At 41.5% G+C, this 72,089-nt stretch overlaps 1 protein-coding gene, 1 long non-coding RNA gene and 1 pseudogene across 2 annotated transcripts; 1 reads left to right on the top strand and 2 right to left on the bottom strand.

The window, feature by feature from the left end:
* Positions 1-16,391: 16,391 nt before the first annotated feature.
* LOC132018665 (actin-related protein 2/3 complex subunit 2-like) lies at positions 16,392-17,276 on the bottom strand (annotated as a pseudogene).
* Positions 17,277-32,106: 14,830 nt separating this feature from the next.
* On the bottom strand, positions 32,107-55,975 carry LOC132017360 (uncharacterized). Its single transcript, XR_009404243.1, has 3 exons — positions 55,918-55,975; positions 54,895-55,068; positions 32,107-32,405 (listed from the first exon to the last, which is right to left on the bottom strand). It is a non-coding gene; the product is annotated as an uncharacterized LOC132017360 (long non-coding RNA).
* A 9,021-nt stretch (positions 55,976-64,996) lies between these two features.
* On the top strand, positions 64,997-66,423 carry LOC132017359 (N-acetyllactosaminide alpha-1,3-galactosyltransferase). Its single transcript, XM_059399157.1, has one exon. The coding sequence runs from the start codon at positions 65,630-65,632 to the stop codon at positions 66,269-66,271; it is 642 nt and encodes a 213-aa protein (XP_059255140.1). The 5' UTR covers positions 64,997-65,629; the 3' UTR covers positions 66,272-66,423.
* The last annotated feature ends 5,666 nt before the right edge of the window (positions 66,424-72,089 follow it).

Genomic DNA, 72,089 nt, shown 5'->3' with positions numbered 1-72,089 from the left:
GCGAGACCACAAAGTCGAGCTGGACGTGAAATGATGTGTACAGAAATGCCGTATCTGAAGTTCTGTACACGGGCTAGAAATCAAGGCTGCTTTTCTGTGTCAAAGGACTGAAATCCTCCCATCAAAAAGGGCCGGGTGCTTCACCCTTATTCTTAGGATTCCAAAGAGCAAATTTCTGACAGTTTACATAATAGACAACAGGATTTTTCAGTGAGTAAGAGATTAAGAGTCCCTTAAGTAAGGGGATGTTTGTGACACTTTATAGCTCTAGCATGGCCTTGGGAGAAAATTATTTCCTGTTAACTTAGGAGTTGGTTTGATCTTGATCTTTGCCTGTTATCTCAGCCTGATAACTATTTTCACCTCAGAGCAAGCTAGTTTTGATTTTTTTTTCACATGTTTTCTTCTATTTTCTTTTCTATGCCTAAATTTTCATGTCTTTTGATCTAAATTGTAGCAATTTTATCTATCCAGATGTGAGTCTGATTTTATTACGATGTTTAATTAGCTACCTAGTCTTCAATAGGTAACATTTTAATGGCTATATAGTAGGCCATTGTAGGGGCCAAGAGCAGGCTGCCCCAGAGTGTGCCACTTTGCTATACTGATTACCTTTTTAATTACTTAAAAGACAGTCTGTACAAGAAGGACATTATTGAGCCTCTGTCCCCTTGAGAGTAGGAAATAAATCTCCCATGTGAAAGATACTTCTCTTATGCCAGGAGGCAAAGAGACATTCTTATCACCAGAGATGGGAGATTTAGGGCCAAGGAGGCTGTAAAAACAACCCTTGTTACTTTTTACTAATTGACTCCTCCGCCCCAAATGCCATTTAGAATTCCTTACTAACTGAAGTTCCCGAAGTTTCTTTATCCCGTCAATTCCTCACCAATTTATTGTCACTTTGTCTCAGAAAGTATAAAAACTGGGGTGCCTGTGTGGCTCAGTGGGTGAAAGCCTCTGCCTTCACCTCAGGTCAGGATCTCAGGGTCCTGGGATCGAGTCCCATATCGGGCTCTCTGTTCAGCAGGGAGCCTGCTTCCCTTCCTCTCTCTTTGCCTGCCTCTCTGCCTACTTGCCATCTCTGTCTGCCAAATAAATAAATAAAATTTTAAAAAGAAAAGAAAAGAAAATATAAAAACCGCCTAGTTTGGTCATTTCTTTAGATTTTAATCTCATTTTGGGGCCTCCAGGTGCATATAATAAAAATTTGGTTTCTTTCTCCTATCAATCTGTTTCATGTAAATTTAATTCTCAGTTCAGCTGGAAGAGTTTTGAAGGGTAGAATAAGCATTTTCCTTCCCTTCACCATCTGATAAGTGTGCCAAAGAACACTTAACAAATCCAAATTGGTTATTATCAATTTTTAATTATTACAAATTCCTAATTTTTACCATATGAGTAATATTATTATAAACATCTGCACAACTATAGCTTAATGTCAACTAGTTACTGAGCCAAAAGTTATGAGTATTTTTGAGGCTCTAAATACTTATTTGCCAAATTGCTATGTCAGAATTTCAACTAACCTATGAAAATGGTAATTTCGTGGCACCCACCGAAGCCCAAGAAATTATCTTTTAACCTTTTTAAATTGTTAATTCCAAGGCCATAAATGAGGTAGCTCCTTGTTATTTTAATTTGCATTTTTATACTATTATTAAGGTTAAATTTTCCAATGTGTTTACTAATTCTAGTTCATTCTATGTCTTCTCAAAAATGTTTCTTAGATTGTGTGTTAAGAAGCTTAGTGTGTTTTTCATCAAGTGTCTTGGCTCTTTATGTTGTAAAGTAGGATTTATTAAAATGATAATTTTTCTTGGTCATTTAACAGCAACATTTTCTTCCTACTATGTAGTTTCAAACAAGTCCTTCTGAGGTTATTCTTACTCTTTTGAAATTCCCCTTAATTGCTCCCAAACCTGAGATTGGCAATCAGAAATATAAATTAAATTTCACTAATCTCCTATTGATGGAAACTGGTTTTTCATGATCAGTTGTGATGGCTGACACCAGTGTTACAAGATATAAAATACCAGCTTTGGACAGTGATTTCTTTTAGAAATAAATTCAAACAGGGGCGCCTGGGTGGCTCAGTGGGTTAAGCCTCTGCCTTCGGCTCAGGTCATGATCTCAGGGTCCTGGGATCGAGCCCTGCATCAGGCTCTCTGCTCAGCGGGGAGCCTGCTTTCCCGCCTCTCTCTGACTACTTGTGATCTCTCTCTATCTCTCTGTCAAATACATAAATAAGATCTTTATGGAAAAAAAAATAAGAAAGAAATTCAAACAAGTTCAAAGTTATCCAATAATATTATTACACAAATTCCCGTTTTCATTCCTAAGGGCAATGAGCATAACTGCAGCTAGGATGCTAACGATGCACTCAGTAATATCCAAACCATCAATACAATGGGTATAGCAACTGTGAAATGACATTTTTCTGTATGAGATTCATATTTTCTGTGTATCTCAGACAGATAAGGTGAAAATGCCAAGGTAAATCATAATGTATCCCAAGACTGGATCAATGAATAAGTAACTCAAAGAAGGAAGGCCTAATGCAGAAACCCTCACTATAATTGTAAATATTTGTTCTCATTTTTTTAAATCTCTTACATATTCCTTTTTTAGGTCTGGGATCATTTCTTTCTGAAATGGCCATTTGGGCCATGGCTAATTTGTATAGTTAGCTCAGTGATTTCTGTAAAGTCTCTCCCCAGACTCCTCCAGTCCCTTCCTCTCATTACTAACTGAAAATAGAAAGTTCAGGAACTTAAAATGTGCCTCAAAATATTTTCCTCTTTTTTAATGCCCTTTCCTTGAGTCATTTAATAATTGATGGAGCAAAAGATAGCTTTAGTTGAAAATTCACTTTGGAAAACCACACAGCCTAATAAAGGTGATGACTGACCTATAGAAATGGCTGTTTTTCATTTATGCGTAGTCTCCATTTTTCTCTCTTTTACTACTCTATAGAATGGCTGACAAACTTGTATACCAGGGTGCATTGCAAGCTTATTTAATAAGAAAATAAATATGAGGTTTGTTCAGCTGAGGCGGCAAAGTGGGCAGTGATTTTTCTCAGTCTATATCCAGGGATGCATGGGAGGCAAGGCCAATCTTGGGCTCCCCCCTCCCAACTCATCATCTTACTCCAGATGAGGTCACTTTGATGCAACCATCCAAAGCGGTCACGGAAAAGAATGTAGGGGCACGGGCAGCGGGAGACAAGATATGACGAAGGAGTAACATAAGCAATTTGAAGTCTATAAAAGAAGTATGGGGGAGGGTTGGTCCTGTGTTCTTTGTTGACATCGTGGGGTGTTATCCGAGCCACCACCTATTCCCTTGCTTTCCTTCTTGTTTCTCCTTCTGGAAAATATCACATTGGAAACCTTAGAGGTAGAATTTCAATTGCTTCCATAGATTAATTACTTAAATGTAGGGTTCATTTGAATTACTTTTCTTTAATTTCATAAATCTGTTTGAAGTCATATGAATAACTACTAAATATGAGTCAAGAATCATGATAACCTTTAAGAAAATATGCAGCCATGTACAGAATTGAGAACGGTTAACATTCACTCATATTTACTTTTCTTTTTTATCCAAGGAAGAAAACATTACAATATAGTTGAAATCTGCTTTATCTCCATTTCCAGTCCCATTTCCCACTCTCTCCCCAAAGGCAACCATTACCATTATCACTTCATTTATATATATTAGCAGTCTGTTCTTTAACAGATATATGTATCTATAGATGGATAAATAGATAGCTATGTGTGTATATATATGTATACATACACATATATATCCATTAATAGCATAAATAATATATGGTATTGTTTTGTATGAAGGAGTATTTCTTTTTTTTTAAAGATTTTATTTATTTATTTGACAGAGAGAGAGATCACAAGTAGGCAGAGAGGCAGGCGGGGTAGGGGGGGAAGCAGGCTCCCCGCTGAGCAGAGAGCCCAATGTGGGACTCTATCCCAGGACCCTGAGATCATGAACTGAGCCGAAGGCAGAGGCTTAACCCACTGAGCCACCCAGGTGCCCCTGAAAGAGTATTTCTAATAATGTATGCCTGTAACTTGGCAATAACATTTGGTTTTAAACATTTATCTGTGCATGTCAAAGTGCATTATTTTATATATACTATATATAATCTTATTCATTCCTTCATTCTTTCTGTGTAGAATTCAGTCTTAAGAATATTTACATTATCTATTCTTCTTTCCATATAGGCGGAGTTTCAAAATTTTGTTATCATGGGAACTACTCAAATAAATATGCTCATACATGTTTCTTTGTGCTTGGATGTAAGAGATACTTCTAGAGTACACATGGTTAGGGGATACATTTTAAAATTTCCTCAATACAAACCAGTGTATCCCCATGGGAACCATATCAATGAAACTCTATAACTGTGACTATAAATTCCTGCCTCCTCATATGTTGACCAATATTCAATATTGTCACACTTCAAAATCTTTGCCAGTTGGAGGCATATCTTGTTTTACTGTGCATTTCCTGCTTATTAATACAGTTAGTTATTGCCTGGCATGTTCATTCACCATTCAGGTGGTTCTGGGTTTGCATTTTTTTTCCCCCTGAAAGCTATTCCCTTGCAGTGATCTCCCCAGGAAGAGCAAGGTTATCACTTGCACTTAGGAAACAGAGCTCAGAGAGGCCGAGCGACCTGCTCTAGCTCACAACACTGGTGATAACCCCAGGAAGGACTTCATCCTCCATATCCCAATTAAAATCATCTCTCTTTCCTAACTTGTGCTTCTCAAGACACTGATCAACAGATTTCAACCCTTTTCATATTTCCACTCTTGACTTCCTGATCAGAGAAGGTGATTTAAGATGCTCATGAAGGAAGCAAAGTGAGGAGCTCCAACAAGGTTCAGTTTGGGATTCTGGCAATAAAGCCTTCCCTGAACACTTCCCCAGTGGTGCCTCAAGTGCCTTCAAACCTTAGGGTTTTGAAGGCTTTTCTATTTCTGGTCAAACCTTCAAAACAACCCTTTGCCATATACAATATTACAGTCATCATTTTACACTTGAGGGGTTAAAAAAAAAAAAAACTCCTTTAATGTGACAGAAAGGGAAATTGAGAAAAACATTTAAAGACCTTGTGGGTTAGTGGATGGGTGACCAGATTCATTCAGAAGAACTGTGGAGAAGATGAAAGCAAGAGTCAAAAGACAGTTTCCTCTTCCTCCCACTTCTCCCCAGATTCAGTCTTTGTAGGATCACAGGGCAACACAGCTATAAAGACCTTTCAGAGCATATCTCTGAATCTTTTGTCTCTCTTCCCTGAAGAAGCTGAGGCCATTATCCAATCTACAGGAATCAAGTAATTGCAACAAAGCCCTGACAGAAAGCCCAGCCAAGACTGATGTATAGGGCTGCTCTCAGAAGAGTAAATGCACATTTCAAAGTGTGGAAAAACTTCACCTTATGGTCTTTTTAGTTGAACTTCTTATAACAAATACTCTAGTTAACAAGAAGCACAGCCACACTTCAAATCTAAATAAAGCAGAGATAGTAATCTAAAGAGGCTTTGAATGTGAATGTGTGTGCTTACTGATCTAATCTTCTGCATACTGTTGGGCATCCTGGCATCTTAGCGTTTTGGTTTTCCAGCCACAAGAACCCATTCAGGGGCTCCTAGGTGGCTCAGTCATTAAGCATCTACCTTTGTCTCAGGTCATGATCCTGTGCTCCTAGGATGAGCACCACTTTGGGTTCCCTGCTCAGTGAGGGACCTGCTAATCCCTCTCTCTCTGCCGATCCCCCTGCTTGTGTTCTCTCACTCTGTCAGATAAATCAAATCTTAAAAAAAAAAAGAAAGAAAGAAAGAAAAAAAAACCCACTTCATTCATTCTGATGTATACTTTTTGATCCTGATACTTCCCTTATCAGGAGGCTGATCTCTTCCTCACCCATGTCTCATCAGCTCCCATAGTCCCAGGTAAGGGAACAGGTTGATTGCAAGCACTGGAAGGCAGTGCACATGATGAAAGAAGATGCTGAGAAGGAGGAAGGAGAGGTAGCCCACCCTTTCTGATTCTGGTGACTTGTGAGAAGAGGAAGAATGGAAAAGGGAAGCAAGTCCATGGTGAGACATACTACTATGCCTCCCATCTGGCCAAAGTTCTAGAAGGAAGGGCTAGCAGAGAGGATAGGAAGGGAAGGAGCCATTGCTCTACTTTCCATTTGGAGAGGACATCTCACAGATGACCCCCACCACCTACGGAGATAAGCAGACAGGGGCCTGCATTTGACTCTCTCAAGCCTTCATCAGTTTCTATATGGCATAGAATGGGATCTTGAATTCACCTGCAGCTATTCAGAAATGAGCTAGCAGTTGGCTAGACATTTGCTGGAAAAGATCACCATCTTTAGGACAAAGAGATCCTGAAACTAAGGAATCTCCACTAGAAAAGAGACAGTCAATATCATGGACCCACAGCAAGAACAAATCTCAAGAAGAGATGGACCAGTAGGAAGGGCTTACTAGGTTAACTAAACTATGACAGAACAGACGAAGCTGTGCTAGCTGTATGTTTCAACAATGGATGCCTGAAGGACACCGAACTGCTGTAAGCCCTCGGAATTCCCCAGATTCCCATTTTGGAGAAAAGAGTAAATGGGAGCTGATTCAAAATATAAAATACTAAGTCATCCACAGTATATGAACTATCTGCAGAGACTCTTTAAATCATTGTGAAAGAGGACTTTGGCTGCTTCCATTTGACCTCAGACTTTTTAGCTGGGTTCTTCTTTCTAGATGTTCTCTTACCTCAGTCAAAAGACTCTGAGGGCAAGATACAGATGTAGTGAAAAGAAGGGCCATCTGTACCCCAAAGTTTATAGCAGGAATGGCCATGGTTGCCAAACTGTGGAAAGAACCAAGATGACCTTCAACGGATGAATGGATAAGGAAGATGTGGTCCATATACACTATGGAGTATTATGCCTCCATCAGAAAGGATGAATACCCAACTTTCGTAGCAATATGGATGGGACTGGAAGAGATTATGCTGAGTGAAATAAGTCAAGCAGAGAGAGTCAATTATCATATGGTTTCACTTATTTGTGGAGCGTAACAAATAGCATGGAGGACAAGGGGAGATGGAGAGGAGAAGGGAGTTGAGGGAAATTGGAAGGGGAGGTTAACCATGAGAGACTATGGACTCTGAAAAACAACCTAAGGGTTTTGAAGGGGGGTGGAGGTTGGGGGAACCAGGTGGTGGGTATTAGAGAGGGCACAGATTGCATGGAGCACTGGGTGTGGTGCAAAAACAATGAATACTGTTATGCTGAAAATAAATAAAAAAAAAAAAAAAAGACTCTGAGGGGAAAGCATCCCTTGATAGGAATTAAAACTACCCCTCAAGGGCTGCCCTGAGCCAGCAAGACCCCACCCGTGATGGACTCCATGACAAGGATGGATTAAACCTTCACTGCCTACTTGCCCACACCCACCTATCTTTGCCCCACATTTTCCTTATAGAAACCTGGAAGTATTTTCAGCACTTTGGAAACAGTCAGAGATGCTAGTCTGATGTTTTCCTGGTGTTGGCCTCACTAAAACACATTGTTTTCGTGTTTCACCCCCCTCCTCTCTCTGCCTTTGGACTTTGCCAGTGGCGAATGGTCGAACCTAGTCTGTTTGGGAGTCCTGGAGCCAGGCACTCATGCAGCCCTGTGCACTGACAGAAATTGGATTGCACTGCATTTACTGCCTATGTCTAAACTACAGTTTTCCCAATACCCAGGGGAGCTTATAAGGAAGATGAGGTCTATTTTCAAGATGAAAAATACCTACATTTTTTACTTATCTAATTGGAATGTGAGTAATTTTTCAATGCAAAGACATCAGCTTAGGTGGAAATGGAAAGAACCAAAGTGGTACTAGTAAGGGACTGGGCACAGCACTTGAGGTCATTGGGAATCCAGGCATCTACTAATTCTCTGTCTCTGTCTTTCTCTCTCTCTCTCATTCTCTCTCTCCACCTCCATGTTCACATTGCTACATTTGTGGCCAGTGGAGAAGAGTATCTTTCTATCTCAACCCTAATCCTGAATCCAATGGATAATGAGTCAGAGTCACAGAAAACAGAAATCACTGCTGGAGGGCATCTCATGTGGGAAGGGTTATGGTTATTACAGAATTGAGATCAATATCATCATTGTCTACTAGTCCTTATCTTTTCTCCTTAACTGAACATTTTTCCGTATTATTAACTATTTATTGAAAACATTTTATATGCATAGGTCTACCTAATAGCCCATTCTTCTCTCGTTGGTTATTTTGTTTTTATCCCAAAGTATTTTTTATTATTATATAAGTAATAGTGTGTTGAATATGCTTATACTTACATTTTTGTGCCCATATTTGATTTTCTCCTTAGGACTGTTTCATAGAAAAAGAAATGCTGATTGCTAAGGATCTGAAATTTCTGTGTCTAATAGTGAAGATTCAGACACCTGTCTTGTTTTTAAAATGTCACTTATAAACAATTACAGTAATTCTTGAGATAAAAATATCAAAATTTTCATTCTTTCACACATATGATGAAATCATTACATTAGTTTAGACTTATAGCAGTGAAAATTTATGTGCTTTTCTATTTTAACATCATATTTTGGATTTGTGGTTGTCTCTTGTCACATAGAGTTCTTTTAAATATTGCAACTATCAAAAGCTGGTATATAATTTTTTAAAAATCTAAAGCAAATCTTTTCATTTCCAGACTTTTTTTTTTTTTTAAGCCCTAGCATGGGTCTTAAACTTATGACCCTGATATCAAGGCCTGAACTGAGATTGAGTCAGATGCTTGACTGACAAAGCCCCTCAGGTGCCCCTCATCTCTAGACTTTGCTATAAATAACTACAAATACAATTCCACATTAGTCAGGTCTGAGAAGGTGAGTATCTTTGGAGAAAGCATCTCCTAGAATAAAGCATCACATTGTTTAAACATTAAGAGGTTTACAGCATCTAAGAGAATAAGAGATTCACACATGTGAAAATAAATCTAAGATTTCATTCAGACTAGATTTCATTCTGACTAGATTCAGATCTGTCACAAGGCAGATACAAACTCCAAATGAGCACCAAGTATGTTTAGGAAGGAGAAAGCTCTGCACCACCATTAGATTGTATTCGAATGTATTACTTCTCTTCTCTTACTAATATATAGTATCTCCCAGTGGACAGGCATCCTTGTTTATCTACTGCTCCTTCATCTAGAGTGGTAATCCAATGTGTTTGCTGAATTATTTGGTAGACCAATGACTAGAACCACAAAGGGATGGTAGTTATTGATGAGAGCCTAAAGAATGCTTCCTAAGGAGCTGGGTGTTAACTGATTGCTCATAGTCAGACACAAATGGGAAATCTGGAAAAGAAAGAGTAGAGACTGTCAAATCTTCCAGACCACCTTGATCTCCTTTCAAGGAGTCAACTATGCTACCACAGGACTGATAGAAGGTAAATTTCTCCTGTCACCCTTAAATCCATCATCTTACACAGATAGACATGTTGCATTTGTGTATTTGTTCATTGATAGGATTGGTGAAGAGGCCAGGCTCTGGTTTCAGCAGTGGGATCTTCAACCTCTAAGACTCTCAACTTCATCTGTAAAATGGGGATGACAACAGCACAGACCCCACAGTGATCTGAGGATTAAATGAGAGAAGTATGCAAGGTACTCAGACTAGCACCAGGTCCATGGGTAGCCATCAGTAAGCACCAGCCTTCATGATGTCAGGAATAAATATGGCTCTTGCTGCCACTCTTCACACAGTCAAAGTTTGTAAAATATTTTCAGCTTTTTTTCAGGTCAAAATCCCATATACATTCAACTGAGGGAGGCTGAACTAAAATGATACTGATAACATGATATTTGTTTGATCAATCTGTTTATTGTCTAAAACTTGAAGTGTTGTTTTTAAAAATCTAAGATTTCATTCAGACTAGATTTCATTCTGACTAGATTCAGAAATTCTCCCAAGTTTGTATAGAAACCTCTAGAATAATTAAGCACCCAGGAAGTATTTTCTGCCTTCAGACCTTTTTAAGAACATACATCTATTCAAAAAAGAAGGAGGAGGAGGAGGAGGTAGGGGAGAGGGAGGAGGAGAGCGAGGAGAAGTAGAAGAACATACATGTACTAACATCATCATGTACTTGAACATAGTATGATCTAGGCTCTTTTTTAAAAAAATGGATAAATCTCTACTGCCTCCATATTTTAAGAAATAACACATTGGACCTCCAGGTAAAGTCTACATCAATTTCCTTCTTAATAAATTGTAAATCTGTGCTTAAACTAATAGCTGTGGCTATTCTGTTGGTAACATCTCATAGAAAACTCAGCTAAGGGAGTAAGTTTGTACCTTTTTGCTGATCTTTACTCAGCCTTTGACACCATAAGCTGGTATCAAGTACTGTTATGAACTAAGCTCTTCGAATTGAAATAAAACCCCAGTCATTGATTTTAATAGAGAACTAGCTCCTTATCAGTACAAATGTCAGGGCCTGTGGGAACATTCTTCCCCTGAGTCTGATAACAATGTTTACTGGGATTATAAGGGGTGTGCCCTGGCCCCCTGGATCCAAAGGATTTGAGATCACTTTCTGATGAGCTGAATGCATAAAGAATAAAACAATAAACATTCTTCCATGTGCAGACAACATGATTCATTTTCACACGACAGTAATCATCTTAACAGAGCCTGGCCCTGTTATTTATAGTACCATTATAAATGAAAGCTAAAGCTCATGTTTTCAAAGTAAAAGCTGTAAGTTTTGGAAAATGACTTTTAATGTTTTAAGAATGCAACTCATTCAGTTAACTATGGATGCATTTTACAAGTACCAAAAGTATCTAATAAAAAGTTATATTAATTAAATTTTAACCTCTGAAAGTACTTTGTTGGGGATTTTTTTAATGGCACCTGTTAACACTGATTTTGAACTTTTCTAAAGATAAAAATCATAGTTGTTCTCTAGGACAGTGTTTTTAAATCTTAGGTTATGTATAGAATAGACCCCTCTTTAAAATGTCAGCATCTTTCACAGAGCAGAGGCTTTTAATTTTAATAAAATCTGACTTATTAGTATTTTTCTTTTTTGGATTATGCTTTTGGTGATGAATCTAAAGCCTCATTACCAACCCCAAGATCACCTAGATTATCTCCTATGTTGCCTTTTAGAAGTTTTATAGTTTCATATTTTATATTTCAATCTATAATCCATTTGAGTTAATTTTTTTTTTTTAAGAACAGCTCAGTGGAATAAAATTCTGGTTTATTGTTGGACAACATTGTTTCACACATACGTCACACAAGCCAAAATAAATAAATAAGAAGCAACTTCATAGACAAAAAAAGGGGAAAAAAAGAAATCTCTTAGGGACACCTGGGTGGCTCAGTGATCTCAGGGTCTTGAGATTCAGCCGTCTCAGACTCTGTGCTCAGCCCAGAGTCTGCTTGAAGATTCTCTCCTTCTACCCCCGTCACTCGTTCCCCTACTTTCTCTCTCTCTCGCTCTCTCTTTCCTTAACATTAATAAATAAATTTCTTTTTAAAAAGGAGGCCAAAGATAAAAGATTTATTTTTTTATCAGTCTTTTTTTTTTCTTTAAGATTTATTTACTTATTTATTTGACAGAGATCACAAGTAGGCAGAGAGGCAGACAGAGAGAGAGAAGGAAGCAGGCTCCCCGCCGAGCAGAGAGCCTGATGTGGGGCTTGATCCCAGGACCCTGAGATTATGACCTGAGCTGAAGGCAGAGGCTTAACCCACTGAACCACCCAGGTGCCCCTGTTCTGGGTCTTTTATCTTTCCATACAAACTGTAGAATCAGTTTGTCAATATCCACAAAACAACTTGCTAGGATTTTGATTTATATTACATTGAGCCTATAGATCAAGTTGGAAAGAACTGGCATCTTAATGGTATTGAACTTTCCTATTCATGTCTACACAACAGCTCCCTGTTTATTTAGATCTTTGATTTCTTTCATCAGAGTCCTTGTGGTTAAAATTTTACTACAAATTCAGTTTTTTAAAAACGATGTAGTTTATCTACTTCTCTTGAGTGACATTTGGTAAGTTTGTTTTTCATGTGATTCATTCATTTCACAGAAGGTTGCAAATTACTGGCATGAAGTTGTTCATACTATTCCCTTACTATCCTTTTAATATGTGCAAAATGTGTGGTCATGCCTCTTCTCTCATTCCTCATGTTGGGTATTTGCCTCTTGCCCCACTCTCTCTCTCTCCATCCCTGTATCCCTCCTGGTTAATCTACCTAGAGGTATATCAATTTTATTAATCTTATCAACACATCAGTTTTATGTTGCGTTCATTTTATATATGTTTTCCTGTCTCTATTTCATTGATTTCTGCTCTGATTGTTATTATTATTTCTTTTCTTTTACTTACTTTGTGTTTCATTTGCTCTTTTTATTTTCTAGTTTCCTAAAGTGAAAGTCAAGCTCATGGTTTCGAATCTTTTTTCTTTTTTAATATGCATACTTAGTGCTATTTTGCCCTAATTATTGCTTTAGCAACATCCCACAAACATCAATGTGTTGTGTTTTCATTTTTATTCAGTTCAAAATGCTTCCTATTAGAAGTACCCATGAAATGATGGGAGTGAAGACCTCCAAAAATTTCCTGCTCCGTAAAAGCAATGAGAACATTTGCAGCAAAAGTTATCAAAATTCAGAATTCTAGAAATTGATCAAAGGTCTACAACAATCTGAGGATTCTTTTTTCAAGAAAATCACATGAGTTTCAGTAACAGTGACCATTGTGCAGTTTTAACTTGCTGTCTTCCCGTCCCCCATTACCTAACTCCATCGTAGCTTTAGAAGCCAATAGCCTTGTAAGCACAGTAGCTGTGAAGATCAGCAGCCAAGCAACTCCTGGAGGGGTAAGAAAGGGTTTGGAGCTTCTCAAAATGCTCCATTTCCAGAGCATTTTCACCATTTGACTAATCTGGAAGCTCCTTGGAAAAGCTCTGAAGATGAAGCATTATTTGACCTCACTCAGAGCATGCTCTGTGCAAACAATATATTACCAAAGCATTTATCAAAAATGATGACCAGTAATTGTTTAACATCACCACTATCTGAAGCAATGATGACATTTGGGGCTAACACCAGGCTGACCCAAACAAAACAAAACAAATGAACAAAAACACTTAAAAGGAAGAATGGGGAATGAGATGGTCATAAAGGGACTTAAAAACCTTCAATATCCTTCCAGAAGTCTAAAAGGCCCTGTACATGCATGGGGTAGGGTGCACGCCCAGAGAAGAACAGAGAAGGCCCTAATCACCTCCAGGCTGACCTTGAAGCTCTGAATGAGCAGGAAGTAACAGTTAAAGTAAAATTGTAAACTGCCTGCCAGGTCATTGGAAGCTCACCTTTATAAACATGCAGAACCACCTAGCAAAGTCTGGTTGACTTATTGGTTTAAAGCATTTAAGTAAATCTCTGTCCAACAATTATCTGGCCATAAAGCTATCTGCAGAGGCCTCTGGGGGTACACACTTTATCTTCTGAGGATACAGACTTTTTAGGGTTACCCAGGAAAGACTAAAACAAACAGCAGCCGTACAAAAACGATAACAAACAGTCACAAAATAACTCCAAGCTAGGGGAAGGGGATCTGATTTTCAGAGCTGCCAGATTTTATTCACTTATTTTAAATGCATTGTTTTTGTGTGAAACAAAAGAAGTATGAAACATGCAAAGAAGCATGAAAACATGGCCCATCTGGAAAAACACAGGGGAGAAAAGCAGTCAATGGAAACTCTCCTGATGAAACCAAGATGTTGGACTTACGTAACAAAGATTTTAAATCAGAGATTATAAATATGTTCAAAGAACTAAAGGAAAACATATCTAAATATTTAAGGTAATTATGAGACTGATGTCTCCTCAAATACAGAATAGTAAAAGAAATTATAAAAACAATTAATCCGGGTGCCTGGGTGGCTCAGTGGGTTAAAGCCTCTGCCTTTGGTTTGGTTCATAATCCGAGGGTCCTGGGATCGAGCCCTGCATCAGGCTCTCTGCTCAGCAGGGAGCCTGCTTCCCTTCCTCTCTCTCTGCCTGCCTCTCTGCCTACTTGTGATCTCTGTCTGTCAGATAAATAAATAAAATCTTTAAAAAAAAATTAATTAGAGCTTCCAGAGTTTAAAATAACAATAACAGAAATTAATTTACTTAGAGAGGCTCAACAGCAAATCTGAATTAGCAGAATAAAGAGTCAGTAGGCTTGAATATATGTCAATTAAGATGATCTAGTCTGAGGTACAAAAAAAGAACAGAGCCTCAGAGATCTGTGGGACACCATCATATGCAAATTTGTCAACATAGGCATAATGGGAGTCCCAAAAAGAAAGGAGAAGAGGAAGCAGTAGAAAGAACAATAGAAAACTCAGTACCTGAAAACCATCTGAAGGTAATAAAAAACACTGATCTACACATCCAAGAAGTTAAATGATCCAGGAATAAGATAGACACAAAGAGATCCACACATAGATACACTGTAGTCAACTGTTAAAAGCCAAATCAAAGAAAATATGACAGCAACAAGAGAAATTAACTCATCACATACAAGAAATCCACAATACGTTTATAGCTGACTTCTCATCAGAGGCCAGGGAAGCCAGAAGGCCACGGATGACATATTCAAAGTGCTGAAAGAAAAAGACTGTTGACCCAAACTCCCATTTAAAAAACTAAGGAGAAATAAAGACATTTCCAGATAAACCAAAACTGAGAGAATTTGTTACTTAGCAGTCTTATCCTCCAAAAAACTCTTAAAGGGAGTCACTAAGACCGAAAAGAAAGGACAGTAGACAATAATTTGAATTCATACAAAGAAATGAAGAGTATCAGTAAAGGTAACTACATGGGTAAATATAAAAGCATGATACATTTTTATTGAAATATTGAAGTTAGATTCACATACCAAAATAATCTAATCTTTTAAAGTGTACAAATTCAGTGGTTTAAAGTATATTAAGAATTGTGTAATTATTGCCACTATCAATTTTTAGAATATTTTCATCCCCCCAAAAAGACCCATATCTGCTAATAATCTCTCCACTCCCTTTTACCTCCAGGCCTTGGCAACCACTAATCTACTTTCTGTCCCTGTGTCTATTCTTGACAATTTAACGTAAACGGAGTCATGAAATATGTAGCTTTTGTGACTGGCTTCTGTCAGTTAGGATGTTTTCAAGATTCATCCACATTGTAGTACGTTATCAGTACTTTATTTCTCTTTATAGCTAAATAATATTCCATTGTATGGATATACCACCTTTGTGTATCCCCTCACCACTTGATGGACATTATGTTTGTTTCCACTGTTTGGCTACTATAAATTATGCTGCTATGAAAATTTATGCACAAGTTTTTGTGTGTGGGCATATGTTTACAACTTTCTTGGGTAGTAAAATTGCTAGGGCATATGGTAACTCCTTAACTTTTTGAAGAACTGTCAAGCTATTTTCCAAATAGCTTCACCATTTTACAAGCCCACCAGCAACGTGTGAGGATTCTGGTTTCTCCACACCTTCGTCAAAACTTGTTATAGTCAGCAATTCCAATCATCCATGTGGGTATAAAGTGTTAACTCACTGTGTTTTTCATTTGCATTTTCCTAATGACTAATACACTGAGCAACGTTTCAGGGTATTATTGGCTATCTTTATTTCCTTCGAGAAGTGTCTGTGCAAACTTTTGCTTATTTTTAAATTGGGTTATTTGTCTTTTTATTGTCAAGTTGCAAGCATCCTTTATATAGTCTGGATACTAAACATACTAAACTCTTATGAAGTATATGATTTGCAAATATTCTCTCCCAATCCATGGGCTGTTTTTTGGTTTATTTTGTTTTGTTTTACTTCTTGATGGGGCCTTTTGATGCTCAAAAGTATTTTTGTTGTTGTTATTTTGTGGGGAGGGTGGGTGAGATGGGGGAGGGGGAGAGGGAAAGAGAATCTTAAGCAGGCTCCATGCCCAGCACAGAGTCCAGTGTGGGGCTTGATTGCACAACCCTGGGATCACCACCCAAGCCAAAAATCAAAAGTCCAAGGCTTAATTGACTAAGCCACCCAGGTGCACCATTTTTTTTTCTTTTTTTAATTCTAGAGAACTATGAAGTCCTTCCTTGCAAGCACAGCTCGTTTCTGTAGATTATTTTCCAAAGGTGTAAAAAATGGAATCAAAATGGAGAATCCCTTAAGAACCTGAAGAAGTGCAATATTTAAAGCTACTATTACCCAGTAGTAAGAATTCCAGCCTTCAGCTGCCAGCCATCTCCTCTTCCTCTTCCCCAGAGTTAGTGGGATGAAACCTTCTTCCCCTTGACTGTTTTCCTTTCTTTTTTCTTAACAACTGGGCATGCATGGTTCAGCACCTTGAGGAAGTTGGCTGTTTTTGCCCACACATGTGTGTGAATATCAGCCTTAGGGCACTTGATGTGTTAGTGTGGATTGTTCCAGAACGAGTGGATCAGGTGGATGGTGTTGTCTCAAGCACTGGAGTTGGTATGCCTCAAGGAAATGGCAGGGAGGTGTATAGCCATTGCTGTCACCCATGTCTTGGGTGTCATGGCAGCACCCATGTCTTTCAACTCCAGAGGAGCTTCCCTGTGGCTAAACAGGACACGTAGGGCTGCGTACCTGGTTCTGCGTCCTTCTTTGAACTCTTGCATGAACACTTTTCCAATGACTGCATCATTGTCATCCTTAAACACTGTGCTGAAGATGACCGTGACTTGGTCCTTTTAGACTCAACATACATGGTCTCATCATCCCTCCAATGGGTAACTGCCCTCTGCTTGGAATTGGAAGTCTTTCAAGCAAAACAATTTCGTTTCAACACACCAGCCTTGATGCACAATGGAATCCTTGGATGTTGGTGGATTTTCAAGGTCATATAGCAGAGACATTGTGTCCTGATTTGGGATTTACCAAGAAATTTCCATATACTATCTGCTATAACTCATCCGCATCATGTGCCTGATGTTCCTTGTTGAATTTCAAGGAAAGACTGACCATCACTTTTGTTTTGTCTCCATTAGAGTTTGAAATATGTTAGAGGACAACATCAAAATCTACAAATGTTACTTCTACTACTTCTGATTTGTTATCAGCAGCGATGTTCTCCACCTTGATCTTGAGCATCCCTCGATGATGCAGTTGTTCAGGTTGTTCACCTTGAGCAGGATCTCAGCAGAGCCTACCCAGCCCCCCCACGCCCCTCCCATGCCGCACCCACCTGCCGCTTCCACCATTGCCACCTCACCGACCTGTGCTGATTGGTTTACTGCTGTTTTGTGTGTTTTTTTTTAACTGCCTTTGAATTTACCCTGGTGATTTTTTCAGAATATTTTTCACCTTCCAGGCTTTCAAATTTAATCATTATATGATTTCCAGAACAGTTTAGCCATTCTGTATTTATTCACCATACTATTCAAATTTCCTGGGTGGTGTTTGCCTCTTCCTTCAAAAACCATTAGAGACATCTTGTGTTTCTGCCAAGCATCTTGTAAGCAATACGTATTTGAATTCTGATTTTAAAAATAATCTGAAAATTATTGCTTTGTCCTTTTCCTTTTATGACATAGCTGTTCTTTTTGATCAAACATCAACTCTTTTATTGCATGTTTCCTATTTTTTTTTTTTAATGATTTGCAGTTTCATTGGCTTTCTGCCTTGTACTATGTGGACTGTATCTTACCTAAACATGTTTTCTGCACTTACTTTGTTTTACTTCTCATTAAGTTTTATACTTTGCTCACTCTCTCCTTGAGACTCTTAACTTCCTTCAGCATTCATGAAGCTGTGTATTTCCTGAGTTTTGGTCTTCCCTCTGGCACTTTCTTCTCTATGTTGATGTTTGGCTGCCCTCCCCCTCATTCCTCAAATGTCGTGCTCTTCAGAACTCCCTTTTTCTTTCCAACCCCCTTTCCCCAGACCATTTCATCCCATTCCTTGGATTTAATTATCATCTATACACTAAAAGACTAAAATTCTCAGTCTTTTAGATCTATCCTAGATCCCTCTCCTGAACCCAAGCCCATAGACATCTAACTAACTACCAGATATCCCCATTTGGATGTCCCCCAGGCATATTAAATACAAAGTACTCAAAATGACACTCATTTCTTTCCCAGTAAGTAAACTTCTCCTCTACCAGAATCTTCCCTCCAGAAAATGACAGCCCTATCCACCTCAATCCTAAAGCCAGAAAATCTGGGAAGATATTTAACTCCCCTATTTCCCTAAACCCCCATATTTCTCACCCACATCTTTCAGTATTCTTGCTTCTGGATTCCATGTAGTGGTGGAATTCATCATCTCTCTATCTACAGAGCCTCTGCTATGGAGACAAGTGACTACGTGCTCTTACTTGGACCCTGCGAAGGTTGTCTAATTAATCATTTTTGATCTATTCTCCGTCCTGCAAACAGGAGAATCTTTTAAATACAAATCTGAGTGTGTTGCTCCTCCACTTAAAACCCTTCAGTTGGGATGCCTGAGTGATACAGTCGAGGGGTCGACTGGGATTGAGTCCTGCATCGGGCTTCCTGCTCAATGGGGAGCCTGCTTCTCCCTTCTCCTCTGCCCCTCCCCCCTCCACTTGTGCGCTCGCTCTCGCTCTCTCTCTCTCTCTCTCTCTCTCTCTCCTGGCTCACTTGCTCTATCTCAAAAGGATAAATAAAAAAATCTTAAAAAAAAAAAACAACTCTTCAGTGGATTTCCATTGCATTTGTATAAGCCTTAGAAGGTCCTCCCTGAACTTGGACCTCACTCCTCTTTGCCACCTCTTCTTAACCACCCTCCATGTCTGACTATGTTCTCCGATCATAGCTAGACTATATTTAGTTCCTTGGACATGCTAGGAACCCCGTGGCAGACACTGTAAATTGGCCCCAGTATCTATTGTCTTCTCTTAGTAATAGAACTGACTGCACTCCAGATTCAGTAGGACACAAAATTGGTAGTCACTACTTTTTTTTTTTTTCCTGGTTACTACTTTTATTAGCTTCCCAGGCTATTAGGTGTGACTCTGTGACCTGGCTTTCAGGAACGGAAGGTGTGGAAAGGTGATATGTGCAACTTTAACTTCACTTCCTTAGAAATAAGTTGATTGGCCTTTGTTCCTTCCCTAGGGCTGGAGCTGGTGAACAACCTTTGACCGAATGAATGGGGAAATCCACCAGGAGGATGGGAAGACTGGAAAATGGAAGGAACCTGTGACCCTCAATAATGATATGGTACACAGATGTCTGAGTCCTTTGTTTTTTGTTTTTTTGTTTTTTTTTTAAGATTTTGCTTATTGATGTGACAGAAAGAAAGAGACAGAGCACAAGCAGATAGAGCAGTAGGCAGAGGGAGAAGCAGGCTTCCCGCTGAGCAGGGAGTCCCATGCAGGGCTAGATCTCAGGACCCTGGGATCATGACCTGAGCTGAAGGCAGATGCTTAACTGTCTGAGCCACCCAGCCACCCTAGATGTTTGAGTTTCTAATTATAGCAGTTTATGTATCCATCAGCTTCATCTGGGTTACACTGCGGTAACAAACAACCCTTAAAGCATAGTGGCTTAACACGGGTAAGGTTTCTTTTTCACGCATGCTGCACGTGCAGCACAGGTCAGTAAGGTGGGTCTGCTCATGTGGTCACTCAGGGATCCAGCCTAATGGAGGGCTTCATTTAAATATATTCCTTAATGAGCACATAAGTGAGAAGGGCTCTTGGCAAACCGTGTTCTGTCTGAAGCTTCCAGATGGAAATCAGGCACACTACACTCACAGTGCAAGTCAGCCTCCTCACCTAATTCAAAGAGGATTAAGAACAGATAATCTTACTATGTTTCCAGCAGAAAGAGAAAACAAGAATATGTGTGACTCGTCCTAAAGTCTCTCTCTCAGCTTCTGACTTAATATGTCTTAGTCTGTGCTCCCTCGAGAGAGGTAACCTCTGTTTCTCTTGTCCAAATGTTTGTAGGATTTTTTTCTCTATGGTTTCAGAATATGTATTTCAAGGCTCTCACAAAACTGTATCTTCTCATTAATTCTTTCTTTAATCATTACCCTTGGGAATCCTAAAGTGATTATTCCTTTTGCATAATGCTTCCCAAATACTTATCTAAATACCTGAACTTTCTCCAAAGCTCCAGTCCTAGATTTCCAACTGCCCACTACCTGTTAAACTTGACAAACTAAAAACAACTGACTGTTTTACTTTAATTTCCCGCTTAAATCTGATTCTTCTGAGTTTATGTTCTTGTTTTGGTTTGATTTGTTTATTTTGCTCTGTATCTCCACCCCCTAGACTAGTGCCTGGCATGAAAAGGGACACTATATACTGAATGAATGAATAAATGAGTGATTATCAAGATTTGATAATGGCTTGCAAACTGGAATCTTCTCTTACTCCAGTCTCCTCCTTACTAGTCTGCTCACAGCCCTTCTACCTGCCACACTTGGCGAGCCAGGCACTCGTGGTCTATCAACTAGATTATTATAATACCTTTCTCAAAGTCATCCTCATCACCAATTTTTTTCATTCTTCCACCCATTTTATGCACTATTCCCACATTAATTTCCTTGAAGCCTGTGACACTCTGTCACTCATTCTATAACCTTATAAGGAGTGCATTCACATGCAACCAGTATGTTCCAAAGGTAAACACAAATAAGGCACAGTCTCCACGCTTGAGCAGCTCACAATCTGGTGGGACACAAACGTGCATCTAGAGATACAGAACCAAGAAAGCAGAGCCAACTAGAGGAGCACAAAGGGGAAGTGACAGATGTGACAGATGCTGAATCAGTCAAGAAGTCCCAGGAAAGAGGACATCGATCCCATGTCTTAACAGACAATTAGACATTTTCCAGAACTTGCATTAGAGGGAAATAGGAATGATGTATTGTTTGAGTCAGGAGGGGAAAAATAAATGGGCACCCCCCGAGGTTAGTTCGGGAGTAGGCAGGGATTGATGGCAATTTTATCTGAGGACCTCTGTTTTGGCTTTGATGCCAGAGATGGACGAAGGATGAGTCATGCCGCTGTGCAGTCTTCCGGGGAGGACTGGACATGCTGCCAGCTGGTCAGGATGGTTTCAGTTCCCCGGTTTCGGTTTACCTGCTGTAAACCTCTAGCTATGCCCACGGCATTCAATTGAATTCTACAAACGGGTACTAAAGATACTAATGTATTGGGACTGACGTTTGGCTGCGTTAGGAAACTGCCGTTCCCTGTTCTTTCTTGCACGTTTCCATAATTCAAGAGAGAGTTTGGCTTTCACAAGAACACTCAAATGCACACTGCTTCCCAAGGCAGGGAGCCTGAAGTCAAACGAATTGCTGCATGGATTTTGTAAATTCATAGCAGACCCAATGGCTTAGAAGCATAGCCAAGGCAATGATTATTTACGTAAGCCAGACTTGTTTGACAAGGAAAATAGGAGGGTTTTTGTGGGTGGAGGGACGGGGGCTATTATTTTGAGAATTTTAAGGGTTGAAGTTGACTATAGAGCCAAAGCCTGGAAAATTAAAAGCATAGACTTTGTAAATAAGCCAGAGAAGGGAAAGATTATAAAATAGCTGTTTTTGTCACATGACATCATCCCTTCCCCTCCCCTGCCCCAACCCATCAAAAGGAACAGAGTCTGACCAGCAGGCAGGAAGATGTGGAATTTTATAATTTACTTTAAGAGTCTCTTTTGTACAAAGCTCTTGGAAAGTAAAAGAAAATTCATTTTTAAGAAGGGGTTATATAACTGGATGACGGCGATGGACAAATCCTCCTGACAGAGACACATGCGTGAGGAATGTTCTTTGTCTTCATACGACCTAGACCTTGCCACGGTTCCTGCCTCTTATGCTTGTGCTTCCAGAGAGCATACAGCTTTTTTTTTTTTTTAAGATTTTATTTATTTATTTGACAGAGAGAGATCACAAGTAGGCAGAGAGGCAGGCAGAGAGAGAGAGAGGAGGAAGCAGACTCCCTGCTGAGCAGAGAGCCGGATGCGGGGGGACTCGATCCCAGGACCCTGAGATCATGACCTGAGCCGAAGGCAGCGGCTTAACCCACTGAGCCACCCAGGTGCCCGAGCATACAGCTTTTGATAAGATCTTCTAGAAATGTTTGTGGACCTTTCCCCGATGAATTTCCAAAAGAACTAGAAATGCCACTTTACAAAATACACAGGATGTTGAGGTCATTCAAATGAGCTACCAAACACCAGCAAAAATAGGCGAATGGATTAAGCAGATGCCCTCTCTCTCCCTCCATCATTTGATGAACCCTTAGAAAAAAGAACTGGAGGCTTTTAAGAGAAAATCTAAGCCCTTTAACAGTTCTCCAAGGCACACCTTAGAAAAGACTTTATAAATAAATAATAATTATTAGGCAAATTAAATTACCTTTACAATAAGAAGCTTACTATTCTTACTTTACATTAAGCACTGCAGAGGATTACCTTGAAATCTCCTTGACATTGGTCTAGAATTGCTTTATGATAAAGACTACCTGAAAGGCAGATCTATCTTTCTTTCTTTCTCTCTCTCTTTCTTTCTTTCAGGAAGATTTATAAAAAATAAAAATAAAAATTAATGCTATGAAACCAGCTACTTCTTTTCAAAAGACAGACCCTCCCCTCCCCTACCTTTTTTTTTTTTTTTTTTAATATAGAACTTTGGTATTGCTCAAAAAGATATGGGCACGTCAGGGGAGCTTTACAAAATTCTTTTGATAGAAAGAAAGAAAAAAATAATCTAGACAGACAGGAAATTCCCAGAATTCCTTTAACTCTTAATAATTACTGGAACTGAGAGAGCAGCTTAGAGTAGGGTTAACGTTCCCCCAAGGAAATATCAAACTCTTGTCAGCAGAGAAGACTTTTATCAACATCTAGGACTCCAAGGTATAGCGAGACATGAGGAATTTCATAAGCCGTTCCAGTTACTAAATTTTGTCAGGCAAACCGAGCCAATTCTGAACATGTGGGTTATGGGTACATCTGGTGCCTCCCCAACCCCCAGATCCCTGTCATCTGGCCACGGGGACCATGCCCCAGTTGGTAGGAGTGTTGGCCTCGATGGCTCACACCTGGCCCTGACCCAAGAGCTGCACCCTCAGCTGTCTGAGTGTCTCCTGCCTGCGACGTTATGCCCTGCCCCGGGGAGGGCAGAGGGAACAGCTGGCACTCACTCACTGCCTGACACAGATTCCAAAAGGCTGGCCTCTCCTGGGAGGGAAACAAATCCTGTGGCACAGTTGTGGCCCAGTGGGTCCCCTATGGGGCCTGGCTTTAGCCAGACTAGAGCTCACCCTTTCTTAGCTTTTCTCCTCTGTCAGTCATCTTGCTGTCCCAACTTTCTTTCTCCAGAGAGCATTCCCTCAACAAACCTCTTCCCCGAGAATCTTGGCTGAGGCTCTGCGTCTCAAAAAGCCGACCTAAGACGGCGCAACTAAGTAAAACGGGACGCTCAGATGTCATTTCTACACTCCCCTATCTGTCCCTTTCCTCTCTGTCAACCAGTGTTCACGTTTTGCACATTTTCTTTTTTTTCTTTTTAAATCAAAATGTTCCCTCAGGAAAAGATCTGACAGCTTCAGCCTCATACACATTTACGACATAGGAGGCTTAAGGGTCTCCCTCCTGGGGCAGTGACATTTTAACATGACACAAAGAACATGACTGAAATTAAGGAATTCATTACTTGTGGCTCAAGGATTTTGAGGGGATGGAGTTAACTTTTTAGTACTCAAGCCAACACATCACAGGTCCGTGCTTACTCCACCTAAGCATGTTTCATCTTAATTAAAAAGTGCTGATGCAAAAAAAAAAAAAATTTTTTTTTTTTTTTTTTTCAAAATTATAACCCCTGACACTGTCGTGAGTACTCCAAGAGGCCTACCAAGCTCTCTCCATTTTGGGGTAGGTATGAGGGGATTCTGGAAGCAGGAGCCTAGTGTCTCTTTCCCCACTCCTGTATCTCATGGCCTCATTCTTTCCCTGGAATTATGGAGCAGTAGACCTGCTAGTTCAGCATTTCCCAAAGGATTTTGTGTTCGAGCACCTTAGGAATGTATCATTTATCTTATCCCCATTTGCAGGAAGCAGCGGGGGCGGGGGGGGAGATTCACAATATCATTAATACATTAAATCTAAGAAATAAGGTTGAATATATTAAATAAGTCTAAATATGTTAAATAAAGAATCCTATTTAACTTACCGAGCCCAGACTTTTCTAAACTTATCCATAGAATCCAATTTTTCTGGCTCATAGTTTAGGAAATACCCATCTGTTCCAATTCCCTTGTTTTACACATAAGAACCGGAGGCCCCCAGAGTGTAGCTTCTCTGATTTTTCAACTCCATGGGTGACAAGCAGCTTCAGCTCCTCTGTGATGGGACACATCCTGGGGGCGGGGCTGCCCTGCATCCCCGCTCCAATGGGTGGGGCCAGGGCCAGATGCTGAGAGGCTTGGGTAGTCCACACAGCCTGGCTACACAGTTGGCCTTCGGAGGGTCACTTTCTGTGGTTAACAATTCAGTGTTTGAAATGTGAGCTTCGGACCCCCTGTTGTATCTGTATAAACAGACAGAACTGTCCCAGACCAAGTTGACGAAACAAGAGATCTGTTTGTTTTTATTACGTGTGTCTCTGCAGAGCTGAACAGCGCCTTGGAGGTCTTAAGATTCACCTGTTTTAATTCACAGCCATCCTCTGTTCCAGCGGATCTCAATGACTTTGATGATTTCGGTTTTCTGGGTTTTATCAATGATTTTTTTTTTTAAAACAATGTGATTTATATATATATATATATTTAACACTTGGCAATTCTCTATACTTTTACCTTCTAGTTTACATTATCTAATCACTGTTTAGTAACACTTTGGCTTTTTGATCAATAAAGTCAAATTGAAAGGTTCTTATCTATGAAAAATCAAAGAGTTTTACATTCAAAATAACTTAGGCTTGTCTTTCAGCTCCAAACAGGAGAAGAGGACTCGAGTTTCCTCAGAAATATGTCACAAAGCCTGCATATTTATAAATAAATTAGAGCCCTGGAGTGCGTGCGTGTGTGTGTGTGTGTCTTCAGAAATAAATCCTCAGACTTCCTGCTCCCTTTTCAGCTCAGCGGAGGAAACTGTAGCAAAAAGCTGCTATTGCTGGAAAGAAAATCAGCCATTTTATACCCTGTTCAGTGTTCAGCCTTTTATCGGGGTCTAAACACATTTATAAAGAAACTGGTCGAGCTTTTGGGCCTCTCCAGGTGCTGCCCTGGCAGGAATGGACCCGCTGCAGAGAATCTAACCCGGGGCATCTGGCGCAGCCACACCCCCAATCACTAATTTCACTCCCGGGGTCAAGGAGGGCAGCCATTTGTTCACCAGCGCTGTCCTCCCTGTCCTCTACACCTTGGCAGCTCAGGACCAGGAGCCTGCAGCTCTGCTTGAGGCTTCAAGTACCCTTCTCCCCTTCCAGCAATACCAGCGAGAGTGTCTCCCAGTTTCCTGGCCTGCCATCCGCCTGGTTCCTTCTCACTCCGTACCAGCGAGGAGGGGAGCAAACCAAACGAATATTCCCACAGTTGTATGCAGAAACGTAATATTTCAAAGTTAAAGAGGACCTGAAACATCACTTCTGTGCACTGAGTTTCACCGGGAAAATTGTGCCATTCCAGGAAGGCATGCCATCCTCCTGTCTCTCCTTAGACTCTCGGAGCAGGTGTGTTTTGTAGCGGTTGGCAAGGCTTCCTTTCCCTCTGCACAGCCGCAGGAGTGATTTAAGCCTCCACGCGTGTGTGCACACACATGCTGTTTAGAGGGATGGGAGTAGGAGGCAGCAGGAAATGGAAGGCAGAATAAAGGGTGGCAATGAATTGAGTTTGAAGTCGGCTGAGCAATACTCTGGGTCCCATGGAGGATTCCAGAAGTCCCATGTTATGGGCTTGGGAGGCCACTGGCCACGGCTGAGCCCCAACAGGGTTCAGCTAGAGCAACAGCTGGGGCAACCCCTCTCCCCAGTGTGCTGGGTGGGGGTTCCTTCCTGCTCCCCCCCACACCTTACCCCTTTAACTAAACAAAATTAAAGTAGGACACATGGGTCCTCAAGAAAATTGTTAAACAACTAGAACAGATGTTATCGCCTGAAAAGAAGTATTCAGTTGTGGTAGAGTATATTTGTGTGTATGTGTGGCCAGAGCTAATTCTGAGCAGATTTTGTATTCTGCATCTCCAGGAACATAATTGTTCTCTCTGTGTGGAATTATCACTCATTCCTGGGGAGAGTCAATTGTTCCCCTGTATTACTTTGCTGGGGCGGCCATAACACAGCATCGCAGACTGGGTGCTATAAACAACGGAAATGTATTTTCTTACAGTTCTGGAAGCTAGACATTCAAGGTCACGAACAGTAGCCACCCTCCGCCACACACACACACACACACACACACACCCTTGGCCACATTTCACTTTCTGTGGTTTTAGTTACCCAAGGTCAAACCGAAGAAGCAGATGATCCCCTGCTGTGAGGTGAGTAGTAGCCTAAAGCTACAGCCCTCGCCTATGTCATTCACCTCGGACCATCTCACCGAGTCCCAAGGGCGTTCTGTCATCTCACACCCTCACAAGAAGAAGAGAGGTGAGTACAGTATAATAAGATATTTTGAGAGGGACCACATTCATTTTTTTATTACAGCATACTCTTATAATCATTCTATTTTATTATTAGTTATTGTTAATCTTTTCCTGTGCCTAATTTCTGAATTAAACTTTCTCATAGGTATGTATGACTAGGAAAAAACAGTATATATAGGGTGCTTTACTATTCATTGTTCCAGGCATCCGCTGGGGGTCTTGGAACGTATTGTCGACACGTAAGGGAGGACTACTGTATTGGCAGGGTGATTTCTTCTGAGGCCTCTCTTGTTGGTTTACAAATGGCCATTTCCTTTTTTTCATGTGGTCTTTCCAGTCTTTCCTCTCTGTGCGTCTGTGTCCTAATTTCCTTTTTTTTTTTTTTTTATTAGGTAGGACTCACACCAGCATGGAGCCCAACGCAGGGCTTGAGCTCACAACGCTGAGATCAAGACCTGAGTTGAGATCAAAAGCAGATGCTTAACCAACTACCTAAAGGTCCCCTAATTTCCTCTTTTTATAAGGACACAAGTGATATTGGAATTAGGGCCCACCTTCATGACTTCATTTTAAATTAATGTACTCTCTGAAAGCTCTAGCTCCAAATACAGTGACATTCTAAGGCTAGGACTTCAAGGCGTGAATTTTGGGAAGACACAATTCAGCCCCTAACATCACCTGATATATGTAGGAAGAAAGAACACTAATGAATTGGACTACACTCCTGACATCTTAATCAAAACAATGAGACAGGTAATTGGTATTCCCATCCTATAAATGGTGATGTTACTCATGACCAAAATGTACTGATGTTAGATCACTGTATTTTGAAGTATTTCTGTTGAGCAAGAAGATGTTGCTGTGGGCGAAGGATGGGGGTTCACCTGAAGGGTTTGAACATTCTCACTGTCAGTCATCTGGGAATGTGCTTTTTGTAGAACAGGAATAGAACCCAGGGAAGAAACCATAGACTAGGAGAATCTCAGGAGAAATGGGTCTGACGTCCAAGACATAGACACAGACTTACAAGGACGAAACCATGTAGCATTTTTGCTGGTTACACCACTGGTAAAAAGAGTTCTACAACAGTAGAATTAATATTCACCACCCACATTTGTCCAGTTGCTGGCTTGGGATGAGCAGGGGTGAAGGGTCCTGGACCATAGGGATACCAAGCCCATTGCTTGATTTTCACCCACTTTATAAAGCAACAGTTTTATTTATTTTTTTCTTTTCTTTTTGTTGTCTGTGATAAAATCATATAACATAAAATTTACTATTATAGCCATTTTTAAGTGTGTGATTCAGTAGTATTAAGTATATTCACATTGTTGTACAACCAATCCTCGGGTTCTTTTTATCTTGTAAAACTGAAATTCTGTGCCCATAAACAACTCCCCATTCCTCTGTCCCGTCCGCCCCTAGTAACCACCATTCTGCTTTCTGTTTATAGGAATATGACTACTCTAGATACCTCATGTAAGTGGAATCATACGGTATTCATCTTTTTGCAACTGTCTTATTTGTCTTAGCGTAATAACCTCAAGGTCGTTCTGGCATATGTCAGAAATTCCTTCCTTTAAGGCTAAAGAATATTCTCTTGTATATAAACACCACATGGCATTTATATTTCTCCCCCTCTTGGCTCCTGTGCATAATGCTGCTATGAACATGGGTTGAGAGGCTGTTCGACATAATTTTAGTTATATATGACATAATAGAGTTGCTGGACCAATATGGTAACTATTTTTAATTGTTTAAGGATCTTTATTTTTAAACCAAGTAATATATTCACTTGGTTCAAAAATCAAAATGATATCAAACACTTTGCACTGGGAAATCTCAATAATCCAAGCTTTTTCATCATCACAGCCACCAACTGTCGCCAACCACATTTTGTGCATCCTTCAAGTGTTTTTTTATGCAAATATGTGTATTTGTCCTCATTTCCTGAGGCCGCAGGTAGCTATGGCAAGCAGAATTTTGGCCCCTAGGGTCTTCGCCCCCTGTATCTGTAAGTATGTTTTATTACATAGCAAAATGGACATGGCAGAGGCAATTAAGGTCATGAGGCCTAAAATAAGGAGATTATCTTGGAATACAGAAGTAAGGGCCAACCTCATCCCTTGAGCAGCTGAAGAGACAGGAGAGGTGAAGCAAAAGTGGAAGTCAGAGAAGCAAAGCCCAGGAAGTACTCAATGTAGCTGACTTTGAAGACAGAGAAAGTGGGCCATGAGCCCAGGAGTGCAGGCAGCTCTAGAAACCAAGAACTATTGGGGGTTGGGTTGGGTTTTATCTCAGAGTATTTACATTCTGGGGATGAGCTGAGGCACACAGAGACAATCAGTAAGGAAACAAGAACAGATGGCTGTTACGGAAAAAAGTAAAGCAGGGTATGAAAGTGCCAGGAGCAGGGAGGACAGGTGTGATTTTATATAAGGTGACATTTGAGCAGACAACCGGAAGAAGGATATTTGGACATTTGGAGGGAGAGACAGTTCATTTCAAAGTTATGCTCCACTTCTTTTTGTTTGTTTAAATTCAATTAGCCAACATATAGTACATCACTAGTTTCAGATGTGATGTTCAATAATTTATCAGTTTCCTATAACACCCAGTGCTCCTCACATCGCATGCCCTCCTTAATGCCCATCATCCAATTCATTTCTTAATGATTCCTCAAATGTTGATTAAGCGTGCCCTATGTACCCAGCACCGAACAACGCAAAAAGGAATGTGATGTAAAGTATGCTCTTGGATTTCCTCTGCCTTTGAGTTTATAGACTAGAAGGGGAAGATTGACAAGTAGAAAATTCTCTGAGAAGTTTTGTGTGTTTGGGCAGAGGTCCATGGGAGAGAGTGAATACAGAGACAATCTGATCTCTCCTCTGCCAAAGCTTCAGAGAAAGTGTCACTGGAACTAATCTACAAGGAAAGCAATTGTTTACCAGGAGCTGGGAAAGGGCATTCTGGGCTCCAGGGAGTAGCTGCTGGAGGGCCAGGGGAGCTCTATGTAGGTCATTCAGCAAGGCTGGGGTGGAGTTCCAGAGGGGATTGTCAGAGGGAGGGGGTTTGCCCAGGAAGTTATGGCCACATGTGGAAGTCCTTACCTGCCATTCTAAGGTTCTTACCACATTCTGTCTTTGAGGAGGAGCTTCCAGGAGAGTTTAAGTGGGGGTAGTAGTAAAGTAGATATTACTGAGGCAATGAGAATGAAGACAGGACCGTAAGGAGTCCAAAAATAAAACCTAAGCAGAAACTTACCTTGTATTCTCTCTAGATCAGGAATATGGATGGAACCAAACTTGGAGAGATAAATATTTAATAGCAATATTGAGGAACTGCTAGTTAGGAAGAAATATTGAAATTAGGTTTGACAGTTTCTCTTTTTTTACACAAATCTGATCAAAGACACATTCAAATTGACAATTACCAAACAGTCCCTGTCGTCACCCTTACCGTGGCACCTACTGTTACCAGACTGGAATTCTTCCCCTTATGTTCTCCTTTGCTCAATGGATAGATTCTTCAACTTTGGATTCTTCTGCTAGAGATGAAAGCTCAAGTCTATGGTACCCACAGAGAGTCATTTTTTTAAGTGCTTTTTCGTATTGTAAATGTATCTTTTCAGGAGGCGTTTGCTTTGTGTCTGCAAAGGTGTTAAATAGCAATGCATTTCACACTTGATAATTGGTTTTTACTTGGCCTGACCTTCAATTTGCTACATAGCAGAGTACTTCTACACTTTCAACTGAAAGATATTAGAGACACATTTCTATTGGGGCTGGTGGTTAAGCTAATAATCCTTTCCATTAGCCAACATAAGAAAGCTTCGTGGCAGAGATCACTCTTTGCAACTTTAACTCTTAAATTCAGTTGTGCTTTCTTGTATATTGTGTCTATCTTAGAATGAGATCCTTTAAAAAGCCATAGCTGGGTGAAGCAAGTGGAGAAAGGTATCACGTGTGATAGATGTGGGTATTATTGACTCTTCCCATCCCACCTCCCAACAGAAGAGAAGGGATGAAAACCCGGGAAACCCATTGGCCACACCCTCTTCCAAGGCCCTACGCTAATTTTGCATTTGAACTTTCAGATCCTTGAAAAAGGCCTCCTCGTGGTTCATATGCAGACACTAGACAATGCAGACTATTGAACCTCTGTAAATCAGGCCACACCAGCTTGGTAGTAAGATTAGACCCCAAAGAGGGCGCCTGGGTGGCTCAGTGGGTTAAGCCGCTGCCTTCGGCTCAGGTCATGATCTCAGGGTCCTGGGATCGAGTTCCGCATCGGGCTCTCTGCTCAGCAGGGAGCCTGCTTTCCTCTCTCTCTCTCTCTGCCTGTCTCTCTGTCTACTTGTGATCTCTCTCTAATAAATAAAATCTTTAAAAAAAAAAAAAAGATTAGACCCAAAAGAGAGTTTTCCTGATTGCATGGCGGCTTGTTCTGCAGTCATTTCAGTCCTCCTGGAATTCCTTCCAAATATTTCCAGAAGGTTCCAGGAGTATCTCATATGTTTCCCAAGCTGAATTCTCTAAGCAATGACAGTTGTCACCTTCCTCCTGCCTGTCACACTTCATAACAGCGAAGGGGCTTGTCACTGTTGACAGGAAAAGTCGCAACCACAGCTCCTCTGTGGGTGCCCACCCCACCCCAGTCAAAGCAATCGGGGCCAGCGCCGAGCAGGGAGACTCCTGTCTTGAGGGCACCATCTCCCTAACCTGTCACCATCTCCTGCAACTGGTGCTTTTTCTCACACAACCCTTCTCCCTGCTCACCCTAGGTCTCAGCCTTGGTGCCGCAGGAACTGGCCTGGAGGACAGATGAGAGAGATGTCAAGCTGTCCTTGATCTGGCTTGGTTCTTTCTTCCCCTACTGTGTGATCTTTCTCAAGAAGACCCGTGGTCCCTCCGGTAAAATACACTCCACCAGGCTTATGGACACATTTCCAAGGATGGAATGGAGGGAGAAAGGAAAGCCACCGGAGGAGGGCATGCTACCCACAGCACTCATGGGCAAGGCAGTGCACAGGCTGGAAACGTGGGGTCTAGATGCCATCCTCCAAGCTCTCATCTTGTCGTAATAGCTCTGCAGCCTTCGGCAAGTGAAGTGATCTTTGTGTACCTCAGTTTCCTCATCTGTAAACCCGGAGTAGAAATAACACTCACCATATGCGGTTGCTGTAAGGACTAAAGCAATGGAGGTATATACAACGGTTGGGAAGTGATGCTTTATGGAAAAGTTACAAGAATTTGGAACACCTGATTGAAGCATGGAATTAATTTCTGCACTTAAATGGTAGTTTTATTTGCTTAATTTTTTTTTTCTGGAGTAATAGCAATAGAAATATATTGAAACGTTTTAAATATTCAAAAAGAGACAGAGTGAAACAAGACATCCATTTTGCCCTCGTCTCCGGCCAGACGGCTCAGAGGCGATGCTGCTGGTTGCTGGTGTACCCTTCTGGGGTGTGCCGTGTGACGACAGGCATCTGGGCGTTTAGGCGGTGCAGATTTAACTTGTTAGCAGACTCCAGGTTTAGAAAGGTGACTGCCAGGACAGTGATCAGCAATGTTACAACTTGCTCTGAGGGAACTGGCCATCTGGAGGCACGGCAGATTTACAACAAAGCACCAGGGAGCCCAGAGAAAGTGAAGTGAGGACAAGCAGAAGGAATTCTGTCATGTGCACCTGGAAAACAAAAACAAAACAGAAGTATTTCTGACTGGAGCAAAATAGACAATGTCGCAGAGGCTCAAAGTGTGATTTGGATCCTCTTATAGGTGCATCTGTGCTACAAAGTTCATGCAGAACCTCATCCAAAAAGTGTAAATTTTGCAAAGAAACTTGGGGTAGCAGGGTTGATTTTGCTCTATAATGTTGGATATGTGCCAATCATTTTGTTTTCTTTTTCTAAACTAAATTGGCCCTTGAGCCTAAAGGATGGTGCCTGAGATCTGTCATTGTCACAAGACCCCTCTTCACACAATGTTTGACAAAACTCAAAAAAGACTTTCTGGTCTCCAGGCTACCGTGATCCCGTGAGGTAGCTCTCTGTCCCAGCCCATTGGTGCATTTACATGGGGCAGCCCTGCTCCCTCCAGGCCCTGGCTGTGAGGATCTTGTTCACATGCACAGACGGGTTGAGGACTCAGTATTCAGGACCCATGCCTCCCTACCTGGGGTTCTCCATGCACACGGAACCAGAATCCCCCATCCCCTAACCTGCACACCATGAAAACTTCTGCCCCTTCCAGTGAAGGGCTACCTCTCCAGTCCTGGCTCCTTTCAGTCTGTTCTTCCCACGGTAGCCCAAATGACCTTTGTTGTTTTTACTCGTTGTGCTTTTGTTCTTTACTAAGATTTACATCAGTATAACCAAGCTTTCAGAAAAACATTCATGTCGGTTAATGCAATGCAATTTATTTTAATTTACCCTGCGCTAATTTGAACCAAAAGTTGTCCATAACTTAAGTTTACAACGAATAAACAAGTTATTTTTTTTAAAGAATCGATTATAATAGATTAAAATCTGGTTTTTTTAGGCTGCGAAAGCAGGTAATAAGAACCATGAGAAATTTCCCATTGGCTTACATTTTTTGAAAAATGAGACAAGAAAACAAGTGCAAAAATTGGAGCAACAAAGCAATTTTATCATGTGGCAGGGCCAGCTTATAATTCTTCAATCATTACTGTGTGATTTGGGAGGGTGGGAAGCCTGTAAGCGCCCATGTATTAATTTCCTAAGGCTGTCACAACAAATTACCACAGACTCGGTGGTTTAAAACAGCAGAAATGTTTTCACTCACAGTTCTGGAGTCCAGAAGTTTGAAATCAAAGTTTTGGTAGGCCTCCCCTCCTAAAAGAAGCTCTTTCCTTAGCTCCGTCAGCTTCTGGTACCTTTTGGTGTTCCCTGGCTTGTGGCAACATAATCTCTGCCTCTGTCTTTTTTTTTTTTTTTTTTTTTTAAGATTTTATTTATTCACATTTGACAGAGAGAGAGAGATCACAAGCACACAGAGAGGCAGGCAGAGAGGCAGGCAGAGAGAGGGGGGGAAGCAGGCTCCCCGCTGAGCAGAGAGCCCGATGTGGGGCTCGATCCCAGGACCCTGGGATCATGACCTGAGCCGAAGGCAGAGGCTTAACCCACTGAGCCACCCAGGTGCCCTGCCTCTGTCTTTAGTACCCTTCGGTCTGTGTCTCTGTGTTCGAATCTCCCTTCCTTTCTGTTAAAAGATCCCAATCCCTGGATTTAAGGCCCACCTTAAACCCAGGATGATTTCCTCTGAAGATCCTTAGTTAATTACATCTACAAAGATCCTATTTCCAATAAAGTCACATTCCAAAATGTTGGGAAGACATGAATGCTGGGAGGGCACTCCTCCACCCTCTACAGCCCACGAAACAACTTCATTAGCTTGTGTGTTTAGTTGTGATTAAGCCAAGATCCAAGCAATTTCCTGAATCTGAGTTAACAACTTGAATTCACTCGTCTGCTGAGATTAAGAAGAGAACTCCACTTATTGGCTGCCAGCATTTCTGATTTTTATTTTTATTTATTTATTTTAAAGATTTTATTTATTTATTTATTTGACAGAGAGAGATCACAAGTAGGCAGAGAGGCAGGCAGAGAGAGAGGAAGGGAAGTAGGCTCCCTGCTGAGCAGAGAGCCCAATATGGGACTCTATCCCAGGACCCTGAGATCATGACCTGAGCCAAAGGCAGCAGCTTAACCCACTGAGCCACCTAGGCACCCTGATTTTTATTTTTTAAAGGGCATTTTTTGCCATACTTTCTCAACTCCAGACAGGTAAATTAACTAAAGCACTGATGAGAATACCTTCTGCATTCAAATATGTGCCCAATACCACGTGGTGAAGTTGACCTCAGTTTCGGTTCATAAGCGCAGAGCGATCTAAAACAAATTGGTTGTATCACACACCTAGTCCACCCATCGGTGATATGCTCAATGCTCATAGACAAAGGCCTAACGCTAAACGTGAACTTCCGTAATCTGAGCCCCGCTCTGGCCAAACCCCTAACAAGTCCTCCCACAGTTCCATTCCCACCCCCTCCTTTCCTGAATGATTATCTAAATAATGTAGATGAGCCCAACGAAGTCTGTTTGCCGTTGTGTCTCCCGCACACAGCAGAGTATGGCATGTAATTGATACTCAGTGCACGTATTTGTTGAATGAGTTAACAAATGAAACTCTGACCTTGCCCATCCCTACTGTCTCATCCCCCTTTGTTGGTTGGTACCGATACATATGCCCCCAGCAGACCTGCATTCAATGCAGAGCAAAAAATCCTCTGGTAATCAGCAGCCTCCGTTCCCTCTGAGAAATGACAAACGTGAACAAAAGCTGAAGCTGGAGAAATGAGGACAACCACTACTTTCGCACAGTCAACAGAGATTTTCACAGCATGCTGTCGCTTTTTCCCTCTTTGGAAAATTAGCAATCTTCTACCGCCTGAGCGGGAGGGATGCCACAGAGAGAATCGACCAGGACCTGGGCAGGGGACCCTGTTGAATAGCAGGCTATGATATCAGTTGACGACTTGTGAGCCCATCATCAGGGTCCCCCTGCCAGGTCGTATTTGAAGTGGGCACATCTTCCCCTAGAGCAGATGCCCCCACTTCTGCGTGAGAAGCTGACAGCCTGGTGCCTCGAGGCTGCCTGCCAACCCCCAGCCAAGGCTATGTTGGCCGAAGAGCCAGGGAGTCCTGGACTCTTAAAGGCAAGCGACCCGCTGCTTAAATTTATGTTGGCCTTCAACTGCCACAAAGGCAATCTGCTGAAAAGTTTATTTCAAGTTGAAAGGAAAAGGCACCGTATTAAATGAATCCAGCTGTTTGTTTTAGTTCTCACTTTTAATTAGTTGGGTCAAGCACATGGATTTTCGAGGGGGAAAAGAATACAGCAGATGGAGATGGCCTCCATTCATTTCCCTCCATTGATTCTGGGAGGAGGGGGGGATTCAGTTGCATAACCAAAATGTCATTTCTGGGTAGGAGTCCCCATCTTTGGGGATTTTAATCAGGAAATAATGAAGCCCTCCAGCTGACAGAGGAGGAACTAGGAAATGATTTTCCTTCTTCTCATAAGCAAGTGGTCCACTAGAAGCGTGTGGAGAAACCCCTGAGGGGAGCTCCTCTGTTTTTAGGAACATCCTTGTAAATTGCTATCATAGCATTTCCCTAAACTTATTTATGTCATGGTGCACATTAACAAGCATAGATGGGATCATGTTTTCAGGCTAACTGAGGTAAAAAGAAAGTTCCTGATTATCACAGTAATTTTACTAAGAATTAACTAAATTCTGCAGAAAATGAAGCAAATATAGACTTTGCTATATGCTAGGGAGCTAGCCCACTTAACCCCGGTGGGTCCCCCAGCAGAGATGATAGCCAGTGAACTACATGTTCTACCAAGAGCCTGCAAGGGTCACCCTGTACATCACGATTCTTGACTAGAAGGGATTTTTTCCCCCACCCACCCAACCCAGGCCAGGGGACATTAGGCCATGTCTGGAGATACTTTGATTGTTGCCAGTAAGTATCTAGTGAGTATGGCCAGCGATGTTATTAAACATCCCACCACGTATAGACGAGCTCCTTACAAGGAAAGATCATCTGGCACAAATGGCCATCATAAAAGGTTGAGAAACTCTGCCCTCCCTCAACATGTAGCAAGAGGAGAGAAATGTCCAAAAGAAGGAGAGTGTTCTGTTTCTGTGAATGACCATGTCTGACAGAGACCACCCTGTGTTAAGAGGACGCCTGCAAAGAAATACACACGCGCAATATTGTCTGCCAGCCGATGCTTACATGGTGTGTCAAGATTAATGCTGCTGGTAATGGTCTGGATCTTTGTGCCAGTGACTCTGAAAGTCCCCGAAGACCATGCCCTCCACGACCTGGGTGCATCAGCCCTCAGAGTGAACCACAGAGCCACAGGAGCACGCGGTAGTGGCAGGATGACTGGGTTTCATTTGAAACAACAGCCCTTCGTCGTCCACAAGTAAATAAACACGAAAGCTGGTTGTAAAAACACGTATTCAGTTATTCCAGTTTCACAGAGATGTAACTGACCTATTGTGATAGTTGAAGGTATAGAACGTAATGATTTGATGTGTGTATAAACTGCAGAATGACCACCACAGTACCTAAATAGCCACCATCCATCACCACACATAGCTACACACTTTCATCCCCTGTAATGAGAACTTTCAAAATCTACTCTCTTAACAACTTCCTAATGTAAACACAGTATTGTTAACTGTAGACTCCTTGTTGAATGTTGTATCTCCAGGACTTACTGATCTTATAACTGGAAGTTGGTACCTTTTGACCACTTCCAACCATTTCACCCACCCACCACCTGCCTGCCCACCCCCTTCCCTGCCTTTGACAACCACCAATCTGTTCTCTGTTTCTATGAGTTGTTTTTTTTTTTTAATTTCACGTTTAAATGAGGTCGCAATATTAAATGAGATGCAGTATTTCTCTTAAAAACATGAAGCTTTATTCTGCCTTATAACCTAGTATTTGCTCCATGCTAATTAATACTTCTGAAGGACATTACGAAATGCCTTGCTTTCAGAATGAAGAGATAATGGCCTCAAAGTACATTTGTGAAAGAAAACCTTAGTTGCTAAATTCACTATAAAAACAGAAATGTATTTTCACAGGGAAAAGTAAAAGCATTCAGTCAGACTTAGTATTTTCAAATCAAAATCTCCAACTCGGACTCCCTATATCTTCTGGGTACCTTCTGTTCATCTGGAGCTCTCAGTTTTGGGGACACTAGCAAATTCCCAGCCAGGCCTCACCCTGCCAGGGCCACTCAGGGTTGTTAAATTAGGTCCGTTGTTCTGCTTAATGAGGCCGCCATGCAGCAAGATTTTGATAAAACTACTCAGGACAGACCCGGGTGAGATGAGGGACCGAGTAGGACCTGCCTTCCCATATGAATACAAATGGAGCCAGAAGACCTTCTGTTGGGTCCACCCACATTCCTTCCCCTTGAATTCATGCCTGAGAAGGTGAAAGGAAGAAGGTGCCCTTTTCCTCCCCTTTCATTCACTGTTTTTACCCCTCCAGCCAGAAGCTTCTGGCTGCATTTTTACTTCCCCGTCCTGTGGGTAGGTTCTTTTACGAGACTCGTGGCCCAGGAAATAGGCAGTGACCCTGGAAATAGGCAGTGACCCTTCCTTCTTCCCTGCTCCAACCTCGAGGCTAAGCTGAATGGTGTCTGGAGAGCAGGGGAGGGACCCCATAGGAGAACCTAAGAAAAGAGACAGTCTTCAGCATTATACCATTGTATTAGATAATGATTATCACTTCTTTACAACTGAGACAATGAGGGACAAAAGGGCACAGTAACAGAGATAGTGGGTGGTGGAGGCAAGATTCAAACTCCATTCTCTGTCAGCAAACATGCTCTCCTCAGGTAAGAGCTATGGAAAAACACGGTGGGAGAAGCAGAGTCCACCTCTCATTAATTCGGTTTTCTTATCTATACAATGTTGGTGATTACAGTAGTGCCTGTTTCCTGGGAATGTTATAAAGATCAACTGAGTTAATATATGGCAGTATAAATCAGAAGACAAATGTCAGGAGGAATTATTGTTGTGATAAACGCTGCACCCACCACACTGGTGAGGAGAGTTCACTCTCGCATTCGGGTAATGCTGGGGTTCTCTTCCTCCATTGTTTTCAGAAATTAGGCTGCCTAATGAACAGCTCTATTAGCTGTATGAGTGATTAATCTCTGAAGTCATTACCTAAAGAGATATTGCTATTTCCATTCTACCTTTTAGACTCCAGACTAAATGTTTGTTCAAAAGCATAATCTGATTCCTAAGAGCTGCATGTTGGACTGCTCTAGTCACTGCAATTACTCCTAAAAGCCTATGTCATAAAAACATATTTTTCTCTATGAGTATAGTGTGAGTGTTCTTAAGAGGAGATTTACTTTCCAATTAGGCTTGATTTAGTCTATTATGAACAGAATTGTATATTATCCTAGCATGTGTCATCACCTATCTTCTCTGGGAAAACTGCACTAGTAATCCCATTATTATTCCTTGCTCTCCCTCTGTATTTGTCATATACATTACACAGTTAATACTCAGATCATTGACACCACCTTCCACAGTGGACATGTGATGGGCAATCCCTCCCCTTCTGCCAACACGTCAACTATTAACAGGACACCTCTTCACTAAGGAGAGTGATAGTCCGGTGGTTAGGATGGGACTGAATCTCTAACAAACCAGATCCCCTTACAACAGTGATGGGCTTAGGGACAGACACATGGCAAAGCCTGGGGAATAAGTGTCTTCCCAAGGACTTTTCTACTAGAGCTTTTGAGGGAAACATCTTCAGGGCGTTCCTAAACAGTATGTGTGAACCTTGATTTCTGGCAGCCATCTTGCCAATGATCTGAGGAACACCTGCCTAAGGAATGTATGCAAGCAGAGACAAAGTGAAATAGAAAGAGTGAACAAGGGATGCCTGGGTGGCTCAGTTGGTTAAGTGGCTGCCTTCGGCTCAGGTCATTATCCTGGGGTCCTGGGATTGAGGCCCACATTGGACTCCCTGCTCAGCAGGGAGCCTGCTTCTCCTTCTCACTCTGCCTCTGCTCCCCTTGCTTGTGCTCTCTCTCTCCCTGGCAAATGAATACATAAAATCGAAAGAAAGAAAGAGTTGATTTTCTGTCATTTGCGATTAAAAGCATCCTAATTTGCAGCCCAACTGAACATTTGATTTTTATCTCTGTGAAAGTGAAACACATCAGAAGTCTAGTGTGTGATGCCATAGAAACACAGTAGGCCCCTCCATCCATGATTTCATTTTCCACTTTCAGATACCCGTGGTCAATGGAAGACTTATTGTCATAAGGTCAGCAGTATCCTAATACTACTTAACAATGCCTAGATCATCACTTCTCTTCTTGTAGGCATTTTATCATCTTACAACTTCACAAGAAGAGGAAGGGTGAGAACAGTACGATAAGATATTTTGAGAGAGAACCTACATTGACTTAACTTCCATTATAGTGTATTGTTATAATTGTTCTATTTATTATGAGCTACTGTTAAACTCTTCTTGTGCTTAATTTATAAAATAAACTTTAGCATAGGTATATATGTATCAGAAAAAAACACAACAGTGTTTGGTACTATCTGCAGTGTCAGGCATCCTCTGGGAGTCTTGGAATGTATCCCCCATGGATAAGGGAAGACAACTGCCCATCTACTCAACAGGATATCGTCAATGAGATAGTCTCAGTGGTTGAAGGCCCATAGCCCCAATGCCTGTTTAAGAAGTCAAAGCCCAGGGGATGGTTATTAACTACCTCCCACCCCCAATCCCTTCTTTCTTTAACTCTCTCATAGAGGCTGCTGACCTTGGTTTCCTCTTGGATTTCAAGTATTATCCTGCATTTTTCCAGTGCAGTGGAACCAGGATTCCTGGATCTTTGTGTGGCATTAGAAAACCCACTGTCTCTTAGCTTCTTTATCTTCATCTATCAAATCAAAATGATGGTCTAATCTTGGAAAATCACTGTTACTCTTATGAAATCACTATGATTCTTATGTCTTAGTTGTTCGCTGCATTTGTCTCGTCCTCCCACATAAATCATAAGCTGTTTCTGTACAGAAATAAGTCTTTAAACTTCTTTTGTGTCCTTAGCATGTTTGCTTTATATCACTCAGAATATTTTGGTTGGCCAGATGGAAATGTTTTTGAAATAAAGTTACTTTTTTTTTTTTTATTAACAAAGCAATTAAAAATAGACTGGTGAGAAAGTAAAGTGGTTTTCCATCTCTCTCAGAGAAAAGGAGGTTGAGGAACTCAGAAACTTCTAGTTATTAGAATAAAATCTCTCAGACTGGTACTAATAGTTGGACCAGAGATTCCTTCAAAAATATAAAAGCATAAGCCATAGGATAATAATTTCTTAGCACAAGATTACTTAATATAAATCTTTTTTTTAACATTAGTTTTTCCTCACTATTGAATTAAGTAGCAATTCTTTTAATTTTGGAAATCTGTTTAAAAAGAAAAGAGTTCCTGTTTAAAAAGCCACTGTGTGGCTTAGTCGGTTAAGCTTAAGCATCTGCCTTTGGCTCAGGTCATGATCTCAGGGTCCTAGGATTGAACCCAGAGTCCGGGCTCTCTGCTCAGTGGTAATTTGCTTCTCCCTTTCCCTCTCCCTCTGCCCCACCTCCTGCCAATAGTGTTCTCTCACACATGCACATGCCCGTTCTCTTTCAAATAAATAAATCAAATCTTAAAAAAAAAAGAAAGAAAGAAATATTCGTAATAATTTCATGCATAAAAAACTGAGTATTACAATTTGATCTATTATTTTCAGTCATTTTGGGGCAGGACTACTATTTTTTTTCATCCCCAAATAGGGAGCAAATGGTATGCCCTACAATTTTTTTCACTTAGTATTATGAACACTATTTCATATCATGTTTGAAATCATTTTTGATGGTTACAAAATACTGCACCCTGGAGGCAGACCACAGTTTATTTGCTTCTCCCCACCTTCGAGAGAATTCAAAGTCGTTTCTGATTTTTTTTTTATTATAAATAATACTTGAGGGAACATTCTAGTATAGAAATCTTCCTGGGCACCCTCTCTTATTTTCTTTAGTTGGCATTCATTCATTCATTCATTCATTCTTTAATAATTATGATCATGATGTAGGATAATGAATTAATTAATTGACTCATGGACAACAGTGAGATATTTAATGACCAAAGTTCTTGAGGAGGGTTTCGATGCTGCTTCTTGTGGGGACCCTCATCAAAAGCCAAGGGTAGAAGATGAGTATGCAATTTCGAGAAGGCGATTTTGAGAGAGGCGTCGGTGCTGAAGTGCATGCTGCAGAATCTGCTGGAAATACCCTCAAGGTTCAATCTCCGGAGGGCCCTGAGGCTCAGAAGTGAGCTGTCCACCCAGCATTCGCCTTGACAAGAGTTTCACCATCTGACGTTATCATCATGTGACATGAAAAATGATTTCACCTCTACACCTTGCGGCACAATTTACCAAGCGCTTTCACACACCCCATGTGATTCTTACAACACACACCATGTCAGGAACAGTGCCTCTGGTTCCTGTGTCAGGTAAATGAAGACCAGCATTCCCTCTCAGAAGAATACATCTATGTCAAACCCCATTCTCTGTTTTTGAAAATCTCTGTGATGGGACATCGTATTACACGTATTTTAACCTTTGTGGTGTTGTGGTGAAATCCTCCATGGCGGAAACACTCCTCAGCACCTGACCTCAGATCCCTCCTGAGCTGACCCCAGTCTCCCTCTCCACCCTCTTCTCCCACCTCACCTTCCTCTCCTCTCCCAACCCACCACGCCCTGCACACCTCCCCAGCGGGCCCTTCCACATCCTTTGCAGCCTCTCCCTCCATTGCCTGATAAACTCCTCTCATCCTCACAGACTATTTCAAATGGTACCTTTTCAAGAGACTCTTGAACTCTTGAAGCTACGGGTGTTTCACTGAGAGTCCAGGGCCTTCGATTCCAGCACTTACTGCCTCATCTTTGTATTGTGTCTGATTGCCTGTGCTTTTCTCCAGCTAAATGAAACCCCCTTCAGGGAAAATCATTTCTTATTTGTCTCTGTGGTCCCAGTACTAGGCATATTGCTTGGCACAAGGTTGAGACTTGGTTGGCTGAGTGAGTTTGGGGACGGGGCTGCAGAGGCTCGGTGGGCACTAACAGGGTGGAGGGATCTTGTGGGAGCCCCCAGATCACCACAAGGATAAAAACATGTGGAGAAAGGCAGTGATGTACAAATACGAGTATCTGAGTTTTGTTGGTACGTTCCTGCCCTCCATCAACAGTTATAATTTGAAGCAAAACTGAATTTTTATAAAGGGAATTCTTACAGGAATAAAGAAACAAGCTAAAAGTATTGAAGAATAATTTCACGTTGCATGTAGTAGAAGGAGTCCTGGGCAGGAAGCCATGATGCTTGGTTTTTGTCTTGATTTGGCCACTGTCTAGCAATTAATGAATTAATTGGCAAACACAGTACCTTTCTAGGCTTGGCTTCATCATCCAAGAACAAAGAGAACAGGTTAGGTGACTCTGACATGCTCCCACGTCTATTAATTAACGATGAAAATGCTCTGATGTGTGCCACATAAAAATTGATCCATTTATATGATTTTATGATTTGGTTTTCTTATAAGTTTTTGTCACTGGGTCAATTTGCACTAAAATTACTTAACGCAGATTTGTTAAAGGTTTTTTCTGTATCTAAGAGGAAAACATAAAGTATTGTTCTCAGAGTCTCCTGAAAGGAGGGAAAAGCCTTTCCCTCTGCCCAGGCCAGGTGCCGGGATGTGTGTGAGAGGGATCAGATATGACTCGAGTTCAGAGGTACTCCTCCTCAGAGGAGAGGACTGCACAGCAACCCCTCAGGCAATGGTCACCTTTCCCCCTGGATTTTAGCCAGACTTGCCCACCTAGTATATTATAACAGAGTCAGACTGCCGCCATGTTAGCCTGGGAGCTGCCCAGGATACTGATCTATCAACAACCTTAAATCATCTCCAAATCCATTTAAATATGCCTTCACTTCAGGCTCCCCAATTCCCTCCTTGAATACCTGGAGAGACGAAAATTGGCTCCATCAGAACTGAAGTGGACAATGCATTTATGTGAGGAAAAAGAAAGTCACACACCGAGGAATCTTGCTCTGTATCTGCCATGCCCTGTGGGCCCCACGGGCACACCAGGCCAGCCCACCGACCCTTCAAGTGAGATCAACAGAGCTGGATGGCTGAGCTTCTAAAAGGTAATAGTAGACGATGCTATGCTATTCATGGAAGTGAATCTCTAATATTAATATTCTAATTTGGGGCAATTTACTATGCCCCCAGGGAGTTGACGGGTTTGGAAGAATTGCTTAGAAACCCTGACTGAGTTTCCAGCCTGTAGATTTTAGACTCGAGACTGCAATCCCAAGTCTTTGAATTTCCAAACTGCTGGCTTGCTTTACAGATTGCAGACGTGCCAGCTCCCACAATAGCACAAGCCAGTTCCTGAAAATAAATCTCCCTCCGGTCTCCTTCTCTCTACTTCTCATATATATATGTAAAAAAATGTATTTTATATATAATTTATAAATACAATGTGCATATATATAATGTGTGTATACATATGTGAAGTGCTGTGAGATAGATAGACACACACACACACACACAACTATTGCTTCTGTTTCTCTGGAGAACCCTAAATACACTGTAAGTCTACCCAATTCAATTTGAACTAATACTCCAGGAGTCCTGCCTGTCAGGACATTAAGGAAGACCCCTGTACCAATGGAAGAGTGTGGGGTAGAAAGTGGGGAAGGCAAGATTTGAAAGCAGCAAATTCTGCTGGAGGATCAGAGACCAAGGAGAATTTTCTTAAGAGGGAGCCCCTAGGGACCTCCCCCACGCAACAAGGTAATCCATACATCTATGTCCAACAAACAGCTATGGTTCTTGCTGAGTTCTTTTTAAAGGCGAGACACAGTTCTAGGCTCTTTACATACAATAAATCATCCACCAGGAGAGCAACCCTAATGGGGTTATAGGGTTGCACGAATGAGGAAAATGAGCCTCAAGGAACCCAAGTAAATTGCCATCTAATTGTGGACCAAGGGTCTAGACCTACACTGCCTAACTCCAGAACTTAGCTTCTTAACCATGATGCTAAAACTGTCTCCCTAGAAAGAAAAAAAAAATCTGCTGAAAAAGCAACTGAAGGGAAAATAACACATTTTAAGTGAAAGGAAATTAGAAAACGTAATGGATCTTCTGGAGTTCGGGCCAAACTCCGCTAATCTAGTCCAGAAGTTTTTGCATTCCAGGTCTTTGGTGCTCACGGCTTCTCATTGGTTGAGAGAGGTCAGGGGTATGGAAGAGGACAGACAATAACATCTGAGCACTTGCTGTGTGCTAAGGGCTTTACATGTATTTTCTCATTAAATCTGGACAATGTTCCCTGGGGCTGGGGGAGGCATGTTATATTCCATTTTTTCAATGAGAAATCTGAAATTTGAGGAGATTTGCTCCAGAATGAATATGTTGCTGTAGCAGATCCCAGGTTCAAACGCAAGTCCCTCTGACCTTTGTTTACATGTTTTCTAAACACTACATTGCCGCCCTCCTACAAAGTGTACAAAAGGGCACAGTCCACCATTTCCTAACTGTGGTACATTCAGAAGTCTGACTGTGACTTGGTGTGGATTTCTTTGGCCTGTCTGAAGTTTACTCAGCTTCTGGAATTGATGGATTTATGTCTTTGGCCAAATTTGGGGACCTTTCCACCATTATTTCTCTTGGTACTTTTCTGACCCCGCCCCCTTTCTCCTCTTCTTCCAGACTTCCAGGGTAACAAATGTTAAGTCTTCTGGTCGAGTCCCACAGGTCCCTGCGGGATATTTTTGGGTTTTTTTTTTTCAAGCTTTTTCTCCTCTGTTGTTCAGATTAGGTAATTTCTATTGTTCTGTCTTCCAGTTTGTAAGATTCTTTCCTCTGCCCCCTCCATTCTGCTGATGAACTCATCTGCTGAGTTTTTTTGTTTTGTTGATTATATTTCACAGTTCTATCATTGCCAGCTGGTTCTTCTTTATACCTTCTCATGTTCTGCTGAGCCTTTTATATCTTTGCTGAGACTTTATTTTTTTTTTCAGTTGTTTCAAGTGTGTTCATAATTTCTCACTGAAGCATTTTTATGAGGCTACATTTTAATTTTTGCCAATAATTCTAAAATTTCTGACATCTTGATGTTGGCACTTGTTACGGGGTGAATTGTGTCCCCCTCAAATTCATTTGTTGAAGTCCCAACCTCCAAAACCTCAGAACGTAACCATATTTGGAAATAGAACCTTGCAGGAGGTAATTGAGGTTAAATGGGGTCATATGAGTGGGCCCTGAATTATGTGACTATTTAGACATGGAGCCTTCAAACCAGTGGTGATTAAGTCAAAACAAGACCAATAGGATGGGTCCCTAGTCCAGTATATGGTGTCCTTATAAGAACCAGAAGAGCTAGCAGGGATGGATAGGCATAGAGGAAAGACTGTATGGGGACACAATGAGAAGGTATCCACCTACAGGCCAAGAAGAGAGGCCTCAGGGAAACCCAAATCTGCCAATTACCAGTCTTCAGAGCTTTGAGAAATGAATTTTGGTTGTGTGAGCCACCCACTCTCTGACATTTTGTCCTGACAGCAGTACCAAACTAATACAGCATCTGTTGTCTTTTTTCATTAATTTTGAGATCTTCCTAGTTCTTGGTATAATGTGTGAATATTAACTTAAAGTATTAATATGCATTTATCTCCCCTGTTACGAGACTCCAGACCCTACATATACTTTCTGCTTTACCTGGCCTTCATAGGACACCACCCCAGCATGGGAAAGGGAGGTACCCTCTTGTTCCTGCCAGATGGGAGGAAACGTCCAAGTTTTCTGTTTGGCTTCCATTGACACCTGAGGAGTCTCTTCACTTCTGGCCAGTGCTAAGAGATCCAGCTGCCCCCTAGGTCTCTACTAGTACTTCCTCTAGCTGGCAGGGTCAGAGTGCCTTGTTATTGCTCCTCAGGTGGCTTTACTGTACGGGGAAAGGGGTGGTCCTGTCATCGCTGGGTGGTAGAAAAGGCCCACCTCTTCATAGGCCTCCTCTGCCATCACTCTAGCAGGGAGAGCACGGGATGCCTCTTCACTGCTGGTTTGGGGTGGAAGACTGGGCTCTCCACGTGGTCTTCACAGATCCCAGGGGACAAGTGGTTCTTGCTACCACCCAGTTTTGCTGCCCTAATCAGCATTTTCTGACACCATCTTGGCTTGTGTGGGGTGGGATGTTACAGCCTAATAAGGCTGGGAATCTAGACTCCCGATTCCATCTGAGGTCTTGAGAAATATGCTTCCTTCTCTCCACCTCTCAGGTCTGCTTATGTTTGTTTTATAGATAATGTCCAGAACTTTTAGTTGCACTTAGCAGGAGGAATGGGGGGAATTATGTGTATTCCATCCTCTTGGAAGTAAAAGATTTGACCCATTTTGAGCATTCAAAAAGCCAATTTGTCAAACCACTTTATAAATAACCTTAAGTCGAAGAATAGTTACTAAAAGTTTTCAAAATGTTTTCAACCCCATTGTGGGCCTTTTCACATAATCTAGTCTCAGCCTAAGCCATCTGTTTGGATTTCTCTTTCCCTTTCCCCTTTTCAGTTAGAGTAAACGCAATAAATTATCTTTCTCACCCTTTCCCAAAATCTCTGTGATCTGCTGTGTGTCTGCCATGTGCCCAGCTCTGTAGACTGTCTGGCTAAAATCATCCTTTACCTGAGCAGAGCGAAGGCTGCTGAAATATCATTATCCTGTTGTTTATTAAGTGACCCTGACTTGTTTCGAAACTGAGTCACAGATAATGATTACTTCAGACTTATTTCATATCATCGCCTACACCGTGTCCAGTTTAGAAGAAGCTACTATGTGCTTTAAAGATCAAAGTCATCTTTAGAAAAGTAGCAACAGAATGAGATAAAGGGCTTCAGAATTGTGCTCAGTGCCTTCTTTGTTTAAGTTCTATAATTGAACTAATGGATTAAACTTTGAAATCTTCAGTAATACATCTTGCTACTGAAAATAATGGCTACTAGTACCTTTTAGTTTAGTTGTAACATATTTAATATATTTTGTTCTATTTTAAGTAGAGAATCCAGGATAACAGTCAGTAAATCTACAGTCTAATTCTTCTATAGTGTTATAGATTGTATAATTCTGCATCATTTCTTGTATACCACAAGGGTTATCTTATTTTAAAAATGGCAAATTCAGAAAGATGTGTTTGGTGACACTAAAAAATATATATTCAGGTCCTCACATTTGGGTACTTTCATAAGAAAAACACTTTGGAATTCTTACAAATAAGAGTTTAAAAAAAAACAGGTGGTCAAATCTCTTTTAAAACAGTTGAGGTAAAAACATAAAGCATTTCAATTAAATTTCCCATAAAGACAGGTCAGTGTTGAAAGTGAAGGAAATGTAATAGGAAGTGAAATATATTCACAGAAATTCTGGATGTTATATGTTTAAAAATCTCATTCCAGTAAGTGCAAACAGGTATACATGGACAGTCTGTCTACTCTGTGCCAGCCCAGTATCACTCTTGGGAAGTGACTGGTGACAGGACAGCAAGTTCCTGCTCAATCATGGGGAAGCCTGAAGACATACATATAAACAAATAAGCAGGATCACCTCAGGGGGTGCTAAGGACCATGGAGAAAATAAAACAGTGATGTTTTGGGGCAAAACTAGGAGAGAATCACCTTCAGCGAGGGGGTTCAGGGAAGGCCTCTTAGAGGAGGCGGCTCCTAAGCTGGGCCCTGGAGAGCATGATAACACTTCCAGGCGAGGGGGGCCGGGGTGCAAAGTGCAGGGCCCCTGGAGAGAATAAGCATAACCTGTTAGGCAGCCCAAAAGATACCAATGCCCTAGAGCCCAGGGAGCACAGTGGTCCAGAGAGGTGAGCAGCTGAGATGACTAGGACCCTTCAAATCACAGCAAGGACTTGTATGTTATACTCCACATCATAAGAATACACTCGGAAAAACTTGGAAAGAAACAGTTAAGAAGATCCCCAGCACTCTAATATTCCCTGTTCAGACTGGGCTGTTTGCAAGCATTTAAATGCACATTCAAGGGGTGCCTGGGTGGCTCAGAGGGTTAAAGCGTCTGCCTTCGGCTCAGGTCATGATCCCAGGGTTCTGGGATCAAGCCCCACATCAGGCTCTCTCCTTGGTGGGGATCCTGCTTCCTCCTCTCTCTCTCTGCCTGCCTCTCTGCCTACTTGTGACCTCTCTCTGTCGAATAAATAAATAAAATCTTAAAAAAATAAATAAATAAATGCACATTCAAGCAGGAAGTTGGGCGTATGAATCCGGAGCTCAGGAGAGATGTCTGGACTGGAGACACTGATTAGTGACCTGCATGGACAGTTGCCACTTTTCATCGTGTAGGTTCTGCCAGAAACAGACACTAAGGCAGGAACTTGGCTACAAATAGATTATTTAGGAAGTGCAGGAAACAGTAGCAGGGAAAATGGGAAGGGGTTCAGGCAAGGGAAGGTAACCACTTAAAGAGGCAGTAGCAGCCAGTTACCCAAGTAGGAGGTGACCAGGAAAGTCTGGGTAAAAGTACAAAATACAGCATTGAGGATCCTCCCATCAACGCTAATTTGCAAAAGTCATTGGTCAAGGATGTCCTCCTGGCTTGCCCCGTGCAGAAGAGGACAAGATTCCATGGTTTAAGACCCAGAGTTGCAGGTACTGGTACATGGAAGTTGACCAAGCTTCCCTGGAAGATCTGAGGGATGTGGGAGGGCCACTGACCATGTCTGCAACATCCTTTTAAGACCATAAAAGTTGGAGCATCTGCACATGAATCCCAGTGGTCACATGTAACTGAATCTCTCTTAGCTTCCTCACTTGTCAAATTGGGATTGTATTATCCAGGGTTGTCCAGAAAAACAGAACCAATAAGATAGATAGATACATAGATACATAGATGAGAGACAGAGAGAGAGATTATGAGGCATGTGCTCCCATTATGGAGAACAAAAAGTCAGCTACAAGCTGGGACCCCAGGAGAAGCTAGGGGTGTAATACAGTCCAAGTCCAAAGGCCAGAGAACCAGAGTGCTAATAGGTGCAAATCCTAGTGCAAGGGCGGGAGAAGACTGATGTCCCAGCTCAAGCAAGTAGGCAGGAATTAAAAATGGGGTGGATTCTCTTTTCTCCTCCTTTTGTTCTATTCAAGACCTCAACAAATTGGATGATGCCCGGCTACATGGGGGAGGGCCATCTGCTTTACTGAGTCCACCAATCCAAATGCTTATCTTACCCAGAAACACGTTAACAGACATGCCCAGAAACAATGTTCGATCAGGGCATCTCATGGCCAGTCAGCTGACACAAAATTCAGCAGGGATAAAGCTACCTGCTTCACTCCTCAAAACATTAAAAATAGAAACAGCATTATGAACCAGTAATTCCACTGTTAGTTTATTTACTCAAAGAAAATGAAAACACTAATTCAAAAAGATATAGGCACCCCCTGTCTACTGCAGCATTATTTACAACGGTCAAGATAAGGAAGCAAAGTGTCCATTGACAAATGAATTTGATAAAGAAGGTTGTGGTAGATGGACAATGAGGTATCACTCCGCCATAAAAAAGAATGGTATCTTGCCATTTGCAATGACATTGTGAACCTAGAGGGTGTTACGCTAAGTGAAATAAACCAGACAGAGAAAGTCAAATGCCATATGATCTCACTTATGTGTGGAATCTAAAAAGTAAAACAAATGAAGAAACAAACAGAAACAGACTCATAAATACAGAGGAAGAACTGGAGGTTGCCAGGAGGGAAAGGGGTGGAGGATGGGTGAAACACATGAAGGGGGTTAAGAGGTACATACTTCCAATTATAAAATAAATCATGGGGATGAACAGCATGGAGAACTTCATCAATAATATTGTAATGACTTTGTATGGTGACAGGTGGTAACTATGCTTATCATGGCATAAAACTGTAGAATGTATAAAACTGTAGAATCACTATATTGTACACCTGAAACTAATATAATGTTGTGTGTCAACTGTACTTCAATAAAAATAAAGAAAATGAAAGAAAAAAACCCACCTACCTCATAGGGGCTGTGGTAGATTAAATTATTGAATATTGGCAGAGTGCTCAAAGAGTACGTAACATATAGTGGTAGAAAGGTATCTTCTTTCACAACTATCACCATGATCACCATTATCATTATTATTACTATTAAATTATTTATTATCTGGGGCTAGATTACGATGACCTAGATCATTCATTCGAGATTATAAATAAAGATGAAGGCTTGGGGCTGAGAGAGAAAAAGCTGGCAAAGAAGAATGAGAAGGAGGGAATGAGTGGTCGGGGGAAACCAGACAATCTGATGACATGACCCACGAAGAGACAGCTTGTCGGGAAGGGGTGAAATTCCCACGTGCTGAATGACGCTCAGAGTTGAAGCCAGAGGAAGATGGGGATTAGAGCAAACACTTTGGAGCACCAGAGTCCCACCTGGTTGCCAGTGTAGATCATCCTTTAAAACACCTGTGTCGGTAGACAAGCTTTTTGGGGTAGACACCTCCTGGTTTGGACTGTCAGGTATCCCTACTTCTTTCTTCTGCAGTCAAATGCTCTACCACTGAGCTATACCCCCAACTTCTTTCTTCTGGTAGCAGCACCCTACTCTTCTTGTAACATTCACATGCCCAACTTAGCATGTGGGTGGGCCCAGTGAACCTGTTTGTTACGGTACTCTACCCTCTTCCACCACAGACAAGGGCTAGCTCAACAGACTCCTTCCCAGAATGGTCCGTTTCGGAGTTTGGGGAGAATACTGTACGTTTGTTGTGAATAGGGTAGGATATTAGTCTGGGGTTTTACACAGACAACTCTCTTGGCTGGTAAATGGAGACACCCACGGAGGGAGGCAATGACAGAGCCCTGATGACACTGTTGGAGTGTAATATTCTATATACATATTATACAGTATATACATGTAACACTACCTTAAGACTGGGTCTAGGGACTCAGAGACTCATTAAGAAGGAAACGAAAATACAAGTAAAAGACGCAGTGCGGTGCCTGGCATTCAGTAAGTCCTCTAGACGAGGTAGTTGCTATTGTTATGAGCACAGGATTAGAAAGCCAGAGAATGACTTATAGGAAGAGTGATATGAGGTCAGTGATCACTTGAGCTATTGAACTAGAACTTTATCAAAGCCTCTGAGGGAGAACAGGATTGATGCCAAATCTTGAGGCAAGGTTGAACCGAGTCTGGCAGGTGACTGCAATTCCCTTATCTTTCTCTTCCACTTTCCAGCTAAAGAGCAAAACTCCTTGTTATGAGCTGAACCATGCTCCCTCCTCTGAAAATTCTTATGTTGAAGTCTTAACGTGTTGAAGTCAGAACGTGACTGTATTTAGGCCTTCAAAGTGGTCATGAAGGTAAAATGAGGTCATACAGGTAAGCCCTAATCCAACAGAATCGAAAGAAGAAGAAATTAGGACATGGACAGATGAATATAGAGAGTAAACCGCGTGAAGACACAGAAGACATCCATCTACAAGCCACGGGAAAAGACCCTTAGAAGAAATCAACCCTCTGGACACCTTGACCTTGGGCTACTGGCCTCCAGAACCATGAGGAAATAAGTTTCTGTTGCTTAAACCACCCATCTGGGTGTTTGTTATGGCAGCCCTAGCAAACGAATACACATCTAAGTCAGGAACATCAAAGTTCAGGGCATTGTCAGACTGACCCAGTTGTACCTGGCCTGTGAGCTTATGAGACAAAGGGTCAGAGCTCAGAAACCCCTGGAGTTATTATCCACGTTGGTAAGGAAATAACCTTCTAGAAACTATGGAATGATAGATAGGACTTTGGCAATGCTCACTGATGATCATAATCAGCAAGCAATACTAACATTTCTGATACAGAGAGCACAACTCTCTTTTCACGTTACTAAGCAAGAATTCACTATAGCCAACACCTACTGAAGATTTTAACACGCTAGATGTTGTTACCTTGCTATAGTAAACTGATCTACTGCTCACCGACAACCTTATCAATATTAAAATATTAAAGTATGCATTGTTAATGTGACTATAAACAGCATCTTTAAAAAAAAAAAAAGATTTTATGTATTATTTGACAGAGAGAGAAAAACAGAGGGAACACAACCAGGGGGAGTGGGAGAGGGAGAAGCAGGCTTCCCATGGAGCAGGGAGCCCAATGCGGGGCTCAATCCCAAGACCCTGGGATCATGACCTGAGCCAAAGGCAGACGCTTAAAGACTGAGCCACCCAGGTGCCCCTAAACTACATTCTACTTATATCCTCAACATAAAACCCCTTGCACAGATAAATAGATGAGGCACAGAGAGGCAAGATAATTTCCCCCAGGTCACACAGTCAGTAACTGGTAGACTTAAAACTATGAGTCTAGCTCCAACATCTGCCTTCTTACCCATTATTCCACTCTGCCCCACCAAACAATGCTTCAATCACAAGATATTTAGAAAATACTTTAAAAAACATTTTTACAAGTACAAAGTACTAGGAGTATCTGTGTGTGTGTGTGCTTGTGTGACCTTGGTAAACTAGAAAGGAAACCTCCTACCTTCTGCCACTTGAATTCTTTACCAACCAGAAGTTCCTGTCAGAAGCTCTAACAAATATCAATGTGACTTCATTTTTTTTTTTTTTTTTTTTTTTTAGCCAAAAAGACGTTAAGGAGACTATTCCTTTTAAGAGTGACCAGTGGTCAGGAAAGAGATATCATTATGGGCTGAGTTTCGGTGATCCTCCCATGTAACCCCATTCTTTTGCTGTCCTTTTTTCAATATTAAAATCCTCATCATTAATGTGAATATGATAAGCATTCTAATTATGTGTTTACATAAAGACTCCATTTTTCCTTTTTTTTGTTTTCCTCATCTGCACTTTTCAGTATTTGGCAATCTCACGGCTGAGGGTCAAGGTTTGAAAGCTGCTCTGGGCCCCCCACCAGCTTTATTTACAACCATGCAGAGTTCCCGCATAACTACAGATGGGTCCTTAGGCCTTAGTCTATCACATATTCCTTTCTGCAATGCATGAGGAGTGACCCAGATTTTTTAAATGCCTACAATCGCCTCTGAAATAGCAGCTGCTCCAAAGGAAGCATTTATTACGGAGAATACAAACAAACTATTTTAGCTGGGAGCTACTCAGAGATTTTATAATTGGCCGTTAAATGGGATTCTTTGCATTGGCAACAAGAAGGCATTCCACCAACAGCGGACCATTTCAATCGATCAGAGCCACTGTCACGTGGCTAAGAAGGCAGAAATAATCTAACCGCCCAATCTAGCTAAGCAAATCAGCCAGAACGCTTTATGAATTCAGCTCCAGAGTGCTAAGCAGGCCGTGATAGAAGATAAGGCACTTGTACCAACTGAAAACACGGTTAATTTTTCCAAGTCCTCAGTCAAACCATTTAGAGCAAAAGCCCTATTTCTAAACTCCTTTTAAAGTGTGATATAAAAAACACCCACCTTCTTGGAAATTTCATTCGTCTTCATTCTAGAACACTGACTTACAACAGTATAAGGTACCTCCAACAGAGATTGAATTGATAGACCATACTTTTTTCATCTTTATCTACACAACGGTATTGGGAATGATACCTCAAATTCATTATGGTTTCAAATTAAAGTCCACAAATTTCCCATGCATCCTGGGCAAAACTGTCTACTTCATAGTACGTATTTATTAAATATTTGCACCGTGATTGCTGGAGATCACAAGAGACGAGGGAGTTGTTCTTGACTTATACGAACAGTTTTTTTTTTTTCTTTAAGATTTTATTTATTTGACACAGAGAGAGAGAGATCACAAGTAGGCAGAGAGGCAGGCAGAGAGAGAGGCGGAAGCAGGCCCTCCGCTAAGCAGAAGGCCTCAATCCCAGATCATGACCTGAGCCGAAGGCAGAGGCTTAACCCACTGAGCCACCCAGGCACCCCACAAACAGATTTTTTAAAGTGAAAAAAGTATCCCCTTTCTGGAACTCAAGCCCACTCTTTGTATACAGACGATATTAAAATTGACTGAATCAGAACCATCTTTCGCATAAGCCCCTTCAAACTGTAGTTAGTATTTTACATAACTTCCAATACTCCTAACAGTTTCATTAGGGAGGACAGTCTGTCGCAGTACCTGGCAGTGGCAGATATAAGCTGGCAAAGGTTGCCTTTGAGATGTCTTCCACCTGACGCTGCCTTAGGACTCCACTTCGTGAACACATTGCCCACCTATCACCCACCGCTCCTTCCTGGCTCTCTCGTCCCCTTGGCAACCTGCTCCCTCCTATCCTCTGGCTTCTTTAGGCTTAGCCTGACTCACGTTCTAGCCCTCAGCTAGGCTGTGCAGGCAACCCTCCACCCCAAACTGACTTCTGTCGCTGCAAGGATTCCCTGCCCTTTCCCCTCAGCCCTGCGGTCTCTGTTGTCCTCTCCCAGGTCCCCGTCCTCATGCCATGGACTCACCATTGAAGAGACAGAGTCCGGGAGACCAACACACAAGCACTTCGGATCAGAGAAATGGAGATGATCAGAAATTGCTGAGGTACATTCTGTCTTTCGGGTGTCCGGGGCTGGTTGTTGAAATATTCATATTCCTTGGTCCACAGCACATTATCATCCACCATCTATACAATGTTCCTTTTTTGTGTTATAAAAAAATTAATTATATCAATTATTTATTTACTATCTTGTTCTCATGGCCAGTTCCATTTCCTCAACTCCCCTGTAGAAAACGGTTGTAACATGCTGCGTGTATTTTTTTGATTAAGTGTGTTGCTATAAATGCTCATTGATGTGTGTGTGTGTGTGTGTTACAGATCTCATTCTATTTATCTTCTGACCTCAGCTTATTTTTAAGATTCATTAAGCTGTTATGTCAACCCAATCTGTTACTTTTAACTACTGCATAATGCTCCCCGTGCCCATTCTCCACATTGTGTCTATTTGATGACTCAGCTTGTCTAGAACTTTCCGACACAAGTAATACTGCAAGGAACATCCATGTCCCATATGGAGGTTGGTAATCGTTCCTTTACACTTACACTCAGGAGTGGAATTCTGAGCCATCCTCATGAGTCTCTCTGGGTGCCATACCCCTATCTCCTTGGTCTCCCTACTGTGTGTGCACTCCCATGTACACAGACACAGGCCTCCTCAACTGCCCACTGCCAGATTCTGCATCTCCTTGCCTGTGGGCTTTCTCAGCAGTCCTCAACCAAGTGAAATCCCTCTGGTGGCCAAACTGTGAGGCTCTCGTTCTACACGAGCTCCTGGACTCCCCAAGTCAAGCTCCACGAACCGGCAGTGGTAACTTGCTTGAAATCAAGCCTTTTATGGACTGCCTTTCCTTCTTTACTCTATTTTTCTTCTCTCCTCCCAGGGTTTCCTGGATTCATCTCTCAAATAAATCACCTCCCTTCAAATCCTCATCTTGGGGTCTGTTTCTGGAAGAACCCCAGCTAAGACATAGGGGGTGTGTTTATTTACCTTGAGTAAGTAGTAGCTGGTTGTTCACCAGAATGACTGCACAGATCTCACTCCCAACAGCAGTGGTGAGGGTGGTACCCATGTTCCACATCCTCCCCAACAGTGGCATTAGCCAGCTCTCTCATTTGTGCTTGTCTAATTTGTTTAAAGTGATAGCTCCCTGTTATTTTGATTTCCAGTTCTCTGGTTACAAATCTTTGTGAGCTTTTCTTTATCTGGTGTAGTTCCAACTGCACCTTGCCTTCTGCAACAAAGATTCGTGGTACAGCTAACCCTAGATCATCTGTGCGTATTCTGAGGCCTTATTTCAAGAGCTCTCTCTATATATTAACTCATTAAATTGTGAACAACCCTAGGTACTACTCTTGTCACCCACATTTTGAAGATAAACCCAAACACAGAGATGTTAGCTAACTTTCCCAAGGTCACAGAGCTAGTAGGTCATCAAGCCCGAGTTTAAAGCCAGACTCAGGATGAGAATCTCTGCTCTAAATTCCCTTACTCTGCTGTCATTCCTGATTCCACATTTCAAGAACATTTCCCTTTTCCATTCTATAGAGTTTCCTCTGAACTCAATTCCCCTTCTAAGCAATTCCATAATGCAGGGACTGAGTCCAAGAAATGGGTGGGGAGGGATTCATTATCTGAGGAAGAGTAAGCCAAGCCTCTTCAATTGCACAATACAAAGAACACTTGGTTAGCACAATCATTATCAAATGAAATATTCTACTAATTAAACACTCTGGTTAACTGAGGATGATATGGCTACCATATTAAAATGTAAAACGCTGTACCCTAAAATGATACCTCTATATTAATTTTCTTTGCTGTTGTAAAAATTACCACAAACTTAGTGGCTTAAGCAATGCAAATGTATTATCTCACCTTTCTTAGCCAGGTCACAGGAGCTCAACGGCTCTCTCTGCTCTGTGTCTCGGGAAGCCAGCCCATCTCATCTGAAGCTCTCATCTGAAGCTCTCCTCTGAAGCACTCATCTGAAGCTCTCACCTGAAGCTCCCATATCTAGGAGAATCTGCTTCCAAACTCACTCAGGTAGTTGGCACCTCTCTGCTCCTCGTAGGTGCAGATCTGAGTTTCTAGTTTCCTCACTAGTTGTCAATGGGGAGCCCCTGTCAGCCACCTAAGGCCGGCTGTCCTACTCACCATGCAGCGCAGTGGTGCATCAAGTCCCGTTCATGCTTCTTGTCCCTGATTTCTCCTTCTGTGTCTATTTGTCTCCAGTCAGAGAGAGTTTTTTGCTTTTAAGGACTAATAGGATTACATTGGACCCACCTCAAAAATCCAGGATAGTATCTGGAAAGTGCTATGTAAGTGCTGAATGAATGAATGAATGAATGAAGTTCTGACTGTACTTGAAAGATTGGAGATCATTAGCTTGGTGGGGGAGGATAAGGGAGGAATGAGAAAATCCCTCACGGCAGCTTTGTTGTCATTTGCAATAGACAAAGGTAGCTGTTATTTTGGGTAATCTGGTTATATGAAAGGTCACTGAGAAGGTAAAAATGTCAATATGGTTGCTTGCATAACTAATTTATTTTAAGTCCAGTTAGTCAATAAATCTCTGCTCTAGCATAGGTTTGACAGTAGATAATCTCGTGTTGCATCAGGCACTGTGATGTTGTTAGAGAGCCCCTACGCCCTTGCCTTGGTATCCCTAGAAACACAGATTCCCCAGCACAAGACCATCACCCTGTAAGCTGAGAAAAAAATACAGGCTTTTTCCTACACTCAATGGCATCTCTTAATCTCCATAGTCCCATTACTGTCTCCAGTCCCTTCTGCTGTACCCAGGATAAAGTAATGACCAGAGCCCATTTGTAATAATAAACACTTGGGTATTCTCCAATTTCAAAATGCTTTCATCAACTAAAGAAGCAGCAGGAAATGGTGGATTTGAATCTTAACACTGTTATTTACTGACTATTTGATTTTGGAAAACTTCCACATCCTAGATGGAAAATGGGGTTAGTAATAACTGCCTTCAACAGCCGTCAGCATAGAGCCAGTGTAATCGAAGTACCTAGTAGTGCCTGGCACATGACAGACACTGAACAAGTGGCTACTATTATCACCTATTATTTCTAAGAATGACAGAAAAATCCAGGACACGAAGTGAATTTTCATTTCAGATATATAACAAATAATTTTTTCAGTATTAGTATGTTCCAAATATTGCATGGGGCACACTTATATTAACACTACATTTTTTAAAAGATTTATTTATTTTAGTGGGGGGGTGGGGGAGAGTTGGGGGAGAGGGAGAGAATCAAGCAGACTCCCCACTGAGTGTGCAGCCTGACACGGGGCTCAATCTCACAACCCTGAGGTCAGGACCTGAACCAAAACCAAGAGTCAGATGCTTAACCAATTGCACCACCTTTTGGCATTATTTTTATTTGCTAAATCTGGCAACCCTTTTTCATGTGATCCTAGGGCAAGCATCAAAGTAGACATTGTTTCCATTTAATGGATAAGGAAACTGAGGCTCAGAAAAAATAAGTGATGTGAAATGATCACAAACTAAGATGGGGTAGATTAAAAGGAAAGATGGATATTAATTCTATTATTACTTATTACTCATAGAGTACGTGCTGAGTACTTCCAAGCAATATTTAGGAAGGGTCTACTGTTAGTACCCAGCAATGACCTCCCTCAATGTAGATGTGAAGTGAGGGGATGGGGGGATACCTTAGGCACAGCATCAGGATCCTCAGGGTCAAGAACTAGGATTTTGGGTGGCTCACTCCATTAAACATCAGACTCTTGGTTTCAGCTCAGATCATGCTCTCAGGTGCTCAGATTAAGCCCTGTTGGGGCTCTGAACTCAGCGGGGGAGTCTGCTTGAAGATTCTCTCCCTTTGCCCCTCCCCCATTCTCTCCCTCTCTCTCTCTCTCTCTCTCTCTCTCTCAATTAAATAAATAAATCTTAGAAAAAAAAAAAAAAAAGAAAACAGAACTAGGATTTCTTGTGTCTTCTCCACCAATGCTCCACTACCTCATTTTAGTTGTACCTCGATCCTCTTGGCTTACCAGCATCCTCATGGAAGAGTGAAGAGAGAAGATGAAGTTCCAACGAAGCACCTTCAGTAACAAATCAACACAGCTCTGTGATTTCACTAAGCCAGGTCACAGTTCCCATAACTGTCAAGAGTTGGTCTTCCCAAGAATGACGTTCCTGGCTGGTGGGTTGTGGAACTCCTCGGGCCTTGAAGAAGAGAATCTGGTCAACCGACTTCACAGAGTGAAAGCAGCAAAGGGCTTCTCTTTGCAAAGGGAAGGCTCACTTGGAGACAGAGGAGTGGCTGACCCGAGGATGCGCGGCAGCCCAGAGTTTCTCATTGTGTTCTTTTATCGGGGTTTATTGGGTACCCTTCCTCCCATCTTATTCTTATCACCCCACCCTTGTGTCAACCTTGGTTTCCTCCCCTCGAGCTCTTTGCGCAAGTCTGTGGTAGTCATCTTGCCATGCGTGCCTAGGAACAATCCACCGAGGGCCCAAACTGCAATGCAAATGATGTTATAATATTCTTGGGGTTTCTAGCAGACACAGTCTTTCTTAAGTGCATGTGCTCCAAAGCTGGGCCAGTCCCTGTAGCCCGTAGCCTCTGCTTTTTGTCTCAGCTAAAAGGCAGAAAGGGTTGGCCCGAGGGAGAAGGGACGGTCTCTGGACGGGGGATGGGTGGTCACTGGCGATTGTCCCAGAGTTACCCTCCTTTTTCCCCTCCTGCTCATGACTAACTGCCTACTCTAACAAAATTGGAATGTGGGAGAAGAGCTTTAAAATCAGCTTTAAATCACCTTGTTTTAAGGACCTGCCAATTTAAAAATATTTGTCTTAAACCTAGAGGCCGAGGAGAATACATCTCTTTCATTCCCATTGTAGGGAGGCCCCAGGAGAAGCACGATCTCCAAAAAGTATCCTGCCTCGGGTCCATTTATCGTCTCTTCAGAAAAGCTAGGATTTCAGGTCTCTACAAGCGCACTCAAGAATTTTTTTTCTCAATTTTAAGTATATATGCAGGAGAAAATTAACACACAAGTACTTATATATGATGTTAACTTGAGTGGCCAAAATAGGAATTTACCCATAGAGAAAATGGACTCCTGTGGAGCTTCAGATTATCACAAAGCCCGGAAGCCTAACCCTTCTTTTTCTACATGAATTTTTTGCTGACATTCATATTATTCCCATAGCCTCTTTTTACTATACAGTGACACACTTTTCTGCCTACTGTAGCTTTTATTTTCATTGGTTTACTTGGTTTGGTGGAGTCGACTTGGGACATTATTTTTCATGTGCATGAACAAACTTCCTTTTCTTCTTTTCCATATTTATAGCAGTCTGATTTAGCATCTCCAAGAAGGGAAGCAATATAGGGCATGGGAAATGCTTACAGCAGTCTGAAGAGTGACAGGCCAGCTGCACCCAAATACTCTGCTTCTTGCCAACACCTGTATCTCAGCTCATTTCTACACACATACACTGCAAATAGCTGCCATGAAATTTTAATTGTTCGCTCGCTAATAGATACGCAAATTGCTTAGCTCAGGAAGCAGAATTTCCTGCAGGCAGCATTTCTCAAATGATGGGCCATGGACCACCCCTATCAGAGTCCCCCGAGATTCTTATGTAAGAGGCTCATCTCTGTTTCCCACTGCAGACTCCCATTACTACTGAATTGGAATCTGCAATTTCCAAGAGTGGGTCTTTGCAATCTGGCCTTAGAGAATGTATAATGTGATTCGAATTGAATTTTATGACTTATTTCCTCAGTGGATCAGTCAGTATGGTCTGGCTAGTAATTGTCTGTGATTTCATCACTTCTCTATATTCTCCAGCCCGTACACGTAGGTCAGGAATGGACGAGGGGACTTCATAGTGACCAGATTTGAGAGGAACACTGGGCAGTGCCAAGGGCCCAGTGTGGGTGAGACCAGCAGTCTGTTGTAGAACAAACGTGTATGATGCTGTGATTCCTCTAGGAGTTCAGTACCCACGGGACTTTCTCAACTGTGACAGTCTCTGTTTTATCTACACCTGACGAGGGAGATACCAATGCATAATTCCACATCAAAAATGGAGAATTATGTAAAGCTTATTTTAAAAAAGTAATTCAGGCATGAAGATATATGCTAATATATTAAAACTACAGTTTAAATATCCTGTGGTTTTTCTATTAACTTTTAATCCCTTCTCATTTGGAATCAGGAAAATCATTAGTCAGATATGGTTCAAGGAATTATCTTTTTCATGATCTGACCTGGATTGTTTTTCTTTGTCAGGTACCTGCGTTGTGCCCTGTGCGTCTTCTATTTCATGCTGGCCTCATTGGAGTGGTCATTTCCTCATGAGACGACACTTGATACCAGCATCCTGACATCTTCAGGCTTCCCATAGTTGCTCCAAGTCTGGGTCTTATACTCTGAAATGGCATCGGTTGGATTTCTGTGCTCCATCTCACTCCCTAATTACACAGAATTGAAGTAGTTCCCTCTGAGTCGCGATCTCTCTGAGAAAAGTCTGTCCCCAGAGAAAAATGTGCAGCTCGCAGTCTGCCCCTTGGCTCTGAGCCTCCTACAGGCTGCCTGTCACTGTCACAGGAGGGCTGCGTGTCTCCTCAATCTGGCAGCTGTGAAGACCTCCTAAATTAAACCCCTCTCCCTGGATAAATTCCTTACACACACACACACACACACACATAACCACCTTGCATTTTTATCACATTTTCTGCCACCGATCACTCTCAAAGCCACCTGAGTTACACTGTCAGGGCCCTCCGACCCTGTGTGCAGGCAGAGAATAAAGGGAATTCTCCCTCCCTGAAGGGATGCAGCCTTTCCTCAGTGTATCCAGACCAGGTTCCTAGAAATTGGGGAGGCAGAAGCTTACGGGACGCTTGCGTGTCTGGTGGTTGTTCTGCCTTCCCAGAGCAGCCTAGGGGTGAGGCACAGATCCGTATATTATCTGCAGAGAAGATCTTGCTCCTTGCTGGGTGAATGGTAAAGAACTCCTGATCCAGGGACATTAGTAATAGGAACTAAGAAAGAGGCAATAATATTTAAGAAGGCACCACCCCAGCCCTCTGCCATTAAAGAACAAGTGTAGGTAGTCACCATCAGGTTCACATAGAGATAATTGTGTGGGTAGAAAAAAATGAAATTTTTTTTTTTATCAAAAACTAAGCCATTGTTGTAATCAGGTGATCAAAACACAATAAGTAGAAACATAGACTTTTACTGGGTACATGGTAGGTATTGATAGATTCTCTAAGGCAGGAAATTGAATTTTAAACTGTTCTTGGATTTAGTTCAAATTCAATTCTCAAAAAGATGAGGTTTTATAATTTTTTTAATCACTGCAGAAAATTAGGCTTTCTCAAAAATGGTCTATTCCTTAAGGAAAACATTCTATAATGAAAAGCAATAAAGATCTATAATTGCATGAAATGAGCATTTTCTAGTTAATTTGGGCAGAGGACTGAATCAAGTTGGAAAAATCTATGCCACAAATCTTTGATCCTCTAAATACAGGAGCAGCAGAGCCATTTACATTTGTTTTGTGCATTTTTTGTTTTGCTAGAATTATTTTGACAAAACGATGTAGGCCTGAATTATCAAAATAGAAACTTAATTTACTGGAATAACCTTCCACACAGGAAAAATAAAAGGTATTATCACTATGATTTATTGCTTTTTTTAAGATTTTATTTATTTATTTGAGAGAGAGAGAACACAGAGAGAACAGGAATAGCAGACTTCCCACTGAGCAGAAAGCCCAACTTGGGGCTCGATCCAAGGACCCCAACATCATGACCTCAGCCAAAGGAAATGTTTAACTGCCTGAGATAAGCAGGTTCCCCATACGATTAAAAAAAAAAAAAGAGGGGGAATGTCAGTGTAGAGATCCCAGGCTCCCTCTAAGCAAAAAACAGACTTACATAAATGAAAGGATAGATCCAAGAAATTTGTTTATTCATTCAACAGATAGTTATTTGCACTGGAGCTAAGCTAGCTTACACATGTAATGGTCATTCCTTTTGTTTAGTCTTTTGGATCAAACAGCAATACATGCTTCCAGAAACATTTCCAAAGATCAAGATGTTTATAAGGGAAAATTGTTTCTCTTCCTGTCTCCCCAAATGGGCATTAACAACCCTTTGTTAATCCCACTAACAATTTCAAGTGAGTCCCTCTGTAGTTCCTTTATTTAACTAATCGTATGTACATATATTTATCATTTTCTTTATGTTATGCATATTATGAACTATAGAATCTATAAATACATATTACTCTGTAACTTTTTAACTTTACTCTATATAGATATATGTTTAAGACATAAGTAGAGATATACCTCAATATTTTACTTGGATGCCTAGCATTCTGTAGACTAAAATTCCATAATTAAAAAAATTCAGTCACTACCTTCTTGACAAGCCTTTAATTTTTTTTCTGGCTTTTGTAAATAAGAAAACTGTCATAATAAACATTTTTTAATGTATGTATTAAATGTGAAATGCAAATTTTTTTCCTGCTGAATATATTCTCAAAGGTGTACATTGCTGTGTTAAAGACATACAAATTTTCAATTCTAATAAAAATACCACATTACTTTTGTGTAAGTTCTGGCAGTTTACAATCACACCAGCAATGCAAGTGAGTTCCTCATACCCTAGCCAACACTTGATATTGTCATGATTTTTTAAAGATAATATTTATTTATTTATTTATTTGAAAGCAAGAGTGAGCAAGGGGAGGGAAGAGAGAGGGATGGAGAGAGAGACTCTCAAGCAGGCCCTGCACTGAGCCAGACACAGGGCTAGAACCCACGACCCTGAGGCCACAACACGAGCTGAAATCAAGAGTTGGATGCTCATCTGACTGAGTGACCCAGGTACCCCAATATTATCATTATTTTTAATATTGGAAGCTAATGGTTAAAAACAATAGCTCATACCTTACGACCCAGCAACTTTACTACCGGGTATTTACCCTAAAGATACAAACGTGGTGCTCCTAAGGGGCACATGCACCTGAATGTTTATAGCAGCAATGTCTACAATAGCCAAATTATGGAAAGAACCTAGATGTCCATCAACAGATGAATGGATAAAGAAGATGTGGTATATATACACAATGGAATACTATGCAGCCATCAAAAGAAATGAAATCTTGCCATTTGCGACAACATGGATGGAACTAGAGCGTATCATGCTTAGTGAAATAAGTCAGTCAGAGAAAGACAACTATCATAGGATCTCCCTGATATGAAGAAGTGGACATGGAACTGGGGGGGGGGGTAGAAAAAGAATAAATGAAACAGGAGGGAGACAAACCAAAAGAGACTCTTAATGTCACAAAACAAACTGAGGGTTGCTGGGGGGAAGGGTGTAGGGAGAGAGTGGTGGGGTTATGGACATTGGGGAAGGTATGTGCTCTGGTGAGTACTGTGAAGTGTGTAAACCAGGCGATTCACAGATCTGTACCCCTGGGGCTAATAATACATTATAGGTTTATAAAAAAAATTAAAAATTGGAAAAAAAAGAATATAAAAAGCATTAAAAAAATGGTAGCTCAATCTTGTTTCAATTTGTATTTCCAGGTCACAAAGTTTATGTTTATTGGACATTTTCTCTTTCTTTTCTGTGGACTGCCTGTTGATATCCTTAGGCCATATTTTTATTGGGCTGTTTTTAATTTGCCTGCACATTTGCCAGAAGTTCTTTGAAATATAATCCTTTGTTATGTGTATTGCAATCATTTCTTTCCTCCAGTCTGATTGTCTTCTGACTTTTTAATGTGTTTTTTTGTCATACTGAAGATTTCAATATCTGTATAAAGTTCCTTCAAATTTTATTACTTATTCTTTTTTTCCTGTCTAAGAAGTTTACTCCATTGAAATCCATACCCGAAAAATACACAGGTATTCTCTGCATTCCGTAGCCTTACAACTGTAGGTTCCTATGACTGTGCGGGTGGCCAAGGGCGCCGCCGGGCCAGGGGCCGAGGTGCGGTGCAGCCCCGCCGCGCACCCGGGCTCTTCGGATCAGGCTTCGGAAGGCTGAACCTTCCCTTCCTCCCAGCCCTGCCTCCTTCTGCAGAGTGGAGCTCAACAGAACTTTGTTGTTTTGCCTTTTACTCTGCGGGGAGAGAAGCAGACGATGAGGAGAAAATAATGAATGTCAAAGGAAAAGTGATTCTGTCAATGCTGGTTGTCTCCACTGTGATTGTTGTGTTTTGGGAATATATCCACAGCCCAGAAGGCTCTTTCTTGTGGATATATCATTCAAAAGGAGAAAACCAAGATTCAGAGAGGGAAAAGGTCCCATCACGGTGGTACTACCAAAACCCAGAAGTTGGTAACAGCATAAGTCAGAAGCACTGGTGGTTTCCGAGTTGGTTTAACAATGGGACCCACATTTACCAAGAAGTGGAGGACACAGATGAAGATGAACGAGAGGAAAACAACGGAGAGCTTCAGCTATCAGACTGGTTTAACCCACAGAAACGTCCAGAGGTGGTGACGGTGACCAGATGGAAGGCGCTGGTCGTGTAGGAAGGCACTTACAACAGCACCATCCTAGAAAATTATTATGCCAAGCAGAAAATTACCGTGGGTTTGACAGTTTTTGCTGTTGGAAGATACATTGAGCATTACTTGGAGGAGTTCTTAGTATCTGCCAATAGGTACTTCATGGTTGGCCACAAAGTCATAGTTTACATCATGGTGGACGATGTCTCCAGGATGCCCTTGATGGAGCTGGGTCCTCTGCGTTCCTTCAAAGTGTTTGAGATCAAGCCTGAGAAGAGGTGGCAGGACATCAGCATGATGTGTATGAAAACCATTGGGGAGCACATTGTGGCCCACATCCAACATGAAGTGGACTTCCTCTTCTGCATGGACGTGGACCAGGTCTTCCAAGGTAGCTTTGGAGTGGAGACGCTGGGCCACTCAGTGGCTCAGCTGCAGGCCTGGTGGTACAAGGCAGACCCCGACAAGTTTACCTACGAGAGGCGGAAGGAGTCTGCAGCCTACATTCCATTCGGCCAAGGGGATTTTTATTACCACGCAGCCATTTTGGGAGGCACACCCATTCAGGTCCTAAACATCACCCAGGAGTGCTTAAAGGGAATCCTCCAGGACAAGAAAAATGACATAGAAGCCAAGTGGCATGATGAAAGCCACCTAAATAAGTATTTCCTTCTCAACAAATCCACTAAAATCTTATCCCCAGAATACTGCTGGGATTATCACATAGGCCTGCCTTCGGATATTAAGACTGTCAAGATATCTTGGCAGACAAAAGAGTATAATTTGGTTAGAAATAATATCTGACTTTAAACTGTGCTGGTAAGCTTCTGAATTTGAGAGAATATAATTCTCGCAACTTTCTCAGAAGAGTAACACTTAACTTTTAAACAATACTAACAAAACACCAACACTGCAAATACTTACTCTTCTTCCTTGTGACTTTGAACTTCGCAGTATGGGAGAATGAACCTATGGTAGTTAGGTGTAAATTCCCAGTGATTTCTTATTTATGCTGGGTTTGGGGGAAATAACCAAAAAAAAAAAAAAAATTTTTTTTTTTTTTTTTTTTTTTTTTTTTTTACACAGGCAAAGAAAAAGCCAGAAACCCTCTGCACATGCCAGATAACATACTGGAAAAAAAGGTTCTAAGGAAGTGTTTAGCCACAAGGTACAATTTAGTCACAAGTGTTTAGTCACAAGATACAATTGTGAGGGGTCAGCTCCTTGACTTCGGTGTCTTGCTGAGTTGCTCAGCAGCAGAACTCTGAGGAAGGACACAGTCAGTCCCTGTTGGCAATCCTCGGATGGTTTCAGGAGCAGACTGCTTCAGGCCATTGGCTGTCCATGTACTTTTCCCATCAGGAAAATGTCATTTGGCTTCTGTACAGAAGATTGGTGGAGAATTCCCAGTGGATAGCATGTTGGTGAAGGTTTGGAGTCCCAGGATATGTGAATGAGCCAATGGGGGCTCAGCATGGAGTGGAAACAGACTCATAGTGAGTTTTCCGTGAAGTGGCAGAGGGTGGGAAAAGAGGCTGGTCACTGTGGGCCACCTCTGAGGGGCACAGGGCATGGGGCTGGTGCTTAAACACAGCACGGATCCAGGCACTGTGTGGGAGGCTGTGTGGGAGGCCCTGCAGGCCATCTCCAGCCTCCTCAGACCCATAGCAACCAGGGCGGTGGTCTTGCATGGAGATGCTTCTCTTTGGGCCCAAGTCACATTCAGTCCTGCTGGACTCTGCTGCTTGTGTCCTCAGTACTGTGGCTAGAGCTTTGAAGTAGATGGTGACAGAGTAGGCAAAGGCCCACAGTGGACTAAAGAGGCTGGCAAAGAATTCAACTTCCCAAACCTGGGCTGCATGACAGCCAGTCGTCAACATGCCCGGCCTCCGCCTGCTCAAAGCCTCAGGGCCCCCTAGCCCATCATGCCCCAGAGTGGAGGGCTGACATCCATGAGTAGACCGGATTGGAAAAACCCTCCCATCAAGCAACCTCTCGTTGTCCTCTGCCCCATCTGCACTAAAGCAGTGTAACAACCAGAATAACAACAGTGAATAAAATCTGCTTCATATCAGAAGCAGAGGGGATGGCAGTGGGAGACCCCATCCTCAGGACTGAACAGCTTAACATGCAGTCCCCTTCTCTAAGAGAAGCTCTGAAATCCTACGTATTATTTAAAGTTAAGTGATTCAGTGTCAAGGAAGTTGGGAGGCAACATCTACATAGGCAGGAATATTTATAGTTGGCATGTGTTCCAGTTTGGGTCATTTTGTTTCCATTTTTAAGTAATGGATTTGAAGAACCACTGCCCTGGCTCCGTGGTGGGCACAGTGGGCTTATGTGATCCAAATAAAACCCACATTTTTTTTTTCCAACCATTTCACTGTGCCTCCTACTCTTCAGTCCTTGCCAAAAAATCTCACAACCCAGCAAAACCAAACCAAATCAACAAAGTCCTGAAGAAGCGGACTTTGTGAAAGAAAATGAAGGCCACACGTCAGGGTGCTGCCTCTCCAGGATTTAAGTTTTCGGGATCCCTTCTAGAGTAGGGACAGTTGAGCATTTACATCCTACACTAAAGAAATGCCCTATCTTAAAAGATTAGGGGAAGGGAATCTTGATTTCCTTTTGTTTGTTTAAATGTAAACATTAAAAATAATAATAAAAAAAAGAAAATATATGGGAATATTATTAGCAAGGGCACTTTTGTTTGACAAAAGGCCTGGAGAGAAGAAAGTACATAATGCCAGGAGGGCAAGTACGTGACACAGGCTGCTTTGGCTCCTCAGCACCTGCTAAACACACCCACTGCCTCACGCTACAACACTCCAGCACTTCCATGCACCATGGGTGTGGCCTGAAACCTTTCTCAATAAAGCACCGTTAGCAGATGGTGCTTCTCAAAGATGGCTACAGCTGTGTCTTTCCTTCCTATGACCTTTCCAGCATCTTATTTCCTCCCAACTAAGAGGTGGAGTCTAATCCCTCTCCTTGTGAGTCTGGGTGGGCTTGTGGTTCACTAGTAATCTGCAGAATGTACCAGAAGCCACTCTGGTGGTCATCCAAGTTTAAGTCATAAGAGATGACACAGTTTCTGTCTTCTCAGCAGAAATGCTCGCTCTTAAAGGTGGGATACATGTCCTTGAAGCCTTCAGTCACGCAATTACCCTGAGACCACTGTGCTATGAGGAAGCCTTGTAGAGAGACTATCTATGGATAAATCAGTTGATAAATTGATAGACTTAGATAGATATAAAAAAAGAGAGAGAGATTCCATTCCAGTCCTCAGCTGCTTAGGACCCCTCTGCCCTCATCACTGTCTGATTTTCCTTCATAGGAGACATTCACATGAGCCCTTCCTGAATTCCTGACCTACAGAAACCAAGTCATAATAAACGTCTATTTTCATCTGAAGCCCCTGAGTTCTGGGATGGCTTGACAGACAGCAATATATAATTATAATGTCTCCACAGTAGACGGAGACGACCAATGGAATGGAGATGCCCTTGAACAGAAACCTACTCACCACCCCTAACCTAACTGTACGTGATATTTTTGGCATTTATAAGTAAGATATTATCAAATAGAGTGCTTTCATAAGTTCTTCAAATCACTCAGTGATGTTTGTTTGTTTCTTTATTTTCACTTTAGATACAAGCTGGCTCTGCTACATTTCCAGAAAATTACCTCACCAAGGTTTCCCTACCTACCTTCAAGCCCCACACCCCAGTTCCCCAGAAAAAGCATAAGAATATTGTGGGGAAGGAATCTACAGCTGAGTACCAGGAACACCTTAGAACAGCCTACATCCTGTCTTTCAGTCCACAGCAGCCCCTCCCTTGACATGGCCAGGCAAAACACCTTTCACCAAGTGCCACGGATTCGTCCATGCCAAGTGAGCGCCTCCAGAATCTGAAGGAGAGTTCATTTCTTCCTACATCTTTTTATAATCTTAGAGACCTTCAACACTGTGATCACATACATGCTTCATCTTATTTTTTCTTGGCACCCACTGGCCTCTCTTCTCGCCTTCCACCACATGCACCCCATCTCCAAGGTAACCCATGCTAACGGCTCACACGTAACCATGTATCCTTCCATATTTCCATCTGTGCTCAGATAACGCGACACAGCCAGAGGCACGTGTGGATTACCATATAAAAAGCTAATGCTTTTAAACTTGTTAGTCACACAGGCTGTAACTGCCACTGCTTTCCATGCCTGCTTCTCTGCTTCCCCATTTACCCTTTGATGTGACCCTCCCTTTTTTCTCCCCCTCTCCTGGAGTTTACTTCAGATCATTTGGAGCCATGACTGTGCTACTTAGGTTTTCATCTCTCCATCCTTCCTTCCATCCTTCCATCATGCACTTCCTAGCATTGTTTACTGTTATTCTGTAGATTTCTTCTCAAGAAATTCAGGCGGACAGGTGAAATGCTGGACACTTGAGCAGAAACGTGAAAGGATTGGTTGGCAAAGGCTCGTGTCCTCCTTGATTTGGACAAGAGACAACGCCTCACTGGATGGGCTCATCGCTGACCTCACCCTGCAGGAATCACCTTGTTGCTGCTTTTATGTCTGCTACACATTCCAGGAGGCAAGTTAGAATAACACTATTAGCTTTTCCAGCTATCATTGTCCTATTGTCACCATAGCGACAGATATTATGTGAAATCAGCTGCTTTATTGTGAAAACAATGTAGGTTGGAAACTAGCCTTGGGGAAATTGCAAAGAACATGAGATTTAATTCTGATATACTCCCCTGTGGGTTCTTTTCTATATTAGCTTTTCTGTTAAATAAACTTTATTGCACAACGATAACATAAAATACAATAGAAAGTCCAAGGGTCATCTTTTAAATTTCTACAATGGTTATTTGATTCAACAGCATGAGCCCAGATCTTCGTGGCAAGTGGGAAAGCAAAATCCACTATGTACAAATCCAAAGAACTTCAAAGGAGCCAAAGAAATTGTAATGGCTAATGTGTTGTGCACTGAACATTGGTTGAGGTAATTTTACTCTTCTGAACATTAAATTCTCTTTCTGGGCCAAAATTAGAAATAAAAAATAAAAATAGAAAAAAAATAAAATTAGAAATAAAAAAATATATAAAAATAAAATAAAAATATATACTATCCATTAACTAATTAGAATCATGATTTGTCATAAATGAGATCATTCAGCGGCTGACAAATAAAACTAAAGAATGGCACAATCAAATGTTTAATCCCAGAGAAGTTACATACACACCCAGAATGGAATAACACAATGGCATGAAAAGAAAAGAGTGAGAAAGCTGTGTTACCATTGGCAGTTTGTGCCAACAATGAATTCAGGAGGCCTGGTACCTAGCGAGTGAGAGAGCGTGTTTCTGTAAGTAGTCGGGGTGTGTCATTCACTGAATAAGCTAGTAAGGTCAGGGGGCTTTGAACTAGATCGGATTTCAAAGACATGAAAAATGCCTGGGCTTTTGCATAAAATTACCTAGGAAAAATTCAGGCATAAGACAAAGAAATGTACACCATCTGGAAATACAGAGTTAGAAAAAAAAAAACAATAGCGAGATGATAGTAGACACAGTGTAGCTTCATTTCTAATCATGCTGTTACAATCACACGTTAGAACTTAGGTATACTGGGAAGACAAATTTTATGAATTTCTTTAAAATCTTTTTTTAAAGTTATTTATTTATTTATATATTTATTTAGCGACCTCTACACCCAACATGGGGCTCGAACCCATGACTCTGAGATCAAGAATCATGTGCTCTTCCAACTGAGCCATCCAGGTGCCCCTTTATGAACTTATTTAAACAGTTATGGATATCAGGTTGAGTACTCACACCATCTATCTGTCTATTTCTTGATGCTAAGTATCATCATATATGGTAATTCATATAGACAAAATTTTAAATAAATCAAAAAATTTTGAAAACCAAACAAGAAAATCTAATGAATCTTAAGGAAAGGTATGACTGTCTTTCTCTATGAATTATTCTAACTCTGGCTAAGGAGACTTCCTGGGAGTATAAACCATTGGTACCAAAAACCTGAATTCAAACTTTGAATCTGCTCCCTATTAGCTGAGTGATTGAGATAAACTGCTTAATTTCTAAACATTGGTTTCCTTATTTGTAACACCTACTTCATGAGGCATTGTGAAGATTAAATGAAAGAATTCGTGCAAAGAGGTTATTTCAGCTGTGCAATCCACCTAATAATTTCAACAACATTTTTCAAATCTTAGGAGTTTGTAACTAATAATATACATTTTAAAGCTGAGTTTATTAGTGCTTGTTTGGAACTGGGAGAAAAAGATATGTTCATTGGTCTTCATATTTAAATACGATGTAAGCAAACAAGGCTTGAAACCTATTTCATCTGGTGTTTCTGACCAAGATTAGAAATCATCACAGAACGTACTTAAACTTGAGAAGAGTTTTAAAAGAAAGTCTGCAATGATCTGGAGACATCAGAATAAAAATAAGAAATAATGAGAAGAAAGGATATTGGAAATAAACCCATGTGTTTGAAATACTTATTTCCACAATAAATACTAGCCTCCCATTTGCAGTATCATATTAAAGTAATATAAATGTCAATTTCTTTGGAAACTAGCTT

This window comes from Mustela nigripes, chromosome 5 (assembly GCF_022355385.1).
Source record: "Mustela nigripes isolate SB6536 chromosome 5, MUSNIG.SB6536, whole genome shotgun sequence".
NCBI classification, from domain to species: domain Eukaryota; kingdom Metazoa; phylum Chordata; class Mammalia; order Carnivora; family Mustelidae; genus Mustela; species Mustela nigripes.
Note: the sequence above shows the minus strand (reverse complement) of the source record. Positions and strands in the feature narration are given on the sequence as shown.

Coding starts and splice junctions, on each gene's coding strand:
- LOC132017359 (XM_059399157.1), top strand. CDS start 65,630: ATGGTTGGCCACAAAGTCATAGTTTACATCATGGTGGACGATGTCTCC.